General features: G+C 44.4%; 2 protein-coding genes and 1 long non-coding RNA gene across 3 annotated transcripts in view; 1 reads left to right on the top strand and 2 right to left on the bottom strand.

Annotated features, from left to right (window-relative positions):
• gpr20 (G protein-coupled receptor 20) overlaps window positions 1-1,662 on the bottom strand; it is a 5,353-nt gene extending 3,691 nt beyond the window's left edge. The window contains exon 1 of the mRNA XM_071396140.1: window positions 1-1,662. This exon is cut by the window's left edge and continues 585 nt beyond it. Within this exon, the coding sequence (XP_071252241.1) occupies window positions 562-1,662 (1,101 nt within the window). The 3' untranslated portion in view covers window positions 1-561.
• Window positions 1-2,009, top strand: part of LOC139573087 (uncharacterized) — a 3,578-nt gene extending 1,569 nt beyond the window's left edge. The window contains exon 2 of the long non-coding RNA XR_011674539.1: window positions 566-2,009. This is a non-coding gene — a long non-coding RNA (uncharacterized lncRNA). The remainder of the gene's footprint in view (window positions 1-565) is intronic.
• A 31,029-nt stretch (window positions 2,010-33,038) lies between these two features.
• Window positions 33,039-59,088, bottom strand: dgat1b (diacylglycerol O-acyltransferase 1b). The gene is made up of 17 exons (XM_071396136.1): window positions 58,754-59,088; window positions 58,277-58,364; window positions 54,736-54,776; window positions 54,214-54,299; window positions 51,599-51,651; window positions 51,248-51,353; window positions 43,535-43,663; window positions 39,900-39,974; window positions 39,074-39,177; window positions 38,430-38,468; window positions 38,265-38,306; window positions 38,113-38,157; window positions 37,828-37,940; window positions 37,592-37,657; window positions 37,299-37,386; window positions 34,128-34,190; window positions 33,039-33,997 (listed from the first exon to the last, which is right to left on the bottom strand). Exons 1-17 carry the CDS (start codon window positions 58,942-58,944, stop codon window positions 33,833-33,835), a joined length of 1,494 nt encoding a protein of 497 aa, XP_071252237.1. The 5' UTR covers window positions 58,945-59,088; the 3' UTR covers window positions 33,039-33,832.
• Window positions 59,089-72,089: the final 13,001 nt, after the last annotated feature.

The following is a 72,089-nucleotide window of genomic DNA, read 5'->3' as shown; positions in this document are numbered from 1 at the left end:
TGGTAATATTTGCCAGTAATATAAGCTTTGCATAAAACCAGTTTCTGAGAAGGCTGACGATAAATATGTATTGTGACAACAATGTCACACATTAATCTACAAAAGCTGTCTATCATATATTTCTATTTGTTTCCATAGCAATGCAGTAGAATATTACTTGTCTATTTTGTCAGAGGTCCATACGATCTAGGATCAAAGTAAACAAATACTCCTCAGATGATAATTGTACAGTAGAAATAAATCATGCAGGAGCAGCTGGTATAACAGCTGCAATAAACACGTTATAGGTCGTATTCAGTGTCAATGCCCTCCATCGTGACTGGTGTAGGCCAACACAGGAGAAATAACGTTTCTTGTCCGAAAATGTCTTCAAGTACTTAATTCTCCAAGCCAACAATAGGCTACAATAATATAAGCAGGAAAGCATTTTCTCAAATGGGAGAATAGCCTACTGTATTATGTCAATTGCACTCCAGAGTCTCACAGTTAGGCAATAGAAGTCCATCTCTCTCTGAACACTGAACACTGAACATCCCATTCCTCAATCTTCCCATCCCTTTCTCAGTCTAACGCTATGTGGTTCCCATGCTGGGGAGAGGAGGAGGACAGGACGTTCATCATCACACTGTGAGCGATAGCTGTGACAGTCCCCGAGCCCTTGGAGCTATTCTGCATGCTGATGATGTTCCCACTGGTCTGCTCCAGCTCTGCCTCCGCCTTGCGGAAGAAGCCCCTCATGCTGGACTGGAAGTTGTTGGTGACGAAGCAGTAGACGATGGGGTCCATGCAGCTGTTCAGGCTGCTGAGGGTGACGGTGACGTGGTAGACAATGACGTGGTGGGGCATGTCGGGGTAGAAGTACACCAGCACCTGCCTGACGTGGAACGGGGTGAAGCAGATGGTGAAGATGACCAGGACAGTGGTGAGGAGCTGCACAGCCCGCACGCGCCTCTCTCTGCTCTGCTGCATCAGACTGGAGTTGGACAGGGCACACATGATGCGCACGGTGAACACCACGATGACGACCAAGGGGAGGAAGAACTCGAAGACGGTCAGGACGAAGAGCTTGGAGACGCAGCAGCCCGCGTGTCGGAACGCCGTGGTGAGGAAGGAGTAGGTGACCACGATAGCGAAGAGCCAGATGAAAATGCACACCCCCTTGGCCACGTTAGGGTTCCTCCACTTCCTAGAAGCCTCAACCTGTACTATGGCCAGGTATCTGTCCACGCATATACTGGTGAGGAAGAGGATGCTGCAGTACATGTTAACAAAGTAGCTGAATATATGCACGTAGGAGCAGTTGAGGCACTTTCCCCCACTGTAGTAGAGAATGATACGTGTGGGCAGGGAGAGGTTAACCAGTAGGTCTGTGACAGCCAGATTGATGGTGTAGATGACTGAGGTGGTCTTGGGCTTGGTGCGGAAGCAGAACACGTACAGGGCCAGGGTGTTGAGAACCATTCCCACCATGAAGATGAGTGTGTTGACCACCACCAGACAGATCCACAGGCTGTAGAAGTCATTGTAGAGACCCTCGTCTAGATGGGCCAGGCGGTGCATGTACGGCTCTCTGCTCACATTGGTGTTGCCGGCGGAGGTCGCCATGGGCATTACTGTTGAGGTAGAGTTATCCAGTGACATCCCAGTATAGGCAGGCTCCATGGTTCTGTGGTTGGCCCCGCGGCCTGAAAAAAACAATATGGAGTTTAGTGGGTTCATTTTGCAGATCAACACAACTAGCCCACACCTATTTACCATGGCATTTTTAGTTGAGGAATTTTGAACCATACACTGAATATTCTGGAAAACATTCTTGGAAATCTTAACATAAACCAATATCGTAATCATGTTGTAATGATGTTTAGATGGTGTGATATTCTCTAAAGACTGAAGACTGCATCTACAAAACATTCATGAACAAAACATCAGCCCCCTGCCGACACAATTATATTCCCATCATTGTTGTTGTATTACTTGATGAGGTGATCTAAATAAATACTCTAACTTGATACTGGATGGGAAAAGTCTGTCGGACATTATAAAGCCAATTCCATTGGATCATGCGGACGTCAGTGTGTATGCAGTCCAGGGTTGCGTCCCAAATTGCACCCTATTCCTTATATAGTGCTGTAGTTTTGACCAAAATCCTGGCCAGAAGTAGTGCACTATATAGGGAATAGGGTGCAATTTGAGACACAAATCAGATAAAGTAACCATGTATGTTTGTGTGTACATATCAGGGAGGGAGATCTTTCCTGAGGATCTAGAGTCTCATGAGATCAGGCATCCTCTGTTACCTAAACACTTATTCAACTTTGACCTGGGCCCTGGACTCTAGCCACCAATGTCACTACTTCTCCACCATCCACTCCCATTGTGGTACAGTCACAGTGTTTGTTTCTGTTGGCATCAACCCCATTAATGAGCCAATTACAAGGGCATCTGAGCTATTCCATTCATTTCAAGTGTTTATTTACCAACTAGAAATCCATTCGTTTTCTCAGACATGGGAATCAGAGACGGGTGTAATTTATTTGTATATTTAACAGTGAAGGTGGGCTTTTAGACAGAAAAATAAGCAAACGTATGCTACATAATATACACTAGCAACAGGAACAGGACTGACAGAGGAAATACAGCTGCATAGAGAATTGCAAATGATTCATATTATTCAGTTTTCTGGCAAAGTGAACTTCTTCAAAGAGAATCAGCACAGAGAGCAACAGAGAGTAGAACAGATGCTGTGATTTCAAGAGGTCAGACATCATTCTTGTGGGGCTTTTGGTATTTGCAGTGTCATCATAGTATTTTTTTATGCATTTCAGCCCTCCTTTTTTTGCGATTGGGACCTTATGAAAGAAACCAACAGTTATCTGATAACTTCCTTTAAAGGGATATCTGTCACGCCTGCTCCCGCTCTCCCTCCCTGGCGCTCGAGGGCGCCAGGCTGCCCAGCATTACGCACTCCTGCCACCATCATTACGCACAGCTGCTTCCCTCGTCACGCGCATCAGCGATTCATTGGACTCAATCACCTGTGTTGTTACCTCCCTTATACTGTATGTTTCTCAGCTCCGTTCCCTGCTTCTGCATTCATTGTCGTTTGTTTTCGTATTACCCGGTTCTGACGCTGTTCCTGTCATGTTCCATGTATGTGCAAGATTAAATGTTCACTCCCCGTACCTGCTTCTCTACTCCAGCGTCGGTTCTTACAGATATCATGCAATAAATATTACTTTTAAACAAACCCACCTATTTCGACATCTGACCTCTCTACAAGGTCAAAAGTAAGTCTAAATTAGTGTCATTGTATACAAGACAATACGCTGTAGACAATCCCCTGTATTAAGTACCTGTTGTGAAGAGCTGCTTAGTCTCACTTTGTATAACACCAAGTAGATCGTAGTGTGTTTGGAATAGTCGGACACAACACACACAACACACACACAGATAGATGGCCTCTGTATCCTCAATCCCCTTCCCGCAGCCTGCGATTAACCATATTAGGGCAGAGAGGATAGACTAGGGACTGGCAAAGCAGGGAGATCGTGGGGAAGTCAACTGAGTGGAAAGGAACAGAAACAGCCAGGCTGCTCAGGCGTGTTAACTTAGAGCAGAAACTGACTGATCACACTGACATCTGGAATTCTTTAAAGAAATTCTCACCAGCTATGTGATGTGCACTGAGTATACACCCCCCCCCCCCCCCCCCCCCTTTTGCCCTCAGGAACGCCTCAATTCGTCGGGGCATGGACTCTACAAGGTGTCAAAACCATTCCACAGGGATGCTGGCCCATGTTGACTCCAATGCTTCCCACAGTTGTGTTAAGTTGGCTGGATGTCCTTTGGGTGGTGGACCATTCTTGATACACACAGGAAACTGTTGAGCATGAAAAACCCAGCAGCGTTACAATTCTTGAAACAAACTGGTGTGCCTGGCACCTACTACCATACCCTGTCCATAGGCACTTAAATATTTTGTCTTGTGTATACAGTTGCCCATTCACCTTCTGAATGGCACACATACGCAATCCATGTCTCAATTGTCTTAAGTCTTAAAAATCCTTCTTTAACCTGTCTCCTCCCCTTCATTTAACAGGTGACATCAATAAGGGATCATAGCTTTCATTTAGATTCACCTGGTCAGTCTATGTCATGGAAAGACCAGGTGTTCTTAATGTTTTATATACTCAATGTATACGGTGCATTCGGAAAGTATTCAGACCCTTTGACCTTTTCTAAATGTTATGTTACAGCCTAATTCTAAAATGGATTAAATTGTTTTTTTCCCTCATCAATCTACACACAATACCCCATAATGACAAAGCAAAAACAGGTTTTTGAAAATTTATTAAAAATAGCAAAACCGAAATATCACATTTACAGAAGTATTCAGATCCTTTACTCAGTACTTTGTTGAAGCACCTTTGGCAGCGATTACAGCCTCAAGTCTTTTTGGGTATGATGCTACAAGCTTGGCACATCTGTATTTGATCTCTGCAGATCCTCTCAAGCTCTGTCAGGTTGGATGGGGAGCGTCGCTGCACATATATTTTCAGGTCTCCAGAGATGTTAGATCGGGTTCAAGTCTGGGCTCTGGCTGGGCCACTTAAGGACATTCAGAGGCTTGTCCCAAAGCCACTCCTGTGTTGTCTTGGCTGTGTGCTTAGGGTCGTCCTGTTGGAAGGTGAACCTTCGCCCCAGTGTCACGTTCCTGACCTATTTTATGTTATTTTTGTATATGTTTAGTTGGTCAGGGCGTGAGTTGGGGTGGGCATTGTATGTTTTGTGTTTAGATCACTGTTAATCAGCCTTATATGGTTCTCAATCAGAGACAGGTGGTTTACGTTTTCCTCTGATTGGGAACCATATATAGGCTGGCTGTTCACACTGTTTGTTTGTGGGTGATTGTCTCCTGTGTTTGTGTCTGCGCACCACACGGGATTGTTTCGGTGTTATTTCGTTTGATGTAGTCTGTTTCCTGCTCGTGAGTTCTTCGTGTCTATTATTGTAAGTTCCATGTTCAGGTTTCGTCTACGTTGTCCGTTTGTTATTTTGTATTTCTGAAGTCTAGTTCGTGTCAGTGTTCGTCTGTTTTTTCAATAAATCATTATGTCAGCACACCTCGCTGCGCATTGGTCTACCGATCCTTCTCTCCTCTCCTCGTCCGAGGAGGAGGAAGACGACACCCGTTACAGAATCACCCACCAACCGAGGACCAAGCGGCGGGGGAGAGCTCAACAGAGCAATCAGGACTCGTGGACTTGGGAACAAATCATGGAAGGAAAAGGACACTGGGCGCACATTGGGGAATATCGCCGCGCTCGTGAGGAGATGGTACTTCCGGCGCCGGAAAGAGATGGCTGCCTCGCTTCGCGTTCCTTGGAAAATATGCAGTATTTTGTTTTTTTACGTGTTATTTCTTACATCGGTACCCCGGGTAATCTTAGGTTTCATTACATACAGTCGGGAGGAACTACTGAATATACGATTAACGTCAACTCATCATCGTTCCTACCAGGAATATGACTTTCCCGAAACGGATCCAGTGTCTTGCCTTCCACACAATACAATGGATCTGATCCCAGCCGGCGACCCTGTGCGACGCCGAAAAAGGGGAAAACGTGGCGGTCTCGTGGTCAGGCTTCGGAGACGGGCACATCGCGCTCCACTCCCTAGCATACTACTCGCCAATGTCCAGTCTCTTGACAATAAGGTTGATGAAATCCGAGCACGGGTAGCATTCCAGAGAGACATCAGGGATTGCAACGTGCTCTGCTTCACGGAAACATGGCTAACTCAAGGGACGCTAACGGAGTCGGTGCAGCCAGCTGGTTTCTCCATGCATCGCGCCGACAGAAACAAACATCTTTCCGGTAAGAAGAGGGGCGGGGGGGTATGCCTTATGATTAACGAGAAGTGGTGTGATCATCATAACAACACACAAGAACTCAAGTCGTTCTGTTCACCTGATCTAGAACTCCTCACAATCAAATGTCGACCGCATTATCTACCAAGGGAATTCTCGTCAATCATAATCACAGCCGTATACATTCCCCCCCAAGCAGACACATCGATGGCCCTGAACGAACTTTATCTGACTCTTTGTAAACTGGAAACCACACACCCTGAGGCTGCATTCATCGTAGCTGGGGATTTTAACAAGGCTAATCTAAAAACAAAACTCCCTAAATTCTATCAGCATATCGATTGTGCTACCAGGGCTGGAAAAACACTAGACCATTGTTACACTAATTTCCGCGACGCTTATAAGGCCCTCCCCCGCCCCCCTTTCGGAAAAGCTGACCACGACTCCATTTTGTTGATTCCAGCCTACAAACAAAAACTCAAACAACAAGCTCCCGCGCTCAGGTCTGTTCAACGCTGGTCCGACCAATCTGAATCCACGCTTCAAGACTGCTTCGATCACGCAGATTGGAATATGTTCCGCATCGCGTCCAACAACAATATTGACGAATATGCTGATTCGGTGAGCGAGTTCATTAGGAAGTGCATTGACGATGTCGTACCCACAGCAACGATAAAAACATTCCCAAACCAGAAACCGTGGATTGACGGCAGCATTCGCGTGAAACTGAAAGCGCGAACCACTGCTTTTAACCAGGGCAAGGTGACCGGAAGCATGACCGAATACAAACAGTGTAGCTATTCTCTCCGCAAGGCAATCAAACAGGCCAAGTCTCAGTACAGAGACAAAATCGAGTCGAAATTCAACAGCTCAGACACAAGAGGTATGTGGCAGGGTCTACAGTCAATCACGGATTACAAAAAGAAAACCAGCCCCGTCGAGGACCAGGATGTCTTGCTCCCAGACAGGCTAAACAACTTTTTTGCCCGCTTTGAGGACAATACAGTGCCACTGACACGGCCCCCTACCAAAACCTGCGGGCTCTCCTTCACTGCAGCCGAGGTGAGTAAAACATTTAAACGTGTTAACCCTCGCAAGGCTGCAGGCCCAGACGGCATTCCCAGCCGCGTCCTCAGAGCATGCGCAGACCAGCTGGCTGGTGTGTTTACGGACATATTCAATCAATCCTTATCCCAGTCTGCTGTTCCCACATGCTTCAAGAGGGCCACCATTGTTCCTGTTCCCAAGAAAGCTAAGGTAACTGAGCTAAACGACTACCGCCCCGTAGCACTCACTTCCGTCATCATGAAGTGCTTTGAGAGACTAGTCAAGGACCATATCACCTCCACCCTACCGGACACCCTAGACCCACTCCAATTTGCTTACCGACCCAATAGGTCCACAGACGACGCAATCGCAACCACACTGCACACTGCCCTAACCCATCTGGACAAGAGGAATACCCATGTGAGAATGCTGTTCATCGATTACAGCTCAGCATTTAACACCATAGTACCCTCCAAACTCGTCATCAAGCTCGAGACCCTGGGTCTCGACCCCGCCCTGTGCAACTGGGTCCTGGACTTCCTGACGGGCCGCCCCCAGGTGGTGAGGGTAGGTAACAACATCTCCACCCCGCTGATCCTCAACACTGGGGCCCCACAAGGGTGCGTTCTGAGCCCTCTCCTGTACTCCCTGTTCACCCACGACTGCGTGGCCATGCACGCCTCCAACTCAATCATCAAGTTTGCGGATGACACTACAGTGGTAGGCTTGATCACCAACAACGACGAGACGGCCTACAGGGAGGAGGTGAGGGCCCTCGGAGTGTGGTGTCAGGAAAATAACCTCATACTCAACGTCAACAAAACAAAGGAGATGATTGTGGACTTCAGGAAACAGCAGAGGGAGCACCCCCCTATCCACATCGACGGGTCAGTAGTGGAGAAGGTGGAAAGTTTTAAGTTCCTCGGTGTACACATCACGGACAAACTGAACTGGTCCACCCACACAGACAGCGTTGTGAAGAAGGCGCAGCAGCGCCTCTTCAACCTCAGGAGGCTGAAGAAATTCGGCTTGTCACCAAAAGCACTCACAAACTTCTACAGATGCACAATCGAGAGCATCCTGTCGGGCTGTATCACCGCCTGGTACGGCAACTGCTCCGCCCACAACCGTAAGGCTCTCCAGAGGGTAGTGAGGTCTGCAGAACGCATCACCAGGGGCAAACTACCTGCCCTCCAGGACACCTACACCACCCGATGTCACAGGAAGGCCATAAAGATCATCAAGGACAACAACCACCCAAGCCACTGCCTGTTCACCCCGCTATCATCCAGAAGGCGAGGTCAGTACAGGTGCATCAAAGCAGGGACCGAGAGACTGAAAAACAGCTTCTATCTCAAGGCCATCAGACTGTTAAACAGCCACCACTAACATTTAGCGGCCGCTGCCAACATACTGACTCAACTCCAGCCACTTTAAAAATGGGAATTGATGGAAATTATGTAAAAATGTACCACTAGCCACTTTAAGCAATGCCACTTAATACAATGTTTACATACCCTACATTACCCATCTCATATGTATATATACTGTACTCTATATCATCTACTGCATCTTGCCATCTTTATGCAATACATGTACCACTAGCCACTTTAAACTATGCCACTTTATGTTTACATACCCTACAGTACTCATCTCATATGTATATACCGTACTCTATACCATCTACTGCATCTGCCATGCCGTTCTGTACCACCACTCATCCATATATCTTTATGTACATATTCTTTATCCCTTACACTTGTGTGTGTGTGTAAGGTAGTAGTGTGGAATTGTTAGGTTAGATTACTGTTGGTTATTACTGCATTGTCGGAACTAGAAGCACAAGCATTTCGCTACACTCGCATTAACATCTGCTAACCATGTGTATGTGACTAATAAAATTTGATTTGATTTGATTTGAGATGGAGGCAGCGAGAGCCCAACAGCGGTGGTATGAGGAGGCAGCAAGGAGACGTGGCTGGAAGCCTGAAAAGCCCGTGAGTACTACCCAAACATTTCTTGGGGGGGGCTAAGAGGTAGTGGGCCAAGGGCAGGTAGGAGACCTGCGCCCACTTCCCAGGCTAACCGTGGAGAGCGGAAGTACGGGCAGACACCGTGTTACGCAGTAGAGCGCACGGTGTCTCCTGTACGTGTGCATAGCCCGGTGCGGGTTATTCCACCTCCCCGCACTGGTAGGGCTAGACTGGGCATTGAGCCAGGTGTCATGAGGCCGGCTCAACGCGTCTGGTCTCCAGTGCGTCTCCTCGGGCCGGCATACATGGCACCTGCCTTACGCATGGTTTCCCCGGTTCGCCTACATAGCCCGGTGCGGGTTATTCCACCTCCCCGCACTGGTCGGGCGACCGGGAGCATTCAACCAGGTAAGGTTTGGCAGGCTCAATGCTCAAGAGAGCCAGTACGCCTGCACGGTCCGGTATTTCCGGCGCTACCTCCCCGCCCTAGCCCAGTACCACCAGTGCCTACACCACGCACCAGGCTTCCAGTGCGTTTCCAGAGCCCTGTTCCTCCTCCACGCACTCTCCCTGTGGTGCGTGTCTCCAGCCCAGTGCCTCCAGTTCCGGCACCACGCACGAAGCCACCTGTGCGTCTCCTGAGTCCTGGACACACTGTTACTTCTCCCCGTACTAGTCCTGATGGGCGTGCACTCAGCCCGGTGCCACTAGTGCCGGTACCATGCACCAGGCACAGAGTACGCTTTGAGAGTCCAGTGTGCCCTGTTCCTGCTCCCCGCACTAGCCTGAAAGTGCGTGTCCTTAGCCCGGTGCCTCCAGTTCCGGCACCACGCATCAGGTCTACAGTGCGCCTTAGCCGGCCAGAGTCTGCCGTCTGCCCAGCGGCGCCTGAACTGCCCGTCTGCCCAGCGGCGCCTGAACTGCCCGTCTGCCCAGCGGCGCCTGAACTGCCCGTCTGCCCAGCGGCGCCTGAACTGCCCGTCTGCCATACGCCGTCTGAACTGTCCGTCTGCCATGAGCCTGCAAAGCCGCCCGTCTGCCATGAGCCTGCAAAGCCGCCCGTCTGCCATGAGCCTACAGAGCCGTCCGCCAGACAGGAGCCGCTAGAGCCGTCCGCCAGACAGGAGCCGCTAGAGCCTTCCGCCAGACCGGATCAGCCAGAGCCTTCCGCCAGACCGGATCAGCCAGAGCCTTCCGCCAGACCGGGTCAGCCAGAGCCTTCCGCCAGACCGGATCAGCCAGAGCCTTCCGCCAGACCGGGTCAGCCAGAGCCTTCCGCCAGACCGGATCAGCCAGAGCCTTCCGCCAGACCGGATCAGCCAGAGCCTTCCGCCAGACCAGATCAGCCAGAGCCTTCCGCCAGACCGGATCAGTCAGAGCCTTCCGCCAGCCATGACCGTCCAGAGCCGTCAGCGAGCCATGACCGTCCAGAGCCGTCAGCGAGCCATGACCGTCCAGAGCCGTCAGCGAGCCATGACCGTCCAGAGCCGGTAGCGAGTCATGACCGTCCAGTGCCGTCAGCGAGCCATGACCGTCCAGAGCCGTCAGCGAGCCATGACCGTCCAGAGCCGTCAGCCAGCCATGACCGTCCAGAGCCGTCAGCCAGCCATGACCGTCCAGAGCCGTCAGCGAGCCATGACCGTCCAGAGCCGTCAGCGAGCCATGACCGTCCAGAGCCGTCAGCGAGCCATGACCGTCCAGAGCCGTCAGCGAGCCATGACCGTCCAGAGCCGTCAGCCAGCCATGACCGTCCAGAGCCGTCAACCAGCCAAGAGCGTCCAGAGCCAGCCAGCCAGGATCCGCCAGTCATTCTGGTGTTGCCCCTCATTCTGGTGTTGCCCCTCATTCTGGTGTTGCCCCTCATTCCGGTGTTGCCCCTCATTCCAGTGCTGCTCCTTATCCTGATGATGCCCCTTAATTTAGGTGGGGTTATTTGGAGGGTGGGCATTGTGAGGGGGATACAGAAGCGGGGATTGATTATGGTGGGGTGGGAACCACGCCCGGAGCCTAAGCCACCACCGTGGTCAGATGCCCACCCAGACCCTCCCCTAGACTTTTGGTGGTGCGTTCGGAGTACGCACCTTGAGGGGGGGGTTATGTCACGTTCCTGACCTATTTTATGTTATTTTTGTATATGTTTAGTTGGTCAGGGCGTGAGTTGGGGTGGGCATTGTATGTTTTGTGTTTAGATCACTGTTAATCAGCCTTATATGGTTCTCAATCAGAGACAGGTGGTTTACGTTTTCCTCTGATTGGGAACCATATATAGGCTGGCTGTTCACACTGTTTGTTTGTGGGTGATTGTCTCCTGTGTTTGTGTCTGCGCACCACACGGGATTGTTTCGGTGTTATTTCGTTTGATGTAGTCTGTTTCCTGCTCGTGAGTTCTTCGTGTCTATTATTGTAAGTTCCATGTTCAGGTTTCGTCTACGTTGTCCGTTTGTTATTTTGTATTTCTGAAGTCTAGTTCGTGTCAGTGTTCGTCTGTTTTTTCAATAAATCATTATGTCAGCACACCTCGCTGCGCATTGGTCTACCGATCCTTCTCTCCTCTCCTCGTCCGAGGAGGAGGAAGACGACACCCGTTACAGAATCACCCACCAACCGAGGACCAAGCGGCGGGGGAGAGCTCAACAGAGCAATCAGGACTCGTGGACTTGGGAACAAATCATGGAAGGAAAAGGACACTGGGCGCACATTGGGGAATATCGCCGCGCTCGTGAGGAGATGGAGGCAGCGAGAGCCCAACAGCGGTGGTATGAGGAGGCAGCAAGGAGACGTGGCTGGAAGCCTGAAAAGCCCGTGAGTACTACCCAAACATTTCTTGGGGGGGGCTAAGAGGTAGTGGGCCAAGGGCAGGTAGGAGACCTGCGCCCACTTCCCAGGCTAACCGTGGAGAGCGGAAGTACGGGCAGACACCGTGTTACGCAGTAGAGCGCACGGTGTCTCCTGTACGTGTGCATTGCCCGGTGCGGGTTATTCCACCTCCCCGCACTGGTAGGGCTAGATTGGGCATTGAGCCAGGTGTCATGAGGCCGGCTCAACGCGTCTGGTCTCCAGTGCGTCTCCTCGGGCCGGCATACATGGCACCTGCCTTACGCATGGTTTCCCCGGTTCGCCTACATAGCCCGGTGCGGGTTATTCCACCTCCCCGCACTGGTCGGGCGACCGGGAGCATTCAACCAGGTAAGGTTTGGCAGGCTCAATGCTCAAGAGAGCCAGTACGCCTGCACGGTCCGGTATTTCCGGCGCTACCTCCCCGCCCTAGCCCAGTACCACCAGTGCCTACACCACGCACCAGGCTTCCAGTGCGTTTCCAGAGCCCTGTTCCTCCTCCACGCACTCTCCCTGTGGTGCGTGTCTCCAGCCCAGTGCCTCCAGTTCCGGCACCACGCACGAAGCCACCTGTGCGTCTCCTGAGTCCTGGACACACTGTTACTTCTCCCCGTACTAGTCCTGATGGGCGTGCACTCAGCCCGGTGCCACTAGTGCCGGTACCATGCACCAGGCACAGAGTACGCTTTGAGAGTCCAGTGTGCCCTGTTCCTGCTCCCCGCACTAGCCTGAAAGTGCGTGTCCTTAGCCCGGTGCCTCCAGTTCCGGCACCACGCATCAGGTCTACAGTGCGCCTTAGCCGGCCAGAGTCTGCCGTCTGCCCAGCGGCGCCTGAACTGCCCATCTGCCCAGCGGCGCCTGAACTGCCCGTCTGCCCAGCGGCGCCTGAACTGCCCGTCTGCCCAGCGGCGCCTGAACTGCCCGTCTGCCATACGCCGTCTGAACTGTCCGTCTGCCATGAGCCTGCAAAGCCGCCCGTCTGCCATGAGCCTGCAAAGCCGCCCGTCTGCCATGAGCCTACAGAGCCGTCCGCCAGACAGGAGCCGCTAGAGCCGTCCGCCAGACAGGAGCCGCTAGAGCCTTCCGCCAGACCGGATCAGCCAGAGCCTTCCGCCAGACCGGATCAGCCAGAGCCTTCCACCAGACCGGGTCAGCCAGAGCCTTCCGCCAGACCGGATCAGCCAGAGCCTTCCGCCAGACCGGGTCAGCCAGAGCCTTCCGCCAGACCGGATCAGCCAGAGCCTTCCGCCAGACCGGATCAGCCAGAGCCTTCCGCCAGACCAGATCAGCCAGAGCCTTCCGCCAGACCGGATCAGTCAGAGCCTTCCGCCAGCCATGACCGTCCAGAGCCGTCAGCGAGCCATGACCGTCCAGAGCCGTCAGCGAGCCATGACCGTCCAGAGCCGTCAGCGAGCCATGACCGTCCAGAGCTGTCAGCGAGTCATGACCGTCCAGAGCCGTCAGCGAGCCATGACCGTCCAGAGCCGTCAGCGAGCCATGACCGTCCAGAGCCGTCAGCCAGCCATGACCGTCCAGAGCCGTCAGCCAGCCATGACCGTCCAGAGCTGTCAGCGAGCCATGACCGTCCAGAGCCGTCAGCGAGCCATGACCGTCCAGAGCCGTCAGCGAGCCATGACCGTCCAGAGCCGTCAGCGAGCCATGACCGTCCAGAGCCGTCAGCCAGCCATGACCGTCCAGAGCCGTCAACCAGCCAAGAGCGTCCAGAGCCAGCCAGCCAGGATCCGCCAGTCATTCTGGTGTTGCCCCTCATTCTGGTGTTGCCCCTCATTCTGGTGTTGCCCCTCATTCCGGTGTTGCCCCTCATTCCGGTGCTGCTCCTTATCCTGATGATGCCCCTTAATTTAGGTGGGGTTATTTGGAGGGTGGGCATTGTGAGGGGGATACAGAAGCGGGGATTGATTATGGTGGGGTGGGAACCACGCCCGGAGCCTAAGCCACCACCGTGGTCAGATGCCCACCCAGACCCTCCCCTAGACTTTTGGTGGTGCGTTCGGAGTACGCACCTTGAGGGGGGGGTTATGTCACGTTCCTGACCTATTTTATGTTATTTTTGTATATGTTTAGTTGGTCAGGGCGTGAGTTGGGGTGGGCATTGTATGTTTTGTGTTTAGATCACTGTTAATCAGCCTTATATGGTTCTCAATCAGAGACAGGTGGTTTACGTTTTCCTCTGATTGGGAACCATATATAGGCTGGCTGTTCACACTGTTTGTTTGTGGGTGATTGTCTCCTGTGTTTGTGTCTGCGCACCACACGGGATTGTTTCGGTGTTATTTCGTTTGATGTAGTCTGTTTCCTGCTCGTGAGTTCTTCGTGTCTATTATTGTAAGTTCCATGTTCAGGTTTCGTCTACGTTGTCCGTTTGTTATTTTGTATTTCTGAAGTCTAGTTCGTGTCAGTGTTCGTCTGTTTTTTCAATAAATCATTATGTCAGCACACCTCGCTGCGCATTGGTCTACCGATCCTTCTCTCCTCTCCTCGTCCGAGGAGGAGGAAGACGACACCCGTTACAGAATCACCCACCAACCGAGGACCAAGCGGCGGGGGAGAGCTCAACAGAGCAATCAGGACTCGTGGACTTGGGAACAAATCATGGAAGGAAAAGGACACTGGGCGCACATTGGGGAATATCGCCGCGCTCGTGAGGAGATGGAGGCAGCGAGAGCCCAACAGCGGTGGTATGAGGAGGCAGCAAGGAGACGTGGCTGGAAGCCTGAAAAGCCAGTGAGTACTACCCAAACATTTCTTGGGGGGGGGGGCTAAGAGGTAGTGGGCCAAGGGCAGGTAGGAGACCTGCGCCCACTTCCCAGGCTAACCGTGGAGAGCGGAAGTACGGCCAGACACCGTGTTACGCAGTAGAGCGCACGGTGTCTCCTGTACGTGTGCATAGCCCGGTGCGGGTTATTCCACCTCCCCGCACTGGTAGGGCTAGATTGGGCATTGAGCCAGGTGTCATGAGGCCGGCTCAATGCGTCTGGTCTCCAGTGCGTCTCCTCGGGCCGGCATACATGGCACCTGCCTTACGCATGGTTTCCCCGGTTCGCCTACATAGCCCGGTGCGGGTTATTCCACCTCCCCGCACTGGTCGGGCGACCGGGAGCATTCAACCAGGTAAGGTTGGGCAGGCTCAATGCTCAAGAGAGCCAGTACGCCTGCACGGTCCGGTATTTCCGGCGCTACCTCCCCGCCCTAGCCCAGTACCACCAGTGCCTACACCACGCACCAGGCTTCCAGTGCGTTTCCAGAGCCCTGTTCCTCCTCCACGCACTCTCCCTGTGGTGCGTGTCTCCAGCCCAGTGCCTCCAGTTCCGGCACCACGTACGAAGCCACCTGTGCGTCTCCTGAGTCCTGGACACACTGTTACTTCTCCCCGTACTAGTCCTGATGGGCGTGCACTCAGCCCGGTGCCACTAGTGCCGGTACCATGCACCAGGCACAGAGTACGCTTTGAGAGTCCAGTGTGCCCTGTTCCTGCTCCCCGCACTAGCCTGAAAGTGCGTGTCCTTAGCCCGGTGCCTCCAGTTCCGGCACCACGCATCAGGTCTACAGTGCGCCTTAGCCGGCCAGAGTCTGCCGTCTGCCCAGCGGCGCCTGAACTGCCCGTCTGCCCAGCGGCGCCTGAACTGCCCGTCTGCCCAGCGGCGCCTGAACTGCCCGTCTGCCCAGCGGCGCCTGAACTGCCCGTCTGCCATACGCCGTCTGAACTGTCCGTCTGCCATGAGCCTGCAAAGCCGCCCGTCTGCCATGAGCCTGCAAAGCCGCCCGTCTGCCATGAGCCTACAGAGCCGTCCGCCAGACAGGAGCCGCTAGAGCCGTCCGCCAGACAGGAGCCGCTAGAGCCTTCCGCCAGACCGGATCAGCCAGAGCCTTCCGCCAGACCGGATCAGCCAGAGCCTTCCGCCAGACCGGGTCAGCCAGAGCCTTCCGCCAGACCGGATCAGCCAGAGCCTTCCGCCAGACCGGATCAGCCAGAGCCTTCCGCCAGACCGGATCAGCCAGAGCCTTCCGCCAGACCGGATCAGCCAGAGCCTTCCGCCAGACCGGATCAGCCAGAGCCTTCCGCCAGACCGGATCAGTCAGAGCCTTCCGCCAGCCATGACCGTCCAGAGCCGTCAGCGAGCCATGACCGTCCAGAGCCGTCAGCGAGCCATGACCGTCCAGAGCCGTCAGCGAGCCATGACCGTCCAGAGCTGTCAGCGAGTCATGACCGTCCAGAGCTGTCAGCGAGCCATGACCGTCCAGAGCCGTCAGCCAGCCATGACCGTCCAGAGCCGTCAGCCAGCCATGACCGTCCAGAGCCGTCAGCCAGCCATGACCGTCCAGAGCCGTCAGCGAGCCATGACCGTCCAGAGCCGTCAGCGAGCCATGACCGTCCAGAGCCGTCAGCGAGCCATGACCGTCCAGAGCCGTCAGCGAGCCATGACCGTCCAGAGCCGTCAGCCAGCCATGACCGTCCAGAGCCGTCAGCCAGCCATGACCGTCCAGAGCCGTCAGCGAGCCATGACCGTCCAGAGCCGTCAGCGAGCCATGACCGTCCAGAGCCGTCAGCGAGCCATGACCGTCCAGAGCCGTCAGCGAGCCATGACCGTCCAGAGCCGTCAGCGAGCCATGACCGTCCAGAGCCGTCAGCCAGCCATGACCGTCCAGAGCCGTCAACCAGCCAAGAGCGTCCAGAGCCAGCCAGCCAGGATCCGCCAGTCATTCTGGTGTTGCCCCTCATTCTGGTGTTGCCCCTCATTCTGGTGTTGCCCCTCATTCCGGTGTTGCCCCTCATTCCGGTGCTGCTCCTTATCCTGATGATGCCCCTTAATTTAGGTGGGGTTATTTGGAGGGTGGGCATTGTGAGGGGAATACAGAAGCGGGGATTGATTATGGTGGGGTGGGAACCACGCCCGGAGCCTAAGCCACCACCGTGGTCAGATGCCCACCCAGACCCTCCCCTAGACTTTTGGTGGTGCGTTCGGAGTATGCACCTTGAGGGGGGGGTTATGTCACGTTCCTGACCTATTTTATGTTATTTTTGTATATGTTTAGTTGGTCAGGGCGTGAGTTGGGGTGGGCATTGTATGTTTTGTGTTTAGATCACTGTTAATCAGCCTTATATGGTTCTCAATCAGAGACAGGTGGTTTACGTTTTCCTCTGATTGGGAACCATATATAGGCTGGCTGTTCACACTGTTTGTTTGTGGGTGATTGTCTCCTGTGTTTGTGTCTGCGCCCCACACGGGATTGTTTCGGTGTTATTTCGTTTGATGTAGTCTGTTTCCTGCTCGTGAGTTCTTCGTGTCTATTGTAAGTTCCATGTTCAGGTTTCGTCTACGTTGTCCGTTTGTTATTTTGTATTTCTGAAGTCTAGTTCGTGTCAGTGTTCGTCTGTTTTTTCAATAAATCATTATGTCAGCACACCTCGCTGCGCATTGGTCTACCGATCCTTCTCTCCTCTCCTCGTCCGAGGAGGAGGAAGACGACACCCGTTACACCCAGTCTGAGTTCCTGAGCGCTCTGGAGCAGGTTTTCATCAAGGATCCTTCTATACTTTGCTCCATTCATCTTTCCCTGGATCCTGACTAGTCTCCCAGTCCCTGCCGCTGAAAAACATCCCCACAGCATGCTGCTGCCACCACCATGCTTCACCGTAAGGATGGTGCCAGGTTTCCTCCAGATGTGATGTTTGGCATTCAGGCCAAAGAGTTCCATCTTGGTTTCATCAGACCAGAGAATCTTGTTTTTCATGGTCTGAGAGTCTTTAGGTGCCTTTTGGCAAACTCCAAGCGGGCTGTCATGTGCCTTTTACTGAAGAGTGGCTTCCATCTGGCCATCTGGAGTGCTGCAGAGATGGTTTTCCTTCTGGAAGGTTCTCCCATCTCTACAGAGGAACTCTGGAGCTCTGTCAGAGTGACCATCGGGTTCTTGGTCATCTCCCTGACCAAGGCCCTTCTCCACCGATTGCTTAGTTTGGCTGGGCGGCCAGCTCTAGAAAGAGTCTTGGAGGTTCTAAACTTCTTCCATTTAAGAATGATGGAGGCCACTGTGTTCTTGGGGACCTTCAATGCTGCAGAATATTTTTGATACCCTTCCCCAGATCTGTGCCTCGACACAATCCTCTCTCGGAGCTCTTCGGACAATTCCTTCGACCTCATGGCTTAGTTTTTGCTCTGACATGCACTGTCAACTGTGGGACCTTATATAACAGATGTATGCCTTTCCAAATTATGTCCAATCAATTGAATTTACCACAGGTGGACTCCAGTCAAGTTGTAGAAACATCTCAAGGATGATCAATGGAAACAGGATGCATCTGAGCTCAATTTCAAGTCTCATAGCAAAGGGTCTGAATACTTATGTAAATAAGGTATTTCTGTTTTTCATTATTAATACATTTTTGTACATTTAAAAAAATCTGTTTTTGCTTTGTCATTATGGGGTATTGTGTGTAGATTGATGAGGCAAAACATTTATTTAATCCATTTTAGAATAAGGCTAAAACGTAACAAAATGTGGAAAAAGTCAAGAGGTCTGAATTGTTACCGAATGCACTGTATATATATATATGCATCATAGCGAGTTAATATTTGACTACTACATTTTCATTGAAGAACAATTTAGAACATCCCAGATAATGAGTATAACATGCTCAGTTGAGGGCATAATTAAATGAATAATGTAATTTATCAAAAGCAACGAGAGCAATGTGGCCACAGGCTGCCTACAGCACATTGTAAAGAGACATGCAAAAAATACATGGGATTGAATGACTATTTTAATTTCAATATCCCTGCATATTATCCAGTTCACAAGGCCAAGTTAATCATCATTAGTAGGAACATGTGTTACAGAGGGTGTAATTGACAGGAAATGTGATATTAAACGGCTCTCTGCGGAGATTACAGAGATAAATGGTTTCTTGCTCTGCCAGTTACAACACATTCATTCACAAACTTCTGCTGACAATTCTCTCACACTGTGCTTCCAGCCTCAGCAACAACTCCCAAGTTGATAAACCACAAACGTAATATTGAAGTATTGTTGCTATTTGAAAAACAAACAATAGTAAAATCAAAAACAACATATATATTGCAGTCTGATATTTCACCTCAAAGTGACACAAACAGACATGTTTTAAATTGAACCTTTATTTAACTCGGCAAGTCAGTTAACAAACTCTTATTTACAATGACGGCCTACCAGGGAACAGTGGGTTAACTGCCTTGTTCAGGGGCAGAACGGCAGATTTTTACCTTGTCAGCTCAGGGATTCCATTCAGCAACCTTTGAGTTACTGGCCCCACACTCTAACCACTAGGCTACCTGCCGCCCAAGGCCTATAGTGGATATGTCTACAAACAACAATTTTATTAAAATGACTTGTAAACAACATTGATTCAACCAGTGTGTGCCCAGTGGCAAGGATATAAGTAATGATTAAGTTATGATAGTGACTTTATAAGATGATCAGAGGACTGCCTTTTAACTTAAAGGGACAGTGCAGTTAAACCGGATTTTTCTGTTTTTTTAAATAATATTTCAACACAGTAACCAGTTTTCCGTCTAACCTTTTTATGCGAGTATGCACAATATATTATATACAGTATATATCATTTGTTTCCAACACCCACACGATCAGACAGATCATTTCTATCGCCAAAAGAGGCTCAGGGAACTAAATGACAAGAAATATATTTTGGAATTATTTTATTAAATAAACACACGCACAGGGACTTATTAGACATACAGTAATGAATACTTTAAAAGTTCAAAGGATGTCATGTCCTGATATAGAGACAGCAAACTAAGTTCAGTCAGGGATCCCAACAGATCAGAAAAACCTTGTACAAATAAATATCCCTGTGTGAGTTCTGAACATGTCTTGTTTCAGGCAGGATGTAGCATCACATGGGTGAGATCCCACGATGTAGCCTAATCTACATAAACACCATATAAGGCAATAGCCCCTAACCATTTTCAAGTGTCAGTAACAAGCAGAGTTTGTTACATAAAGTGAATCTTACTAAGTGTTGCAAAAAACATCCATCATCATCTGTCAACAATATTGCACTGATACGTCTCAGTCAGAAAGAACTCACATCTTTTCCAAGAAAAAGAAAAATAAACAACGAAAAAAAAACGTCCCTACTTACCTCAACGCCTAGAGAAGAGTGAGGAGATCAATAAATCTGTTGGCCAGTTTGAGGTTACGTCTTGGTCCCCTTGAGGTTAGTAGAGAGACCAGGGCCTCCTCAGTCCAGAACCTCACTGCCCCTACAGCTTCCTAGTTTATGCCTCTACTGTGTCAACGCCCCATTTCACTGTTTACCTCTGGTCCTCTGCTCCCCAGCATATGGCTCTGCACTCTTCCCATATCTAAACATTTAAAAGGAAACCCCACAGTTCTGTCTCTCTGTGCCTTCGCCTCCCTGTCTGCTCTTCCGCTCAGCATCACACTAACTAATCCTGTCCCCGGTCTTTTAGCTGAGGATACTTAGAGAGGAAGTCTTCCTAAGTTTACATGAACTGTGACATCACTAAACAAGGACTCTCTGTACCACAGACTGTTTCCTCAATGGCACCCTGTTCCATTTATAGTGCACTACTTTTGACCAGGGGGCACTATAGTGTGCTATAAAGGGAATAGGGTGCCATTTGGGAAGCGAATACAGTCTTGTGGAATATCCCAGATTTTTTTCCTGTGAGACTGAAAAGGGCAACAGTAACTGGAAATTGGTAAGTCTTTTTCACAACAGCTGATTTCAGAGGTTTCAAACAAATGAGAAAAATCAAGTGACATCCTCCTATAACAGTCATGAGGCACATATGACTGCATTTCAACTCAAGATTTGGGATCTCTTTAAAACACACATTCCATTATTTACATCAATACAAACATTAAGTTAGCAAGGACAACGAAAGTGAATCATAACAAAGAGAATTTGAAGTGAGAAGTTAGTTTGATGATTCCACTTGACACTTCTAGACTGGAAAACATCATTTCAGAACAGTACCACTCAGGGACAGACTGGGGCACACCGGTCCTTTTTTCCCTCGAGGCCTCAATTATTAGCCAGAATAATAATAATAATAATAATAATTTGGCGGAAAAAGCCCAATTCAGACAGGCCCACCAGGCTAAAGATGGACGACCCATCTGGCATTTGCCAGAACTGTCCTATGGCCAGTCTGTCTCTGGTACTAGCTAAGTAATGACCCATGAGTGAACCTCTTCTAGACACATTCATCTTCCAGAATGAGTCTCAACTTTTTCCACATTTCCTGTTAGGGACCTCATTTCTCTTGCACTGTCAGTACTCTGTTATCACACAAAAAGTATTGATGTTCAGCCGAATGAGCTGAAAAGTCTATTGCTGTGAGCTGTGCTTACTCATTGTGAGGTATCAAATCAGTTGCATTATTGAAACTGTCAAAATAATGTATTTACTAAAGTATTATGTAACAACATGCTAATACAACATTGTTACTAGTTTAATTACAGTGTTATTACACAGGTATAATAGCAACACAAGTGTTACCTATCTTCCAAGGGTGTTTTACTATGAACTGTCTGTGGGCATTGGAGGCCACCAGCCTAATGCAGTCCTAGTCAACTCTCCTCGGCCCAGCCTCCTAAACATTGTGTCACCATGACAAAGCCCAGGGAGCCGTGTTTCATTGAACGGTCCCTCCTGAAAACGAGCAGAAATGCGCCAAACACAGCACATCGCCCCCCACTAACAAAACGGGACCCCTACTCTGCTGGACCTGAGTTAAGGTGTACATACTGGACTGTATCTACAGACCTGAGTTAAGGTATACATACTGGACTGTATCTACAGACCTGAGTTAAGGTGTACATACTGGACTGTATCTACAGACCTGAGTTAAGGTGTACATACTGGACTGTATCTACAGACCTGAGTTAAGGTATACATACTGGACTGTATCTACAGACCTGAGTTAAGGTATACATACTGGACTGTATCTACAGACCTGAGTTAAGGTATACATACTGGACTGTATCTACAGACCTGAGTTAAGGTATACATACTGGACTGTATCTACAGACCTGAGTTAAGGTATACATACTGGACTGTATCTACAGACCTGAGTTAAGGTATACATACTGGACTGTATCTACAGACCTGAGTTAAGGTGTACATACTGGACTGTATCTACAGACCTGAGTTAAGGTATACATACTGGACTGTATCTACAGACCTGAGTTAAGGTATACATACTGGACTGTATCTACAGACCTGAGTTAAGGTGTACATACTGGACTGTATCTACAGACCTGAGTTAAGGTGTACATACTGGACTGTATCTACAGACCTGAGTTAAGGTATACATACTGGACTGTATCTACAGACCTGAGTTAAGGTATACATACTGGACTGTATCTACAGACCTGAGTTAAGGTATACATACTGGACTGTATCTACAGACCTGAGTTAAGGTATACATACTGGACTGTATCTACAGACCTGAGTTAAGGTGTACATACTGGACTGTATCTACAGACCTGAGTTAAGGTGTACATACTGGACTGTATCTACAGACCTGAGTTAAGGTATACATACTGGACTGTATCTACAGACCTGAGTTAAGGTATACATACTGGACTGTATCTACAGACCTGAGTTAAGGTATACATACTGGACTGTATCTACAGACCTGAGTTAAGGTATACATACTGGACTGTATCTACAGACCTGAGTTAAGGTGTACATACTGGACTGGATCTACAGACCTGAGTTAAGGTGTACATACTGGACTGTATCTACAGACCTGAGTTAAGGTGTACATACTGGACTGTATCTACAGACCTGAGTTAAGGTGTACATACTGGACTGTATCTACAGACCTGAGTTAAGGTATACATACTGGACTGTATCTACAGACCTGAGTTAAGGTATACATACTGGACTGTATCTACAGACCTGAGTTAAGGTGTACATACTGGACTGTATCTACAGACCTGAGTTAAGGTGTACATACTGGACTGTATCTACAGACCTGAGTTAAGGTATACATACTGGACTGTATCTACAGACCTGAGTTAAGGTGTACATACTGGACTCTATCTAAAGCAGGCCACTCTACTTCTGACATGGAATTAGAACTCTGTTGCCTGTAACGTCCAAGAGACGCTGGTTGAATGTTTGTTTCATTCCAGTCCAAGTGGTTCTGACTGAACGTCATGAATTTAACGTTTGAGGACATTCTAAGTGTTGTTTAGACAGACCCTTCGCTGCAGGATGACTTCATATTCATGTAGGCTCCTGTGATCTTTCAATAAACTAAGTAAGTGATGGGAGAACGGTAAAACAAACTCATACATTAAACATCTCATACCACACCAGTGAGACACACTTTTGGGCTGTAGGGCGAGTATGGAGGCAGTTCTATTTTCTGGTGCTGGATCAAGGGCCCTAGAAGCAATACCTTAATACCTTAACATTAGGCAACAAGTGTCATGGTTAACTGAACAGTTGCAAGACTGGTTTCGAGGTCAGAAAATAAATATGTCATTTTGGCATTTATATGAACTAAGGGGGTAGAGACAATTTCCACATGTCATTAATCATCACAGTCATTAACCCACTTGAAACCAGGAGGGACTTTCACTCAATGGAAACATCCTGTTATAGAAAACCATGTGAAAAGATGAAGGACAACTGGGTATCATCCCATTGAACCTATTACACCAAAAAATGACAATGGAAAAATAATCCATCTTCTTCTTCTGCCTATGTCAGTTCAGACCCAGTCTGAGCTTTCTGCTTTCTGTCAGAGCTAGAGTTGCAAAATTCCGGGAACTTTCAATAAATTCCCTGGTTTTCCCGAAAAGGTTGGAGGATTTCCGAAATCAGGAGGGAATAAGCAAGAAATTCAGAATCCTCCAACTAGGTATTCTGGACAATCTGGGAATTTATTCAAAGTTACCGGAATTTTGCAACCCTAAGAGCGATGCTGTAAAAGCTACAGGCTGCAATGACAACTTTGAAATGCGTGTGGATATTCTCCTCCCGGCAGCTGTGTGCGCCGTGCGGACGGAGTGCGTGAATTAAAACACAGAAGATGACAGTAATGTAAGTAAACACACCTCCCCTGCATTACTCACACACATTAGAGCTGCTCCCAATGGCACCCAACCCCTATATACTGTAGTACTCTGACACCATACTCCCTACTGTATATAGTGCACTACTTTTGACCACTACCCATAGGGCTCTGGTCAAATTTAGTGCACTACATAGGGAATAGGGTGCCATTTGGGACAATGCCCTCCAGCTGAACCAATGGGAACCACATGATATACAGGACAGATGATTTCTGGTGCTGCTGAATGGGAGAGGAGGATGAAAGTCTGAGGAGCTTCAGGATGTTATCAGGACCTTTCTAACAGCTTGTCTAAAGGTGGTCTGTTTCATTTGCCAGGGATTAAGTAAGGGGGATGTTGGTGTTGTAGGCTACAGTTGGCAGATATTCAAGGTTGAACACACAGCCATCATCTCTGAATAGACTGAGTAACAGAACAAGGTTGAACACAGCCATCATCTCTGAATAGACTGAGTTTCAGAACAAGGTTGAACACAGCCATCATCTCTGAATAGATTGAGTAACAGAACAAGGTTGAACACACAGCAATCATCCCTGAATAGACTGAGTTACAGAACAAGGTTGAACACAGCCATCATCTCTGAATAGACTGAGTTTCAGAACAAGGTTGAACACAGCCATCATCTCTGAATAGACTGAGTAACAGAACAAGGTTGAACACAGCAATCATCTCTGAATAGACTGAGTAACAGAACAAGGTTGAACACAGCCATCATCTCTGAATAGACTGAGTAACAGAACGAGGTTGAACACAGCCATCATCTCTGAATAGACTGAGTTTCAGAACAAGGTTGAACACAGCCATCATCTCTGAATAGATTGAGTAACAGAACAAGGTTGAACACACAGCAATCATCCCTGAATAGACTGAGTTACAGAACAAGGTTGAACACAGCCATCATCTCTGAATAGACTGAGTAACAGAACAAGGTTGAACACACAGCCATCATCTCTGAATAGACTGAGTTACAGAACAAGGTTGAACACAGCCATCATCTCTGAATAGACTGAGTTTCAGAACAAGGTTGAACACACAGCCATCATCCCTGAATAGACTGAGTAACAGAACAAGGTTGAACACACTGCCATCATCCCTGAATAGACTGAGTTACAGAACAAGGTTGAACACACAGCCATCATCTCTGAATAGACTGAGTAACAGAACAAGGTTGAACACACAGCCATCATCCCTGAATAGACTGAGTTACAGAACAAGGTTGAACACACAGCCATCATCCCTGAATAGACTGAGTTACAGAACAAGGTTGAACACAGCCATCATCTCTGAATAGCACTGAGTTATAGAACAAGGTCTTAATATAGGCCTACTGTATATAATGTTAATTTGGTGTATATTCCACACACCGCACACAGACACGGATACTGTAGACGTAAACGCACGCTCTCTTTCTTTCTTTCGCTATCTCCATCTCCCCACCCTTCTTCTTGAGAGAAAATACACACAAACTGACTCCAAACTTCAGTTCAATGCAATCAGGGATTACAATCTCCTGTCTCGCTCCACTTCCCAAAACAACTGATAACGACGGTGACAAATATGATTTATCAGCCAGCCGCTGAGTCTTGGCGTCAGACAGCTGCAGGGTACTCACTAATGTGAATAATTAGAGACGTTGTGTGCGTCCCAAAAATTGAACCCTATTCCCTATATAGTGCTGGTCAAAAAGTGAGCTTTATAGGGAATAGGATGCCACGTGGGAGGCAGCTGTTGTCGTCACCCCTTCCCGCGTCCCCACGTCTCCTCTCCTCTGCATTCACAGAGACATGTCTCTAGGGCCCTCAGTCACTAAATTAATAAACATACACTACCGGTCAAAAGTTTTAGAACACCTACTCATTCAAGAGTTTTTCTTTATTTTTACTATTTTCTACATTGTAGAATAATAGTGAAGACATCAAAACTATGAAGTAACACATATGGAATCATGTAGTAACCAAAAAAGTGTTAAACAAATCAAAATATATTTGATATTTTAGATTCTTCAAATAGCCACCCTTTGCCTTGACGACAGCTTTGCACACTCTTGGCATTCTCTCAACCAGCTTCATGAGGTAGTCACCTGGAATGCATTTCAATTAACAGGCGTGCCTTCTTAAAAGTTCATTTGTGGAATTTCTTTCCTTTCTTTCATTCTTGAGCCAATCAGTTGTGTTGTGACAAGGTAGGGGGGTATACAGAAGATAGCCCTATTTGGTAAAAGACCAAGTCCATATTATGGCAAGAACAGCTCAAATAAGCAAAGAGAAATGACAGTCCATCATTACTTTAAGACATGAAGGTCAGTCAATACGGAAAATTTCAATAACTTTTCTAAACATCAACTGTTCAGAGGAGACTATGTGAATCAGGCCTTCATAGTCGAATTGCTGCAAAGAAACCACTACCAAAGAACACCAATAAGAAGAAGAGACTTGCTTGGGCCAAGAAACACAAGCAACGGACATTAGACCGGTGTAAATGTGTCCTTTGATCTGGAGTCCAAATTGGAGATTTTTGGTTCCAACCGCTGTCTTAAAAAAATTAATAATAATAATACTATTCATTCTATTCCCCACCCCCAAGAACCCCCCAATGCACCAACAACCAAGAGAATGAACTAAAGAGAAAAAAGGAAAAGACAGAAGAAAACAGCAAACAACAATGCAAATGTTTTTTTATTTGAATAATACATTTAAAACATAGGACATCAAGGACAACTGAAATCATAACAGCAATGCCTACTTTATATGTTAGTGTGCATGTCTGGCACTATTACATGTGTGTGTTCTTGTATGTGTTTATTTGAATGAGAGTGTGTGTATATGCATGTGTACAAACACCTGCACAGCATCAGCCTCAGGCAAACCGGCATTAGTTGTAAAAACACTGCCACTTAGTGTCATTCAAATGTACTTTTATTATGTTTTATATTGACTTTTTTTTCTCCTTTATCTTTTGACCATCATTCTCTCTCTCACACAGCAACTCCACTCCCACTTGTCTCCAATTCCACATACCAACCCGCAGCTGTCACGTTCCTGACCTATTTATGTTAGTTTTTGTGTGTTAGTTGGTCAGGACGTGAGGTTGGGTGGGCATTCTATGTTATCTGTTTCTATGTTGGTTTCGGTTTGCCTGGTATGGCTCTTGATTAGAGGCAGGTGGTTTGCGTTTGCCTCTAATTAAGAGTCATATTTAGGTAGGGCATTCTCACTGTTTGTTTGTGGGTGATTGTCTTCCGTGTCTGTGTCTGTACACCACGCGGGACTGTTTACGGTTTGTTCGTTTTGTGTAGCCTATGTTTCCTATTCGTGCGTTCTTCTTGTTTTATGTAGTTCGTCGTCTAGGTTTGTCTACACCGTTTATTGTTTTGTTAGTTTATTCAAGTATAGTTTGTTTCGTTTCGTGTGCCATCGTAATTTATAATAAAGATGGCTTATTTCCCAAAGCCTGCGTTTTGGTCTGAGGATCCTTCTCTCCTCACCTCATCCGAGGATGAGGAGAGCGTCACCCGTTACAGAATCACCCACCACGCTAAGACCAAGCGGCAAGGGAAAAATAAACGGAGTAAGGGACAGGAGAAAAACAAGGATTTCTGGACATGGGAGCAGATAATGAATGGAGAAGGTCCCTGGGCTAAGGCAGGAGAAAATCGCCGTTCCCAGGAAGAGAGGGAGGCAGCTAAAGCCCAGGAGCGGTGGTTTGAGGAGGCAGCAAGGAGACGTGGCTGGAAGCCCGAAAAGCCATGGGAACAGGTGGAGGCACTGAGGAGAGCAGAGGCTACCGGAGAGAGGAACCGGAGCTATGAGGGAACGCGTCTGGCACGGAAGCCAAAAAAGCCCGTAAGTAATTCCCAAAAATTTCTTGGGGGGGGGCTAGGAGATAGTGGGCCAAGGGCAGGTAGGAGACCTGCGCCCACTTCCCAGGCTTACCGTGGAGAGCGGGAGTACGGGCAGGCGCCGTGTTACGCAGTAGAGCGCACGGTGTCTCCTGTACGAGTGCATAGCCCAGTGCGGGTTATTCCACCTCCCCGCACTGGTAGGGCTAGATTGAGTATTGAGCCAGGTGTCATGAGGCCGGCTCAACGCGTCTGGTCTCCAGTGCGTCTCCTCGGGCCGGCATACATGGCACCTGCCTTACGCATGGTTTCCCCGGTTCGCCTACATAGCCCGGTGCGGGTTATTCCACCTCCCCGCACTGGTCGGGCAACCGGGAGTATTCAACCAGGTAAGGTTGGGCAAGCTCAATGCTCAAGAGTGCCAGTACGCCTCCACGGTCCGGTATTTCCGGCACCACCTCCCCGCCCCAGCCTAGTACCTACAGTGTCTACACTACGCACTAGGCTACCAGTGCGTATCCTGAGCCCTGTTCCTCCTCCACGCACTCTCCCTGTAGTGCGTGTATCTAGCCCGGTGCCTCCAGTTCCGGCCCCACGCACTAAGCTACCAGTGCGTCTCCAGAGCCCTGAACCCACTGTATCTTCTCCCCCTACTAATCCTGATGTGCTTGTCCTCAGCCCGGTGTCACCAGTGCCGGTACCACGCATCAGGGATAGAGTAGGCTTTGAGAATACAGTGTGCCCTGTCCCTGCTCCCCGCACTAGTAGGAAGGTGCTTATCATTAGCACGGTGCCTCCAGTTCCGGCACCACGCACCAGGTCTACAGTGCGCCATATCCGGCCAGAGCCATCCGTCTCCCCAGCGCCATCTGAGCCATCCGTCTCCCCAGCGCCATCTGAGCCATCCGTCTCCCCAGCGCCATCTGAGCCATCCGTCTCCCCAGCGCCATCTGAGCCATCCGTCTCCCCAGCGCCGTCTGAGCCATCCGTCTGCCAGGAGCCTGCAAAGCCGCCCGTCTGCCATGAGCCTGCAAAGCCGCCCGTCTGCCATGAGCCTACAGAGCCGTCAGCCAGACAGGAGCCGCTAGAGCCATCAGCCAGACAGGAGCCGCTAGAGCCGTCAGCCAGACAGGATCTGCCAGAGCCGCCAACCAGACAGGATCTGCCAGAGCCGCCAACCAGACAGGATCTGCCAGAGCCGCCAACCAGACAGGATCTGCCAGAGCCGCCAACCAGACAGGATCTGCCAGAGCCGCCAGCGAGCCATGAGCAGTCAGAGCCGTCAGAGCGCCATGAGCAGCCAGAGCCGTCAGAGCGCCATGAGCAGCCAGAGCCGTCAGAGCGCCATGAGCAGCCAGAGCCGTCAGCCTGCCATGAGCGTCGAGAGCCGTCAGCCTGCCATGAGCGTCGAGAGCCGTCAGCCTGCCATGAGCGTCGAGAGCCGTCAGCCAGCCATGAGCGTCGAGAGCCGTCAGCCTGCCATGAGCGTCGAGAGCCGTCAGCCTGCCATGAGCGTCGAGAGCCGTCAGCCAGCCATGAGCGTCGAGATTCGTCAGTCAGCCATGAGCTGCCCTTCAGCCTGAAAAGGCTAGATACCCAGAACTGCCCATCAGTCCAGAGCTGTCTCTCTGTCCGGAGCTGCCTTTCAGTCCGGAGTTGCCCCTCTATCCTAATCTCCCTCTCTATCTTCATCTATTTCTATAGTCTTATCTATCCCTCTTTCTTGATTTATCTCTCTGTCCCGGTGTTGTCATTATTAGATGTGTTATTAAGAGGATTTTGTGGGGGAAGAAAGAGGGTGGACATGCTTGGAGGGAGGAGGCTAGGATGGATTATGGTGGGGTGGGAACCGCGCCCCGAGCCTGAACCACCACCGTGGTTAGATGCCCACCCAGACCCTCCCCTAGACTTTGTGCTGGTGCGTCCGGAGTTCGCACCTTGTGGGGGGGGTACTGTCACGTTCCTGACCTATTTATGTTAGTTTTTGTGTGTTAGTTGGTCAGGACGTGAGGTTGGGTGGGCATTCTATGTTATCTGTTTCTATGTTGGTTTCGGTTTGCCTGGTATGGCTCTTGATTAGAGGCAGGTGGTTTGCGTTTGCCTCTAATTAAGAGTCATATTTAGGTAGGGCATTCTCACTGTTTGTTTGTGGGTGATTGTCTTCCGTGTCTGTACACCACGCGGGACTGTTTACGGTTTGTTCGTTTTGTGTAGCCTATGTTTCCTATTCGTGCGTTCTTCTTGTTTTATGTAGTTCGTCGTCTAGGTTTGTCTACACCGTTTATTGTTTTGTTAGTTTATTCAAGTATAGTTTGTTTCGTTTCGTGTGCCATCGTAATTTATAATAAAGATGGCTTATTTCCCAAAGCCTGCGTTTTGGTCTGAGGATCCTTCTCTCCTCACCTCATCCGAGGATGAGGAGAGCGTCACCCGTTACAGCAGCTTCCCTCAGGCCATCCCATCTATCTCTGCTGGCCACCCACTTCGTGTTTCTATTGTATTTCGTATGTATTCCGTACAATATGTTATTATTCCCCAATGCCCCAATTTTGATATCTTCCCCTTGCTTGTTGTAAACATATATAAACTTGTAGACAAATACATAAAAAAGATAGACAAACAATAAACACATTAAATTATAAAACAGTTCTCGACAACAGAGAGAGGGAGAGAAGAGAAGAGAGAGTGAGAGAAGAGAGCGAGATCAGGTGTGTGTGTGTATAAGTCCGTATGTGTAAGCAAGCATGTAGTTGAGTTCGTGTGTGTTCATATCCACTTCATAATGTTCAGTTATTTTAAACAGTTCCCATACCTCTTTTTTTCCTAACCTGAAGTCCCTGTAGAATTTAATACAGCCACGGTGTTATGGAGCTGTCTCGGAATAGCTGTCCATCTATAAAGAGTTTGTCCACAATGATAAAGGCACGCCTACCATCCATCCTTTGTTGTCTTTGTACCGGATACAGTTTCTTACGACGTTCGTTTATCTCCTTTGGAAATTGGTCATTGAGACCGAATTTGGTCCCTTTAAGCTCCCTTCCTCTGCTTTTGATCAGCTCCTTTTGTTGGTAGTGTTCAAATTTTGCGATGATCGGTCGTGAACCCTTGGTCTTGTCGCTCTGAGCTCCAAGTCTGTGTACTCGGTGGAAAGCCACCTTGTTTACAGTCTCTATAGGAAGTTTCAAGGCGGATTTCATGAATTCTCTGATCGCGCCCTCTGGATTATTGGATGCGTCCTCAGGAATACCAGAAAAACATTGATTTTCACGCATGCTATGACTTTGCATGTCTAGTAGCGTCTCCTTCATCACCCTGTTTTCCCTGAGTAGACATTCCATGTTGGAATCGTGTATTTTTATCTTTGGTGTGAGTGTCTCGTTTTCTCTTTGGAGCGTGAGAATTTCACTCTGGCTGAACTTCAAACTCCCCCTCAGCCCTGCTACCTCCTCACACAACTTGTCCATTGTTGCATGGATTCCAGCAGAAGGAGTGTTGTTCCTCCATAATGTAAAGCTGTTGGTACTCGTTGATTTCCCTCAGGATCTGCTTGGTATCCAGATTGGCTCTATACTGCAACCAGTTGTTTTCCAAAAAGATAACAATGAGTCTTTCCCACGACGACGACAGGTGTCTGTAGTACAGCCAGCTAGCACTCGCAGAATCCACGCACAAAAAAAAAAGGAACACAAACTTGCAGTCCCAGCCGTAAAGGCTAACCGCGTTGTGGAATCCTTAGTAACAAAACTTTAGTTCGGATTAAAATCAATTTAATGAAAAAGTTTTAATGTAAACAACAAACCGAGTGTAGACAGTACAGTGTCCTGTTGCGCGCTCTGATGACGTCTCTCTCTCTCGTAACGTAACCGCTGTGTCATTGTGAGACGCGGTGTGGGTGAACAGATGATCTCCGCATGTGTATTTCCCACCGTAAAGCATGGAGGCGGAGGTGTTATGGTGTGGGGGTGCTTCACTGGTGACACTGTTTGTGATTTATTTCGAATTCAAGGCACACTTAACCAGCATGGCTACCACAGCATTCTGCAGTGATACGCGATCACATCTGGTTTGGGCTTAGCGGAACTATCATTTGATTTTCAACAGGACAATGACCCAAAACACACCTCCAGGCTATGTAAGGGCTATTTTACCAAGAAGGAGAGTGATGGAGGGCTGCATCAGATGACCTGGCCTCCACAATCCCCCGACCTCAACCAAATTGAGATGGTTTGGGATGAGTCGGACCTGGAAAAGGAGCCAACAAGTGCTCAGCATATGTGGGAACTCCTTCAAGACTGTTGGAAAAGCATTCCAGGTGAAGCTGGTTAAGAGAATGCTAAGAGAATGCCAAGAGCGTGCAAAGATGTCATCAAGGGAAAGGGTGGCTATTTGAAGAATCTCAAATAAAAAATATATTTTAATTTGTTTAACACTTTTTTGGTTACTACATGATTCCATATGTGTTATTTCATAGTTTTGATGTCTTCACTATTATTCTACAATGTAGAAAATAGTAAAAATAAAGAAAAACCCTGGAATGAGTAGGTGTTCTAAAACCTTTGACCGGTAGTGTAGCTATATAGTGTCTGCTGGGGAAACGAGCCAAGTGCAGTCACTGCAAGGTACTGTATCCTTCTCAATTCATTTGGAAAGGAGATATACAGTTTTGGTCTTCACGTTTAAGACGGAATGCAGATGTACTTTTTGTGAGAGCAAATACACTATACTCTTTCAAAGGCAGCTTGCCAATTACTCAAATCCTACACATTTTACTGTATGTGTAACTGCATGCGACTTTATGCGGTCCGCAATAGAACAAATCGGCACTCCTGTTCTAATCTAAAACACTATCAGCCGCGGAACATCTTGCAGACTCGGGATCTGAGCAGCGTCACATTGTAGGTCGGGGACAGGAAGTAGAATTACCTGTAGCCATTTCAGGAAGTCTTCCTTCTACAGAAGCCATTCATCATACACTCTCTCTGATTAGATGATTCTGGCCCCATCATCATCTCAGGACATATTGCTAGGAACAGCGGCGTGTTGTCCAGAAACAATAGACCAGAGATTATAATACATCACCACATGCTGCGGAATAGAATTCTACTTGACAAATGTTGCCACGTTAAGAAGTAATAGACTAGCACACCAAAATGGAAGCTTTTTTGTGTGCAAATGTTGTTATTTCATATGAACTTCCTAGTAACCGCCAAGAGGTGGCCCTCTATCCTGTGTTTCAACTGTGGAGCAAAAACCGTGAGTCTCAGTGGCAGATAAAGCAGAGGGAAGTGAGAAACACATGATTGGTGGTAACAACGTGAAGTCAAATAGGACATCATTCACATAAATAGAGAAATATATTTACTTGTCCATGTAGTTCTGTCGGCAACATAATAATGACCCAATTAACGGACTAAAGTCAAGAATCACCAGCTGCCATTTTCCTATCTCTACATTTCCCTCTATACGTACCCAAGTAAAACACGATGACTAAATATTGAGGCTTGAGTGGCATAAAAACACATAAATCTTACAAACACACATGTACTGGTTGTGCACATTTTCTGAGAAACTGGCACTTTTTGAAAATTGCACTTGTCAGACATGATTCAATAAGGCATATTCTAATATTCACTAACTATATTGATTGTTTCTAAAAGAAGTGTGTTATCTTTTAAAGTGGCAATCAGCAGTTGAAACAATAACAAAGCTGCCTACCCACCCCTGGTTCAGTAAAAAGCTGAGGGATGGGACTGGAGAAATGTTATCACTTTCAAATTCATGGACAGAGCTATGGATGCAACGATTGACCATCCAATATAAAAAAGTATAGTTTTAACCATGTTTTGAGGCTATATAGTGTTTGTTTACATTCTTTGTTTCCACATATTGGAGTAAATACAATCTTATATTTAGGTTTGTGATGGAGAGCGACAGTTGAACTAAGCTGGTGAGACATTTAGAAGTTGTTCTTCAAGAATCGAATGGTACATATCATTAATGTATGAGTCCAAAAATGGATGTAGCAAATGCTGATTGCCCCTTTAAGGTGCTTTCATAAAGTACCATAAAGTACATTTCTAGCTCTATTTGTCTTTCCTATAAAAGGCTGGTCTGGTATATATTCCCCTGAGGAGGTCATTCAGGTCCACCCCCCGCCGACCCCTCTCTGTAGTGAAGTACATAGTAGTCGTGGACGTACATGAGCACGGCGATTGGCTGGCCAATGATGAGAGAGATCCATACGGCTGCGTTGCCATAGTTACCTCGGAGAAAACGCGCCACAAACCAGGCCAGCGGAAGCTGTAAGCCAAGGACTCCATTTAGTGAGTAAACAAACACAACATTCATTTTAATGAGTCAAAAACACCACCAGTAAATCATTTCAGACAATACATTTGTGGATTATAATTTCTCAGTTCTAAGATCTCACCTGAGCCATCATGCCCATAAAAGCCCATGGCCTCAGCATCTTCAGTGGAACACTGACCAGGTACTGTGAAGACAACATCAGCAACGTTAACTTTTAGTTTTCAAGAACAGTTTTCCACACAGCCATCTCCTTTATCCACAGCGAACAGGAAAATAATGTTTCCACTCCAGGCAGCTAACCTATGGAATGACACCTAGTTCGTACACTAGGAAAGGACATACAGGGAACTGAGGTAACAGACAGATAGCTAACCTATGGAATGACTGCTGGATGACTATCAAGCCTCACCTCATTGCTCTGATGGAGCTGACAGGACCTGCTGTGTGACCCTCTGATCTACAGATCCTAGTCTCCTGATCCCTCCTGGCATTACTCAGGGGATTGTGTGTGTATATGTGTGTGAGTGTGTGTGTGTGTGACACTAGGATCCCTCCTGTCATTACTCAGGGGATTGTGTGTGTATATGTGTGTGAGTGTGTGTGTGTGTGACACTAGGATCCCTCCTGTCATTACTCAGGGGAGAGGGGGAGACTGGTGTCCCGCAGGGCACTGTGGCGCTCCGCTCCTCTCTGCTCCGCTCGCTGTCCTCTGAAGGTCAGCGTTTAAAACAGCAGCAGCAGCCCCGTTTGTCTGTCTGTCCGGGATGGGGATGAGGAGCGGGAGGGAGCCGTATCTCTGTGAACCTGCTGACTGAACAGGCTCCTCACCGTACACTGCTCTTATCTCCTCCTCCAGAAGCACAGCAGCCTGATATGGCCTTGTGTTACACTCCTTTCCTCCTCCTCTCATCCCAGCTACACTAACGTCCCTCCAACACTGACCTTCGTCAATGATGAAGAGTGCTGGATATAAGCCAAGCGCACCCATTTGTGTGTGTGTGTGTGTGTGTGTGTGTGTGTGTGTGTGTGTCTGGACAACAGAGAAATATCCCCAGAAAGGGCCCTACTTTATAGCCACTGTGTAGTCTAGCCACTGTGTAGTATAGTCACTGTGTAGTACAGCCACTGTGTAGTATAGCCACTGTGTATTATAGCCACTGTGTAGTATAGCCACTGTGTATTATAGCCACTGTGCAGTATAGCCACTGTGTAGTATAGCCACTGTGTAGTATAGCCACTGTGTAATATAGCCACTGTGTATTATAGCCACTGTGTAGTATAGCCACTGTTTAGTATAGCCACTGTGCAGTATAGCCACAGTGTAGTATAGCCACTGTGTAGTATAGACACTGTGCAGTATAGCCACTGTGTAGTATAGCCACTGTGTAGTATAGCCACTGTGTAGTATAGCCACTGTGTAGTATAGCCGCTGTGTAGTATAGCCACTGTGCAGTATAGCCACTGTGTAGTATAGCCACTGTGTAGTATAGCCACTGTGTAGTATAGCCACTGTGTATTATATCCACTGTGTATTATAGCCACTGTGTAGTATAGCCACTGTGTAGTATAGCCACTGTGTATTATATCCACTGTGTATTATATCCACTGTGTATTATAGCCACTGTGTATTATAGCCACTGTGTATTATAGCCACCGTGCAGTATAGCCACTGTGTAGTATAGCCAATGTGTAGTATAGCCACTGTGTAGTATAGCCACTGTGTAGTATAGCCACTGTGTAGTATAGCCACTGTGTATTATATCCACTGTGTATTATAGCCACTGTGTATTATAGCCACTGTGTATTATAGCCACCGTGCAGTATAGCCACCGTGTAGTATAGCCACTGTGTAGTATAGCCACTGTGTAGTATAGCCACCGTGCAGTATAGCCACTGTGTATTATAGCCGCTGTGCAGTATAGCCACTGTGTAGTATAGCCACTGTGTAGTATAGTCACTGTGTAGTATAGCCACCGTGCAGTATAGCCACTGTGCAGTATAGCCACTGTGTAGTATAGCCACTGTGTAGTATAGCCACCGTGCAGTATAGCCACTGTGTAGTATAGCCACTGTGCAGTATAGCCACTGTGTAGTATAGCCACTGTGTAGTATAGTCACTGTGTAGTATAGCCACCGTGCAGTATAGCCACTGTGTAGTATAGCCACTGTGTAGTATAGCCACTGTGTAGTATAGCCACTGTGCAGTATAGCCACTGTGCAGTATAGCCACTGTGCAGTATAGACACTGTGTAGTATAGCCACTGTGTAGTATAGACACTGTGTAGTATAGTCACTGTGCAGTATAGCCACTGTGCAGTATAGCCACTGTGTAGTATAGACACTGTGTAGTATAGTCACTGTGCAGTATAGTCACTGTGTATTATAGCCACTGTGTAGTATAGCCACTGTGTAGTATAGCCACTGTGTAGTATAGTCACTGTGCAGTATAGCCACTGTGTAGTATAGTCACTGTGTAGTATAGCCACTGTGTAGTATAGCCACTGTGTATTATAGTCACTGTGTATTATAGCCACTGTGTAGTATAGCCACTGTGCAGTATAGCCACTGTGTAGTATAGCCACTGTGTAGTATAGCCACTGTGTAGTATAGCCACTGTGCAGTATAGCCACTGTGCAGTATAGCCACTGTGCAGTATAGCCACTGTGTAGTATAGCCACTGTGTAGTATAGCCACTGTGTATTATAGTCACTGTGTATTATAGTCACTGTGTATTATAGTCACTGTGTATTATAGTCACTGTGTAGTATAGCCACTGTACTGTCATGCAATAACTATATCTGTGGCCTTTAAAGTCTAATCTGACTAGCAATCTCAGCAATTATGAAACTGTAGTCTGATAAAATGCAGGATTTCTTCACAAATGGTATACATACTGTATATAGTCATTGTCTGATGAAAACCTTGGAAATACATTTTTGCCAATTTAAATTGTTTTACATTTATTGAAAGTGGTATCTAACCTCAATGTACTCTGAACATTTCATGTCTTTAGAACCAAGAACATGTATTCAAAATAGCTTGTAAATTGTCATAATTCTATATTTGTTGATGGAAAACATGTTTTTTTCTTTTTTTTTCTCTTTGAAAAGTTGATGTTTTGGCGAATGTATGTTTTGGTCAGACAGTGACGATATGAGCTGTAGTAGCAGCAGAGTATCATGGTTAAACACCAGCCTGATGAAGCTAACATTCTGTTTCACTTCACAAGGAATAGTAAAGATGAGCACAGCGGTCAGTCTGGTTTCACCCAGCTAGGAGCAGAGCACCTCACCTCATGAAAGAAGGCTGAAGCCAGGAACACTGCTGATTGGCCGAGCCACTTACTGACTCCACTCTTCAGCAGGGGCTTGTAGAAGTGGCTTTGGGAGAGAGAGGGAGCAACACGGGAGGACGCGTATCATCAAACACCTCACGGCAGCTTCAAACCAGCTCACAAATCCCCAATACATCCTCAATACATTTCTGCTCAGTATCCATTCCACTGATTCCGTACCATTGAATCATTTATAGGATCTCAATGTTACATACAGTATACTATGTATAGAATACATTGCATCTACTCACCGAAGGCACCACTTGTGTACTGGAATATTCCAGTTTTGCCAAAAGTATGTGATGGTCTCAGAGTTCCTGCAAGAAAGGGAAAAGTCTCCTAGTCATGTGAAGTGATGTATTTTACAGTGGGACATGCTATTGATATTTTACTTGTGCACATCTCAAATGATTACTTCTCCCTCTTAATAACATACTGGCAACAAACAATGGAACGTAACAAAATAGACCGTATTCATTTCCCCTACCACCAGTCTCTGTAAAACTCTCGGTCTCCAAATTGCAGGAGCTCAGCAATAAAGTTCAAGGACGAGTGGAAGAACCAGTAGAAGAATATCAACCAGAGAAGATGATTGGGCACCTGATGGGACAGAGAAGACAGGGGAATAATACTGTATCCAGGACAACATAAAACAACAATAGAACAACGGAACGGCCCAATACAATGTATATGTCATATCTCTCAAGGCCCAAGGGTACTATGAACCATGTTACCATGACCGCATTACCCCTGTGTTCTCTTGTGTACTTACGGCTAGTCTGAGTAGACGCTCCATCATCATAGGGAGGTCCATATCCTACAGGATCAGGATCAATGAAGAAAGAGAGATTGTATTGATAGAGAAAAATAGTTTTAAAAATGCTTTAAATGTAAATCATAAATGTACCAGTAATCCTACTTTACCTCCAATGGCTTCATAGAACTCTGAATAATGGGTATCATCCACTGGAGGAGGATAAGAGACCGATGAGGTGAATAAACAGCACAAATCATAAATAAAATGAGGTGCTTATTCTCAATAAATACATGTAGTCACTATACATAAGTCAATGTCAGTAGAAAACCTACCTGCTGTGTTAATGCCACCAATAACTGGGTGAAGAACAGCTGGGAAGAGATGATTTGTTACTTAGCATTTCTCCTCTAAATCCAACAAAAGAGCAATACTTGTGTGTGTGTGTGTGTGTGTGTGTGTGTGTGTGTGTGTGTGTGTGTGTGTGTGTGTGTGTGTGTGTGTGTGTGTGTGTGTGTGTGTGTGTGTGTGTGTGTGTGTGTGTGTGTGTGTGTGTGTGTGTGCGCGTGTGTGTGTGTGCAGGAAAAACGCTGTCTGCCTTTTAGCTTTGGATAAGTCTTGGGACCAGAGTGCACATCTCCACAGTACACCAATAAACCAAGCTAATCTTCTAATGGAGGTTCAGAGAAATTCACAATGGAAGTCGACATTGTTAAATAAGATACTTCTATCTGTTTGCTGTAGATGACTGTTTCAGATCATATTGAAGAGATCTGATGTTTCTGTATTTCTATAATGTGCTCCTTCACATGGGGCTAAACAGGAAGTTGTACATCTTCTTTTATACCCATAGCATAACATTGGGAAATAACCAGTAGGACAAAGCTGTGATAACATCAACTGTTCAGTCTAGTTTACAGAGTATAAAGCAGCGTATTAACAAACCAATGCAGAAAGGGTGATTGGGAACAGAACTCACCATTTCAAAAAGCCTCCTTAGCAGGAAGCTCATTCGAATCCGTGGAGACCGGGGGAAGTTTAATTCATAGCAGAGGGTTGGTGCAAAAACAAAATAATACAAATCTAAAAAGACAAAAGAGATTAGAAAGAAAGAGGGAAGTGAGAGAGATTAGAAAGAGAGAGACAGGAGAGAGAGAGAGAGAGTATTATTATAGTCTGATATAGTTCCAGTAGCAGGCTACAGCAGGATAGGTTGAGGCAGCAGTGATAAAAGTGGGGTCTGCTACAGCAGGATAGGTTGAGGCAGCAGTGATAAGAGTGGGGTCTGCTACAGCAGGATAGGTTGAGGCAGCAGTGATAAGAGTGGGGTCTGCTACAGCAGGATAGGTTGAGGCAGCAGTGATAAGAGTGGGGTCTGCTACAGCAGGATAGGTTGAGGCAGCGGTGATAAGAGTGGGGTCTGCTACAGCAGGATAGGTTGAGGCAGCAGTGATAAGAGTGGGTTCAAATACATGCATTTGACTATTTGTTATTTAAATGGGTTATGTGTATTTGAGTATTTCAAAAACAAATATTTTAATGGTTATTTGTAAAAACCAAATAGTCGACCAAATTGTATTTTAAAGTATTTTCTAATACTTATTTCAAATACTATTTTCAAATACATGGGTTAAATGCATGGGAGTGTATTTGAGTATCTCCAAATATATTCAAATATTCAACTACTTGTTTTTTCAAATAAAAGTTATCTGAATAGTTGTTTTGAAACGTTATTGAAACACCTGACATTGTATTTGAACCCAGGTCTTGGTCTACCTGGGATGGAATGTCCAACCTCTACTGACCTCTGAGGGTGAGATTTCCAGGATAGGAGACCTGATAGTCCCCTCCACTTCCGTTAGACCGTGGTATAGAGGAACCTGTAGAGGAGAGTACTAGCCATATTAAGTCAGCAATTAAACATGTATGATTCTCACAGTCACAATCACTCTACACGGAGAACAGCTTCTTGTGTACAGTCAACCAGCAGGTGGCAGTGCAGCAGTTAAGGATAGATGTGGATTGTAGTATTATGTGTGTGTGAGTGTGTGTGTGTTAATGTTTATGTGTAGAGGGTAACAGGAAAACGGTTTCCATTAAGGGTACATGTACAAACACGCAGCATCACCGCCTATGAAAAATTAGGTCACAGTTGCCATTTCCGTGGAGGCGAGTCAGAAATCTCATTAAGCCCTTTATTACTAGTCAAAGGTCAACGTAGAACCCAGGTGAGACAAACTCTCTAGACAAAGCAACTCTGGGAGTCAAAGGTCAATGTAGAACCCAGGTGAGACAAACTCTCTAGACAAAGCAACTCTGGGAGTCAAAGGTCAATGTAGAACCCAGGTGAGACAAACTCTCTAGACAAAGCAACTCTGGGAGTCAAAGGTCAACGTAGAACCCAGGTGACACAAACTCTCTAGACAAAGCAACTCTGGGAGTCAAAGGTCAACGTAGAACCCAGGTGACACCAACTCTCTAGACAAAGCAACTCTGGGAGTCAAAGGTCAACGTAGAACCCAGGTGACACAAACTCTCTAGACAAAGCAACTCTGGGAGTTGTCACAGAAGAGCTTAGAGGACGAGGGTTGAAATCAAACCTGTTATAACAATATTAGTTATTTTTCAAATACTTGATTGCCTGGCGCAATGGATAAAAAGGAATTGTCCCAAAAGTACATACTCCGCCCATCTGGCACTCCAGGCAGACTCAATCAAAATATAAAGTATTTGAAAAATCTCCCTCACACCGCACAAACTTCAAGAACAGACGTATCAGTAAAATCAGAAGCAGTGAATCCCAGAAAGCGTGAGCAGTATCGATAGTAAAAGCAGTACATCTGAAGTAATTAAAGTAGTAGCAGTGTTGTTGTTGGCCAGTTGCTGGTAGGGGGCATAGAGGACTGTGGAGACTGAGGACTTACATGAGAGGGAGCGTGCCAGGCTACGGGCTTTAGCATGGGGCATAGAGGACTGTGGAGACTGAGGACTTACATGAGAGGGAGCGGGCCAGGCTACGGGCTTTAGCATGGGGCATAGAGGACTGTGGAGACTGAGGACTTACATGAGAGGGAGCGGGCCAGGCTACAGGCTTTAGCATGGGGCATAGAGGACTGTGGAGACTGAGGACTTACATGAGAGGGAGCGGGCCAGGCTACGGGCTTTAGCATGGGGCATAGAGGACTGTGGAGACTGAGGACTTACATGAGAGGGAGCGGGCCAGGCTACGGGCTTTAGCATGGGGCATAGAGGACTGTGGAGACTGAGGACTTACATGAGAGGGAGCAGGCCAGGATACGGGCTTTAGCATGGGGCATAGAGGACTGTGAAGACTGAGGACTTACATGAGAGGGAGCGGGCCAGGCTACGGGCTTTAGCATGGGGCATAGAGGACTGTGGAGACTGAGGACTTACATGAGAGGGAGCGGGCCAGGCTACAGGCTTTAGCATGGGGCATAGAGGACTGTGGAGACTGAGGACTTACATGAGAGGGAGCGGGCCAGGCTACGGGCTTTAGCATGGGGCATAGAGGACTGTGGAGACTGAGGACTTACATGAGAGGGAGCGGGCCAGGCTACGGGCTTTAGCATGAGGCATAGAGGACTGTGGAGACTGAGGACTTACATGAGAGGGAGCGGGCCAGGCTACGGGCTTTAGCATGGGGCATAGAGGACTGTGGAGACTGAGGACTTACATGAGAGGGAGCGGGCCAGGCTACGGGCTTTAGCATGGGGCATAGAGGACTGTGGAGACTGAGGACTTACATGAGAGGGAGCGGGCCAGGCTACGGGCTTTAGCATGGGGCATAGAGGACTGTGGAGACTGAGGACTTACATGAGAGGGAGCAGGCCAGGCTACGGGCTTTAGCATGGGGCATAGAGGACTGTGGAGACAGGACTTACATGAGAGGGAGCGGGCCAGGCTACGGGCTTTAGCATGGGGCATAGAGGACTGTGGAGACTGAGGACTTACATGAGAGGGAGCGTGCCAGGCTACGGGCTTTAGCATGGGGCATAGAGGACTGTGGAGACTGAGGACTTACATGAGAGGGAGCGGGCCAGGCTACGGGCTTTAGCATGGGGCATAGAGGACTGTGGAGACTGAGGACTTACATGAGAGGGAGCGGGCCAGGCTACAGGCTTTAGCATGGGGCATAGAGGACTGTGGAGACTGAGGACTTACATGAGAGGGAGCGGGCCAGGCTACGGGCTTTAGCATGGGGCATAGAGGACTGTGGAGACTGAGGACTTACATGAGAGGGAGCGGGCCAGGCTACGGGCTTTAGCATGGGGCATAGAGGACTGTGGAGACTGAGGACTTACATGAGAGGGAGCGGGCCAGGCTACGGGCTTTAGCATGGGGCATAGAGGACTGTGAAGACTGAGGACTTACATGAGAGGGAGCGGGCCAGGCTACGGGCTTTAGCATGGGGCATAGAGGACTGTGGAGACTGAGGACTTACATGAGAGGGAGCGTGCCAGGCTACGGGCTTTAGCATGAGGCATAGAGGACTGTGGAGACTGAGGACTTACATGAGAGGGAGCGGGCCAGGCTACGGGCTTTAGCATGGGGCATAGAGGACTGTGGAGACTGAGGACTTACATGAGAGGGAGCGGGCCAGGCTACAGGCTTTAGCATGGGGCATAGAGGACTGTGGAGACTGAGGACTTACATGAGAGGGAGCGGGCCAGGCTACGGGCTTTAGCATGGGGCATAGAGGACTGTGGAGACTGAGGACTTACATGAGAGGGAGCGGGCCAGGCTACGGGCTTTAGCATGGGGCATAGAGGACTGTGGAGACTGAGGACTTACATGAGAGGGAGCGGGCCAGGCTACGGGCTTTAGCATGGGGCATAGAGGACTGTGAAGACTGAGGACTTACATGAGAGGGAGCGGGCCAGGCTACGGGCTTTAGCATGGGGCATAGAGGACTGTGGAGACTGAGGACTTACATGAGAGGGAGCGGGCCAGGCTACGGGCTTTAGCATGAGGCATAGAGGACTGTGGAGACTGAGGACTTACATGAGAGGGAGCGGGCCAGGCTACGGGCTTTAGCATGGGGCATAGAGGACTGTGGAGACTGAGGACTTACATGAGAGGGAGCGGGCCAGGCTACGGGCTTTAGCATGGGGCATAGAGGACTGTGGAGACTGAGGACTTACATGAGAGGGAGCGGGCCAGGCTACGGGCTTTAGCATGGGGCATAGAGGACTGTGGAGACTGAGGACTTACATGAGAGGGAGCGGGCCAGGCTACGGGCTTTAGCATGGGGCATAGAGGACTGTGGAGACAGGACTTACATGAGAGGGAGCGGGCCAGGCTACGGGCTTTAGCATGGGGCATAGAGGACTGTGGAGACTGAGGACTTACATGAGAGGGAGCGGGCCAGGCTACGGGCTTTAGCATGGGGCATAGAGGACTGTGGAGACTGAGGACTTACATGAGAGGGAGCGGGCCAAGCTACGGGCTTTAGCGTGGCTCATCTCTCTACACCACTTGTTCACATCTTTGTAGGAGTAGAGCTTCAGGAAGAGGACGGTGTACACTCCCAGAGCAGACGCTCCACCCACTGAGAACAAGAACAATGTGCAATGTTAAATATGAGCAATAGTTATGCAATATTTGCCATTAGAATTCACAGTCAAACATATTAAGTGTTGTATGCACAACAGTACAATACACAGTATCCATCAAATGGAGTGAATGACGTGGGTGTGGGTGGTTGTAAAGGATCTTGATGTGTAGTAGCACAGTGCGTTAAGTAGTATATTTAAGCAATAAGGCCCGAGGTGGTGTGGTATATGAACCGATATACCACAGCTAAGGCACAACACAAGGAGTGCCTGGATACAGCCTTTAGCCGTGGTATATTGGCCATATATCACAATCTCCCGAGGTGCCTTGCTATTATAAACTGTTTACTGACGTAATTAGAGCAGTAAAAATAAATGTTGTGTCATACCTGTGGTATACGGTCTGATATACCACGGCTGTCAGCCAATCAGAATTCAGGGCTCGAACCACACAGTTTATAATATGGTACAGTCAACTTGAGGTATTCAACATGCATATCACACTGTAGAACAGAAAAGAATGAAACCAACCCTCTGATTCCCAGTTAGCGAAGACGTTGGCTTTGATGTGTAGCTAACAAACAGGCCCTAACAAGAAGCTGAGGAATGCTGCCCACCTGGCTCTTACTGTCCTTATCTAGGGCTATCCATATATGTCAAGAGTTACAACACTCACCATCCTCTCCTTGTCTATCACACAAGATGAACGACTGGGAACACAGAGTCCACTCACGTTCAACCAACTACCAGCGCTACCGCCCGAGGTCCAGGGAAACCTGGCGAGGCCCCCCGGTCAATCTAACAGACTAGTACTGCTTTATCAACAGCGGACATATGCTGCATGGAAATGGGCCGTGCTGGTTACCTAGTAGATGGCATGGGCACAGAGAGAAAGACAGAGACTGTCTCCCTCGCCAAGAGGAGCATCCGTGGCCCTCTCCCCTGACCTTGATGTATAAACAGTAGCTCTGCATGAGGTACAAGAGACAGATGGTACATCTTTGTCCGTTCCCGTGGCGACGGCAGATGAGGAGAAAGAAAGACTTTTGGGTAAGGAAGGAAACTGTAGCTACGCAGTCAACGCCCAGGGAAATATCATCTGATTTGTGAGAGGTAAAATGAAGATCTTAAAGACACTAAGACACAAGACCTTCCTATTCTCCTCTAAGAGGAATGATTACTAAAAACTCATGACTGTAGCTTCACCTTTGTCTTTATGCGTGTACAGATGTAGGATCTTAATTTGAGCCAGTTTGCTACAGTAGGAAAATAATCCTGCAGCAAAAGGAAATTATTATTATTATTATGTGGACATTTGTGTAGGGGTTGATCCATTTTTCATAAGGGAAAATCAAGTCTGAAATGCTAAAGTGGAAATGACAAACTTCAGAAATACACAAGTTATACATTTCCTTTATTGCAGGAAAATTCTCCAGCAAAAGGGTGAACAAACTAAGATCCTACATTTGTAAATATAAAACTGCGGGTAAAGAACAACATCACAGACAGTTAATATCATCTTGTGTTTGTGGTCAGTTTCCTAAGTTCTGAGACATGTGTAGCCATGAGAGACTCAGTTAGCTGTTGTATGTCACCAGATGCCATGCTGGCTAGCAACCAGCTTGATGAAGACAGGCAGAGCTGACCTGACATTGACCTGTCTCTCAGCCACTCCTCTTTTGGCCTCATATCCACCTCACTCCTTACTTCCTCTCCCTGTGAGCCAACTGGGACTGATCAAACACTGCCCAACTGATTCCATTCAGATAAAATCACACACTTGGATAATATAATACTACATGAACTACACATTAATGACCAACTGATTCTATTAATATAAAATCACATACTTGGATAATATAATACAACACTAACTACACATTAATGACCAACTAGATAATATAATACTACATTAACTACACATTAATGACCAACTGATTCTATTAATATAAAATCACATACTTGGATAATATAATACTACACTAACTACACATTAATGACCAACTGGATAATATAATACTACATTAACTACACATTAATGACCAACTAGATAATATAATACTACATTAACTACACATTAATGACCAACTGATTCCATAATATAAAATAACATACTTGGATAATATAATACTACACTAACTACACATTAATGACCAACTGGATAATATAATACTACACTAACTACACATTAATGACCAACTGATTCCATAATATAAAATCACATACTTGGATAATATAATACTACATGAACTACACATTAATGACCAACTGATTCTATTAATATAAAATCACATACTTGGATAATATAATACAACACTAACTACACATTAATGACCAACTAGATAATATAATACTACATTAACTACACATTAATGACCAACTGATTCCATAATATAAAATCACATACTTGGATAATATAATACTACACTAACTACACATTAATGACCAACTGGATAATATAATACTACACTAACTACACATTAATGACCAACTAGATAATATAATACTACATGAACTACACATTAATGACCAACTGATTCCATAATATAAAATCACATACTTGGATAATATAATACTACACTAACTACACATTAATGACCAACTGATTCCATTAATATAAAATCACATACTTGAATAATATACTACTACACTAACTACACATTAATGACCAACTGGATAATATATTACTACATTAACTACACATTAATGACCAACTGATTCCATTAATATAAAAACACATACTTGGATAATATAATACTACACTAACTACACATTAATGACTAAATAGATCATTTAATACGGCATTAACTACACATTAATGACCAACTGGATAATATAATACTACATTAACTACACATTAATGACCAACTGGATAATATAATACTACATCAACTACACATTAATGACCAACTGGATAATATAATACTACATAAACTACACATTAATGACCAACTGGATAATATAATACTACATTAACTACACATTGATGACCAACTAGATAATATAATACTACATTAACTACACATTAATGACCAACTGGATAATATAATACTACATTAACTACACATTGATGACCAACTAGATAATATAATACTACATTAACTACACATTAATGACCAACTGGATAATATAATACTACATTAACTACACATTAATGACCAACTGGATAATATAATACTACATTAACTACACATTAATGACCAACTGGATAATATAATACTACATCAACTACACATTAATGACCAACTGGATAATATAATACTACATAAACTACACATTAATGACCAACTGGATAATATAATACTACATGAACTACACATTAATGACCAACTAGATAATATAATACTACATTAACTACACATTAATGACCAACTGGATAATATAATACTACATTAACTACACATTAATGACCAACTGGATAATATAATACTACATTAACTACACATTGATGACCAACTAGATAATATAATACTACATTAACTACACATTAATGACCAACTGGATAATATAATACTACATTAACTACACATTAATGACCAACTGGATAATATAATACTACATTAACTACACATTAATGACCAACTGGATAATATAATACTACATTAACTACACATTAATGACTAAATAGATCATTTAATACGGCATTAACTACACATTAATGACCAACTGGATAATATAATACTACATCAACTACACATTAATGACCAACTGGATAATATAATACTACATAAACTACACATTAATGACCAACTGGATAATATAATACTACATTAACTACACATTGATGACCAACTAGATAATATAATACTACATTAACTACACATTAATGACCAACTGGATAATATAATACTACATTAACTACACATTGATGACCAACTGGATAATATAATACTACATTAACTACACATTAATGACCAACTAGATAATATAATACTACATTAACTACACATTAATGACCAACTGGATAATATAATACTACATGAACTACACATTAATGACCAACTGGATAATATAATACTACATTAACTACACATTGATGACCAACTGGATAATATAATACTACATTAACTACACATTAATGACCAACTAGATAATATAATACTACATTAACTACACATTAATGACCAACTGGATAATATAATACTACATTAACTACACATTAATGACCAACTGGATAATATAATACTACATTAACTACACATTAACGACCAACTGGATAATATAATACTACATTAACTACACATTGATGACCAACTGGAAAATATAATACTACATTAACTACACATTAATGACCAACTGGAAAATATAATACTACATTAACTACACATTAACGGCCAACTAGATAATATAATACTACATTAACTACACATTAATGACCAACTGGATAATATAATACTACATTAACTACACATTAATGACCAACTGGATAATATAATACTACATTAACTACACATTAATGACCAACTGGATAATATAATACTACATCAACTACACATTAATGACCAACTGGATAATATAATACTACATGAACTACACATTAATGACCAACTGGATAATATAATACTACATTAACTACACATTAATGACCAACTGGATAATATAATACTACATGAACTACACATTAATGACCAACTAGATAATATAATACTACATTAACTACACATTAATGACCAACTAGATAATATAATACTACATAAACTACACATTAATGACCAACTAGATAATATAATACTACATAAACTACACATTAACGACCAACTGGATAATATAATACTACATTAACTACACATTGATGACCAACTAGATAATATAATACTACATTAACTACACATTGATGACCAACTAGATAATATAATACTACATTAACTACACATTAATGACCAACTGGATAATATAATACTACATTAACTACACATTAATGACCAACTGGATAATATAATACTACATTAACTACACATTAATGACCAACTGGATAATATAATACTACATAAACTACACATTAATGACCAACTGGAAAATATAATACTACATTAACTACACATTAATGACCAACTGGAAAATATAATACTACATTAACTACACATTAATGACCAACTGGATAATATAATACTACATTAACTACACATTAATGACCAACTGGATAATATAATACTACATTAACTACACATTAATGACCAACTGGATAATATAATACTACATAAACTACACATTGATGACCAACTGGATAAAATAATACTACATTAACTACACATTAATGACCAACTGGATAATATAATACTACATTAACTACACATTGATGACCAACTGGATAATATAATACTACATTAACTACACATTAATGACCAACTGGATAATATAATACTACATAAACTACACATTGATGACCAACTGGAAAATATAATACTACATTAACTACACATTAACGGCCAACTAGATAATATAATACTACATTAACTACACATTAATGACCAACTGGATAATATAATACTACATTAACTACACATTAATGACCAACTGGATAATATAATACTACATTAACTACACATTGATGACCAACTAGATAATATAATACTACATTAACTACACATTAATGACCAACTGGATAATATAATACTACATTAACTACACATTAATGACCAACTGGATAATATAATACTACATAAACTACACATTGATGACCAACTAGATAATATAATACTACATTAACTACACATTGATGACCAACTGGATAATATAATACTACATTAACTACACATTAATGACCAACTGGATAATATAATACTACATAAACTACACATTGATGACCAACTAGATAATATAATACTACATAAACTACACATTGATGACCAACTGGATAATATAATACTACATTAACTACACATTAATGACCAACTGGAAAATATAATACTACATTAACTACACATTGATGACCAACTGGATAATATAATACTACATTAACTACACATTAATGACCAACTGGATAATATAATACTACATTAACTACACATTAATGACCAACTGGATAATATAATACTACATTAACTACACATTGATGACCAACTAGATAATATAATACTACATTAACTACACATTAATGACCAACTGGATAATATAATACTACATTAACTACACATTAATGACCAACTGGATAATATAATACTACATAAACTACACATTGATGACCAACTAGATAATATAATACTACATTAACTACACATTGATGACCAACTGGATAATATAATACTACATTAACTACACATTAATGACCAACTGGATAATATAATACTACATAAACTACACATTGATGACCAACTAGATAATATAATACTACATTAACTACACATTGATGACCAACTGGATAATATAATACTACATTAACTACACATTAACGGCCAACTAGATAATATAATACTACATTAACTACACATTAATGACCAACTGGATAATATAATACTACATTAACTACACATTGATGACCAACTGGATAATATAATACTACATTAACTACACATTAATGACCAACTGGATAATATAATACTACATAAACTACACATTAATGACCAACTGGATAATATAATACTACATTAACTACACATTAATGACCAACTGGATAATATAATACTACATTAACTACACATTAATGGCCAACTAGATAATATAATACTACATAAACTACACATTAATGACCAACTGGATAATATAATACTACATTAACTACACATTAATGACCAACTGGATAATATAATACTACATTAACTACACATTAACGGCCAACTGGATAATATAATACTACATTAACTACACATTAACGGCCAACTAGATAATATAATACTACACTACTGTAACTTCTGTAATGCAACTGATTCCATTAATATAAACTCTTACAGGGGTAGATCATAGAATACCACACTAAAGTCATTTCATTCAGACAGAATTACACACTTAAATGTCGACACACTAACTATGCTAATGTGGTGAAGACACAGAGACACACTAACTAAACTAATAGTGAAGACACACAAAGACACACTGACTAAACTAATAGTGAAGACACACAGACACACTAACTAAACTAATAGTGAAGACACACAGAGACACACTAAATAAACTAACAGTGAAGACACAGAGAAACACTAACTTAAACTAATAGTGAAGACACAGAGACACACTAACTAAACTAATAGAGAAACACATAGACACACTAGATTCAGATACAGTTTAGTTTTTTCTGAAAAGCAGGATTTGCTATACAGATGTAGGATCTTAATTTGAGCCAGTTTGCTACTGCAGGGAAAAACATACTTCAGCAACAGGAAATGTAATTGATTATGTGGATTATAATTAAAGAAAAACTCCACTCAGAAACTCTCCTTTGTTATTTTTTTCATTCATCCACAGTTGATACAGTCCCAAAATGTTTTACATGTCAGCAGTCAAGTTTTCAAGATATTGGACTTTCAAGAAGCAAAGTGTCACTGGCCACATCATGATGATGATGCAAAACGGAAGGTTCTCCTGCAACAGGGCGATCAAATTAAGATCCTACATCTGTAGGCTGATGAGAACACATACAGCAGTACCTGGAGTCATGGACTTCACCATTAGTACGATAGCCACCGGGAAGCACAGTGTGACTGACAGGTTAATGGAATGAACCAGCAGCCCAACACGTTCACTGAAGCAGCCCTGGAGGGACAGAAGAACTGCACGTTAAGGCTGCAGGAAGCAGGGGTGTGAGGGGGCTGCAGCACCCCCTGAGAAATCACAACATATTTATATATTTTAAATCATTAAATAAAAATCACAAAAGTAGTGCACTGGGCCTTTAATAGATCTGTATTAGCGGACTGATATAGCCGTCTGCAGCGCAGGCAAAACTTTTTTTATAACAATAACAGCAACAATGGTAAGCACATCAGAATGAAACTCACCACTGAGAGCCTTCGCTCTGTGTACAAAGCTGCCACTATAAACACGTTGGACACTGGAAGGAAAGACGAGACAAATGATGTCGGTTATCAAATAAATGTTACCAAACAAACACACGACAAGCATGGCGAGTTAACATATACAAGGGAGATGATACGATGATAAAATAAGACCTTATGTTGTTCCTCCCTACAGTGCTGAGGGGAGGGGGGGTCCACCACTGCCCTGTTAAGATAAACCTGCTGTCACAGCATCAGCTTCTGGGACAAATGAGGCAGCACAAACACAGCATATGTGTTGCATAGACCACCTGCTACTACTGCACTGTTACTGTCCTACTGCAGGACTGGCAGGGGAGCTCTGCAGTGGAGAGGAAACACACACTTAAGAAAACACAAACACGCATGAGAACGGACACAAACACACATGCGTATGCATGAGCATGCACACACGAACATGGTTGTATGCACACACAGAAAGAAATGAAAGGCTCAACTATTTTGAATCGTGGGATTATCTAACTAGCTGCAGGGCTGCCTCTCGCTCCATACCATATCATGTGACCTGGTCTTTGGAATAATGTTTTTCTGCTGTGTTTTGAAGGATACATCATAGAATCAATTCTAAAGGCCTACACTATTCACAATGTCAAAGGCCTGATGGAATAGGTTGAGGTGGACTTTTATGGAAACCAACCCTCAATAAAACAAAGAATAAAATACAGTAGGTGTCTGTCTCTAACGCCTTGGCAACTTCTGTGGAAACCAACCTTCAATAAAACAGAGAATAAAATACAGTAGGTGTCTGTCTCTAACGCCTTGGCAACTTCTGTGGAAACCAACCTTGAATAAAACAGAGAATAAAATACAGTAGGTGTATGTCTCTAATGCCTTGGCAACTTCTGTGGAAACCAACCTTCAATAAAACAGAGAATAAAATACAGTAGGTGTCTGTCTCTAACGCCTTGGCAACTTCTGTGGAAACCAACCTTGAATAAAACAGAGAATAAAATACAGTAGGTGTCTGTCTCTAACGCCTTGGCAACTTCTGTGGAAACCAACCTTGAATAAAACAGAGAATAAAATACAGTAGGTGTCTGTCTCTAACGCCTTGGCAACTTCTGTGGAAACTAACCTTCAATAAAACAGAGAATAAAATACAGTAGGTGTCTGTCTCTAATGCCTTGGCAACTTCTGTGGAAACCAACCTTCAATAAAACAGAGAATAAAATACAGTAGGTGTCTGTCTCTAACGCCTTGGCAACTTCTGTGGAAACCAACCTTCAATAAAACAGAGAATAAAATACAGTAGGTGTCTGTCTCTAACGCCTTGGCAACTTCTGTGGAAACCAACCTTCAATAAAACAGAGAATAAAATACAGTAGGTGTCTGTCTCTAATGCCTTGGCAACTTCTGTGGAAACCAACCTTCAATAAAACAGAGAATAAAATACAGTAGGTGTCTGTCTCTAATGCCTTGGCAACTTCTGTGGAAACCAACCTTCAATAAAACAGAGAATAAAATACAGTAGGTGTCTGTCTCTAACGCCTTGGCAACTTCTGTGGAAACCAACCTTGAATAAAACAGAGAATAAAATACAGTAGGTGTCTGTCTCTAACGCCTTGGCAACTTCTGTGGAAACCAACCTTGAATAAAACAGAGAATAAAATACAGTAGGTGTCTGTCTCTAACGCCTTGGCAACTTCTGTGGAAACCAACCTTGAATAAAACAGAGAATAAAATACAGTAGGTGTCTGTCTCTAACGCCTTGGCAACTTCTGTGCCTGGCTCACAATCAGAACAAGTGCTTGAGCTTAACTGATACTACAGCCAATAAAACAGACACTGGATCACGCGTCAATGACTACAAGTGTTAATAAAATAAATATGCTGCAATGCATATAAAACCAGTGCCTTCTGAGGGCGTCATTGTCTGCTATGCCCCTGTACTGTACTGTATAGGGAGTCCCTTGTCCCATAGTCCTTCTCTCAGTACTGTACTGTATAGGGAGTCCCTTGTCCCATAGTCCTTCTCTCAGTACTGTACTGTATAGGCAGTCCCTTGTCCCATAGTCCTTCTCTCAGTACTGTACTGTATAGGGAGTCCCTTGTCCCATAGTCCTTCTCTCAGTACTGTACTGTATAGGGAGTCCCTTGTCCCATAGTCCTTCTCTCAGTACTGTACTGTATAGGGAGTCCCTTGTCCCATAGTCCTTCTATCTATATTGTACTGTATAGGGAGTCCCTTGTCCCATAGTCCTTCTCTCTGTACTGTACTGTATAGGGAGTCCCTTGTCCCATAGTCCTTCTCTCAGTACTGTACTGTATAGGGAGTCCCTTGTCCCATAGTCCTTCTCTCTGTACTGCAGGCCCATAAAATAGGCCAGGGGGATGGACCTCAGGAGATGGCTGCAGCAGGACAGCCTGTAATGACCTGCCTACAGATCTAGTGTGTAGGGGGAGTGATAGTGTGTAAGGGGGAGTGATCAAGTGTGTAGGGTCTGGGGGAATGATAGTGATAGTTTGTTGGGAGAGTGATCTAGTGCGTAGGGGGAGTGAGGGGGGAATATCCAGAAGGACCCTAAATGACATGCTAGAGCAGAGTAAAGTCCACGTACCGATAACAAGGCACGCTGCAGGCATGTTGTAGGGGTCCTTTATGAATAGAGAAACCACTTGTATTGGGTCCACTAGAATACCATACCTAGAAAAACAGAACACTGTGGTTAGACACTCAGAGCTCAGCTGAATCAAACCACATTCTTATTTTATATCTCGTGTGTTTTTGTTCTACCCTGTTATTTTTAGTATTACATTGTTATTGATTACTGCATTGTTGGGATTAGAGTTTTCAAGAAAGGCATTTCACTGTACTTGTTCATGTGACATTAAAAGTTAACTTGAAACATTTCAGCCTTTCAGTTTTCAGAATGCTGCGAGTGTAAGTGATGCAGCATGTTTGAGTGAATCAGGCACAGAACCTCCTATCTTACTTTACAGTAATACATCACAATGTACCCTCCTTGCACGTCTCTGAAAACGGGGCCTTTACTTCCAACCGTCAAATGACAGCCATAAGACTACACTCTCCTTTCCCCCTCTTCTCTTATGGCAAGCTTCTCATAACATACTGTACTTACTTTAAAAGGTTTTCCAAGAACAGACGGGCATTGCTTAAGACCTACAACAAAAGAGGGCTTGTAAATTCATTGCATCCTTGAAAATACAGTTTGTTTCACTTGGTACAAGCATACATTCTGTCACGGCTGTTGAAAGGAGAGGACCAAGGTGCAGCGTGGTGAGCGTACATTTTCTTTATTAAATAAAAATGACGCCGAACAAAACAATAAGCAATACAAAACAAACCGTGAAGCTCAAAGGCTATGTGCCCTAAACAAAGTCAACCTCCCACCAACACAGGTGGAAAAGGGCTACCTAAGTATGGTTCTCAATCAGAGACAACAATAGACAGCTGCCTCTGATTGAGAACCATACCAGGCCAAACACATAGAAAAGGACAACATAGAAATAAAGAAACTAGAATGCCCACCCTATATACCTCAGTAAACCCTTTAAGGGCAGTAGACTGTAACACGTTACACTATACCTCAGTAAACCCTTTAAGGGCAGTAGACTGTAACACGTTACACTATACCTCAGTAAACCCTTTAAGGGCAGTAGACTGTAACACGTTACACTATACCTCAGTAAACCCTTTACGGGCAGTTTGGTTTAGTTCATTTCTATGCACTAGACAGGACTAGACATCTGATGATGATAATGATAACTCTGTTCAATGTATTGCACATTGTGCAGTGATGAGCATCTAAAAAGTCCACATCGGTAGCTAAAACGAAGGATTAAATTGAAACTTCAGCTGGAGAAAAATCCAAGTCGGTTGCTGAGGTGAAGGATTACATTGAAGCCTTAGTGGGGAGGAAACTCCATCTGTAGCTCATTGCTATGAGCTGAATGGCACAGTTGCTAGGGTGACAACTGTGGTTGAAGCTGGAGGAATTGTTGCATTTTCATTGTGGTTTTCGTTGCACTTGCCTATGAATCACATTATTATGAGCAGTACTGACGTCAAACGGAAGAACCAAGGACACGGGTGGTTCCTAATGCTGTGAGATTCTCGCTAGTGTTTACAGAACAACTGGTTCTGAGAGATTAGGATCAGGACCTGCAATTGTAACAGTAAGCAACTGTAACAAATGGATGACTGCAGTGTAGACGTTATTATGAGTACATGTTGCAATGATTGCTAAGGCATACTAATATTAAAGTGTGTATACTTATTTAAAATGTAGCTAGTTTTGTACCTGTCTATTATTTATTTTTTAACTAAAAAAAACTGTCTATTAATGTTATGTATTGTCATTTTATGTAGTTCTGGCCTTCAGCTGTAATGGTCTATTAATGTCATGTTTTATGTGAACCACAGGAAGGGTAGCTGCAGCTTTGGCTCTAGATAATGGAGATCCTAATAAAATACCAAATACAGTACTATTTGTGGAACTCATCTTGACAGCTAAAAGATGAAGTGTTTGCAAGTTAAGATAATCACCCTCTTGATTTTTAGGTCTGTCTTGTGATTCTCTCCCTCCCTCGTTGAACATTTTTCATTTTGGATTGTAATTTCTTATTATCGAATACAAAGACTTCTCCACGTTCAACGGGAATTTGACAAGAAGTTCAAAGAATGAACAAAGTACTGTGATGACCAAATGATCTTGTTTCAGAGAGTGGATTATCAACAGTTTTAGAAATGTGAATTTCTTCTCCACGGCTTTGATGAAGGGGACTAAGCTGGCGGTGCTCTAGATTTGACGTGAATTCAGATCAACGAACTAGCTGTTGCAGAATGATTACTTTAGATAGAATCTCAATACCATATTTCCCCACAATAGTTACACATCTAAATGTCAGTGTGCTATTCTAAGGGAATGGTACCACCATGTTTCCCTTAGCATCATCAAACAATCCTTGAACTCCAACATCTCTCTCTAAAGAGTAAAATAATGGTTTATGTGGTTGTATTGAGACTCACTGAGAGCTAGAGGAATGGGAATGTCCTGCTGTTTCCTATCCTCTCACAAACTGACTTCAAAGCCAAACTGAATTAGCAAAACACAAGGTTATTAACAAAGTGATTAGCTAACTATATAGCTAAGCGTTACGTGTCCTACTTTAGGATTGGACAGAATAGTCTAGTCCAGCAACAGTAAGTGCCGCGGCACAAGTGCCAATGTACCTCTACTATCCTGCGTCTAGTAAGTTTAGCCTAAAGGAATCTTACAAAATATCAGAGTATTACATGAAAGCAGGATGACCTTGGCCTCACCTCAATCCACATCACCTCCTTTTGCAGCAAAATCATTAAAAGACAAAAGAATATGATGAGAAATATGATTTTGTCTCACTTTCACTGTAATCTTGCTAAACTAAAAGAACAGGAACACAGAGCAGCCTCGGGCTAGATATATAATCCTCTTGAGGTGTTCTGAATAAGTGTCTGGTGTCATTAAACACTGTGTTTTCAGGCTCAGCGTGGGATGAATATGCCTTCTGGTGAGACCTGGGGGCACACACCCACCACCGCACAGTGATGCTCTCTGATCGACTCCTCTTGTAGGAGGTAAGCCAGTTAAAACAAATTCTTATTTACAATCACGGCCTACACTGGCCAAACCCGGACGACGCTGGGCACCTAGCCTACGGGACTCCCAATCACGGCTGGTTGTGATACACCGGTTGTGATACACCGGCCAAACACAAACGACGCGGTGCCAATTGGCGCCTGCCCTATGGGACTCCCAATCACAGCCGTTTGTGATGCAGCCTGGATTCGAACCAGGGTGTCTGTAGTGACGCCTCTAGCCTTAGACCCATGCGCCACTCGGGAGCCCCTATGTGTTAAAGTCTACAGTCACTACAGACACCCTGGTCTAAGCCCTGTTTAAGATGGGCGGTAGTGGTAGTGTTTTACTAAGCTATATGGAATTGTTTTAAGAAGGTCATACCAAGGATCATTTTTCTATTTGATTTAGAATTTTATGACCCATTGAGGTATAAAAATTTAAAATGTTAAAATATTAGATGTTTTTTTGTTTTGTTGCCTTACTGCAATTTGCCCATACAAACGCATTTAATAACAGATTCACTACATGGAACAACAGATAGTCCCCCCAAAGAATCTAAAGGAAGTTTGTTCTGAAGTTTCTGTCCTATATCTGAGAGATATACTGTAAACTATATATATATGTTTGTTTTTTACATGTATAACCCCTTATTTTGGCACTAAACAGTCTAAGCCCTGTCTAAACCGGGGTTCTACTAAGCTATATGGAATTGTTTTAAGAAGGTCATACCATGGATCATTATTCTATTTGATTTAGAATTTTAAGACCCCTTGAAGTATCAAAAATGTAATTTTTTTACAAAATTATTTGATGAATAATTTTAATTTTGCCTTACTGCTATTAGCCCATACAAACGCACTGTGTAACATATTCACTACATGGAACAACATAGTCCCCCCCCAAAATGATTAGGTATTAAGATGTAGCCTAAGAGGGAAACCTAGCCAGTGATTGTAGTGTTTACACTGACCTGAGTGTTGTTGAGCAGACTGGAGAATTAACTGAGACTCTCATTGTGACTTTGCAGAAGAAAACTTACCAGCATGACAACACACCAGTTGAGGACTCCTCTGTAGTTTCTGTAACCACTGGCAGAGCTCAGCAGGGACTCCTGCAACCTGTGGCAACTGAGGCGTGAAGAGACATGGGATAGCTTGAATACGTGCACACTCATTTACTGTACTGTACTACAGCTATAGTTAACTGATCTGAAATACCCTTCCCAAATGACGTCCGCAACACACCACCGACTTCCCTTCGAGATTTGAATGTTTTAAATGTACCCCTTTTTATCACCAATTTGACATATGGCCTATTGGACCAGCATTGGTGACATATAGACAATGCGAAGTGGTTTTAAAAGTACATCATTAATTCTACGCCATTATAAATAACTGTTCATAAGGGACAATTGCACAAGTGGGTGAAGTAATAAATACAGCCGCGATCTGTTTTCCCTGGCATAAATTCACCCCACTATAACGACACGTCTGGGTTTTGTTAGTTTATGCCTCACCTCTGTCTATCACTAGGAACATTTATTCGTTTCTTCCTTTCTTTTGACGTGGTTACCATGTTGCCGCTGCCACCGTGGCCGTTAATACTCTCATCAACCGCTGACCGCCCATTCACTTGTTTCAAAGTAACACATTTTCCAGTGGATATAGTGGCTCTTCTTTTGCGGATAAGGGCCCCTGTTTCTTCCATGATATCGCCAATCTTCAGAGCTCTAGATGAATTTGACGTCTAGCCTACTTTGCAGGCAGCTATAACACATGCCCACTATTGCCAAACATCACACTGTCAGACAGAGCAAGAGGAAGTTGGGATTACAAAACGCGATACTGTCAATAACTGTATGGATACTGTAGTTGTAGTAGGCAGCAGGCAACAGTTCCGTATTGACTGTATACGTAAGAATGTGGCGTGGTGGAACAGAACCGTGGAGGAGTGGCAAGTCTGACGACACTGGTTGGACTGCTGCCAGTTATGAAGGTGAGGGCTATATTAAGTTAGGAACAGATCGCAATTTAATGGAGGGAGGGGTGGTCCAAAATAGGAGAGGGTTGTTCAACTTTTTTGTGTTGCTTTGGGGATAGTTTTTATTGGGCACATGGGAGGCTAGTATGTTTTCTTTCCTGGTTAACGTTCACACTTTTGTATGTTTTACTATATAATGTCTTCCATATAGCCAAATGTCCTCATCTGCTTGCATCTGCTTCCACCCTATATCAAGGTGTTTTGGTACTTCCCTTATGTGCTATAGGCTTTTCAGTTTTCCATGTGCTTCCTTTTGCTATACAGGTCAGTATAGTCTACACTCTAAACATTAGGGGTTCAACAAGGGTTCTTCTAAGATCCAAATGTTTCAGTTGGGGAGTTAGGTTCCTGCAAGAACCCGCACCAACTAAGGAGGTTCCTCGATGAACCCCTCCTCATATGGGGTTCTTTGAAGAACCTTAAGGTTCTTGACACTGAAAATGGCCCCCAAAAGGTTCTTCCAAGAACCCCATATGAGGTGGGGTTCATTGAGGAACCTCCTTAGTTGGTGGGGGGTTCTTGCAGGAACCTAACTGCCCAACTGAAACATTTGAATTTGAAAGGACAGCAGGTGTAGACACTTAACTGAAAAATGTAAAGATTTAAGGTAAGTTTGTTCGTTGTATGATCTAAGTTGATATTGTTTTATGATGATACCATCAATCTTTTCATATTTGTGCAAATCTTAAAAAATGGACACAATTCAATGGATATCAATCATCAACACAGAGGTAAGAATATGTATGCTATAACAATATGTTGAAGGCTAGCTGTTTAGGGTGCAGATGACTGAACTGCTCATGTTTGTTTCTGTGTCTGCAGGTATACAGACAAGGAGGCATACAAAGGTATGTCAATTACGTCTTCAATTAATATCCCATATAAAGGTCTCTACATTATGGACAAGGTATGTGTATGAAAAGCATTATCAAAACAGTTTTTTTCATTCACATTTACCACAAAAAGGTATGGATACTGTCATGTGCATGTTTTGTTAATCATCTGTATAAGGTATTCCCAAACTGGGGGTATGCACAATGCTGTCGGTGGTACGCCAAATAAAAATGTGATTCACATTTAAAAATAATAATAATAATAATTTAAAAAAAAATTCTTCTCATTTTAAAACAGTACATTTATATTTTCCAACGGGGCTATACATTTGGGTGAGGCTTTTCTTCTCGTCTGAGTAGCCTCGTTTCAGTGCCAAAAATAAAATTAAACCTTCTAGTGTTCAGCGAAATAACAACACAATGTCAAATACAGGTAGCCTAGTCAAATAATTACATTAACCATTATTCTCTCGCGGGAATTCCACTAACAGTCCGTATGTAGCCAAACCTAGCTGCTGCTCATGTTGGTATCTGTAATGAATGCGCAAAAGCCATGACAGGGAGACATAGTGGAGTGGTAACGCACATGCAAGCAGTGGCTCCCAACGCCACTTGGGTAAACTGCAGCATCCACCGAGAGAGGCTCTTGTTGCCAAGGGAATGCCTGACAGCTTGAAAGACGTTTTGGACACTACAGTGAAAATGGTTAACTTTGTTAAAGCAAGGCCCCTGAACTTTCGTGTATTTTCTGCACTATGCAATGATATGGGCAGCGACCATGTAACGCTTTACAACATACAGAAGTGAGCTTGTTATCAAGGAGCAAAGTATTGACAAGTTTTTTTAAATTGAGAGATGAGCTTAAAGTTTTCTTTACTGACATAATTTTCACTTGTCTGACCGCTTGCATGATGACAAGTTTCTCACACGACTGGCCTATCTGGGTGATGTTTTTCTTGTCTGAATGATCTGGATCTAGGATTACAGGGACTCTCCGCAACTATATTCAATGTGTGAGACAACATTGAGGCTATGATTAAGAAGTTGGAGCTCTTCTGTGTCTGCAGAGGATAACACACGTCTTTCCATCATTGTATGATTTTTTTGTGTGAAAATGAACTCAAGCTTACGGACAATGTCAAATGTGATATAGCGAAGCACCTGAGTGAGCTGGGTGCACAATTACGCAGGTACTTTCCCGAAGCGGATGACACAAACAACTGGATTCATTATCCCTTTCATGCGCTGCCTCCAGTCCACTTACCGATAACTGAAAAAGAGAGCCTCATCGAAATTGCAACAAGCGGTTCTGTGAAAATTGAATTTAATCAGAAGCCACTGCCAGATTTCTGGATTGGGCTGCGCTCAGAGTATCCTGCCTTGTCAAATTGCGCTGTTAAGACACTGATGCCCACGTTGCAACCACGTACCTATGTGAGAGTGGATTCTCGGCCCTCATGAAAACTAAATACAGGCACAGACTGTGTGTGGAAAATGATTTAAGACTGAGACTCTCTCCAATACAACCCAACATTGCAGAGTTATGAGCATCCCTTCAAGCACACCCTTCTCATTAACCTGTGGTGAGTTATTCACAATTTTCAATGAACAAATTAAGTTTTATAAGTAAGATGGTTAAATAAAGAGCAAAAATATTCATTATTATTATATTTTTATTTGTGCCCTGGTCCTATAAGAGCTCTTTGTCACTTCCCACGAGCCGGGTTGTGGCAAAAACTCACACTCATTCTTATGTCTAATAAATGCATCGTATAGTGTGTGTGTGGCAGGTTTACAATGATGGCAAAAAACAACACTTGAGAGTGTGCTGACCCTGGTGCTAGAGGGGGTACGCAGCTGGAGGTTGAATGTTTGAAGGGGTACGGGACTATAAAAAGTTTGGGAACCACTGATCTGTATAATTACTATTTTTTGGATTCATAGACTTCACCCTCCCTACACCTCTGATGAATATAACAGGTAACCTGTTCGATCACCATCCACTGCAAACCATTCTGACTATGGATTCGGAGAACATCAACATCAACACGCCAGAGGATAAACCCATTGGACTTGGGGCTCTGCTGGGAGTTTACCTCATATTTAGATTTTTTTATTCTGCTTTTCCACAAAAATCATAATAAACACTGACAACTAAAATATTGTTGTTATTGTTATGAGTATTATTATTAATAATAATATTAAGGGAGGGGGATAGTTAAAACATTAACCCCCAAAGTGTATTCGAAAGGTTCTTTGAGTATCCATTAAAAGTATTTTTTTGAAGAACCCTTTTAAAGGGTTCTTTGAAGAACTTATCGGGGTTCCCCCACAGTTTCAATTTCAAGAACCCCTAAAGTATACTCCAGGATCCTTTTATTTTTAGATTTTACCAGTCTAATGTGTTTCCTGCTGTCTGTACACCATTCATAGTGACAATAGTGGTAGGTGGATGTTTGTCCAGATCTGCAATAGGCTAAATAGCAATAATACCACATATAGAAGCATTCAAAGCTGCAACAATGTTTAATATGACTCCACAAGAGCAAATAGGAATAGCTGATAGGCAGCGGACAGGCCATGTGCATCATTGCACATGAAAGAACAGTGAAGACATGAAACATGCAGCTCAAAAACCTCCCCTGTTAATCTTGTTTAGGGACAATACAGTTATCCTACCTAGATTATAGTGAAAATGTCATTTGAATAATGCGCAAAAGCCCTGTGCTATGAATGTTTCATTCCATTTGGATCAGTTGTGGGTCTCCTCTGGACAGTTTCTAAGTTGTAGAAAGGCACAGTAGCAGGCCAGTCTGGCTGTATTTTGACTTCTGATACTGAATGTATCAGAAGTATACAGGAAAGCTTAACATGTTCTCTGCCTCCTCCAGAGGGGTCATATTCCTCAGGCACCTAGAACCTAATGCTTCAATATCGCCTAAATATTCAGAGTTATATTCAGAGACTTTTTAAATATATGATCTTTTATACAGTATGTGGCATAAACACAACCAGTCACAATGTTTTAATCTGATGAGGCTACTTCGAAAGTCTCCTGTAGGTCTCCACACCTTCATCCAAAATATCATTCCAGCATCCTCAAAATGACTTGACATTAACCAGGTTTCCATCCAACATTTGTAATGCGAGTAAAGAAATCTACATGTTGGATAAAAAATGTTGTGACATTATAGGTAGCATGCAGTTTATTAGGCTACAGATGAGTTATGAGGAACTTCACAGGGTGGTGAAAGTGCACAGTGATGGAGGGTCTTATTCTGGTGACATGATGATCGATGCTTGACATTTGACAAATACAAATAATATTGCGCTTTTGTCCATAATAAACTCATCATGTAGTAGGCTATACCCGCACTGTATCTGCAAGCTGTTGGCTAGAGTGCACGTGACAATACCAGAGTGGGCACATTCACTATACTTATGCAACATTTTTACACATTCCTTAGTGACAAAACCATCAGTAGGCCTAGAGTTGAAAATGCATGGAAATCCATTGAACTTGTATTTTTTATAAGGTACATCAGAATTTAACCTCAAAAGTTATTTTTATGTGCAGTAGGTATTTACGCACAGACTTTCACTTACAACAAGTACATTTAGTGGAAACCCAACTCTGATGGGAAAATGCGCAAGGGTTTCCATTAGCCGGAAATTGCTGCTTTTGTCTGATAAAAAAATGAAAAGCCAATACATTTAATTGTAGAGGGACACATTGTCCAGGAGAAGCTGTGTATCATAGCCTTCACCCAAAATTCATGCTTCAGCACCATTTTCTCAGAGAGAGAGAGAGAGAGAGAGAAAGAGAGAGAGAGAGGGGAGCCCTGTCCTAGGCCTGTGAAGATGGAAACCTTTTTCATTGAAGTCAAACTAAAGTTAGAGGAAAAAGAGTATGCCTATAGTGAAAAGCGTCCAAGGGGAATTTAATATACAGTGTATTCTACAATGTAGAAAATAGTCAAAGTTAAGAAAAACCCTTGAATGAGTAGGTGTGTCCAAACCTTTGATTGGTACTGTAAGTTTTAATATTGTAGTGGAAGATGAGAAGAACGTTGGCACGCCAAATGAAGGCTACTGTGCAGCTCCCTATTCAGGTAGGATGCAATTTAGGAACATTTGTTTTTAACCACTATTTGTTTTATCATTATTATTATTGTGTATCATTGTTATTATTGTTAGCCTATTTATTAATCGAAACCCGTTTTTAAAAAACCAACAGTTTTGTTCAATTCTGTTGAGACATTTTCATTGGCTAAATTAAATTCCATCTCTCTTTTTAACTGTGTGCTCCATTTTTAGATGAAGATGGGTTATACAGTCGTATGAAAAAGTTTGGGCACCCCTGACAATTTCCATGATTTCCATTTATAAATAATTGGGTGTTTGGATCAGCAATTTCATTTTGATCTATCAAATAACTTATGGACACAGTAATATTTCAGTAGTGAAATTAGGTTTATTGGATTAACAGAAAATGTGCAATATGCATCAAAACAAAAATAGACAGGTGCATAAATTTGGGCACCCCAATAGAAAAATCACATCAATATTTAGTAGAGCCTCCTTTTGCTAAAATAACAGCCTCTAGACGCTTCCCATAGCCTCTAATGAGTGTCTGGATTCTGGATGAAGGTATTTCGGACCATTCCTCCTTACAAAACACCTCCAGTTCAGTTAGGTTTGATGGTTGCCGAGCATGGACAGCCCGCTTCAAATCATCCCACAGATTCTCAATGATATTCAGGTCTGGGGACTGGGATGGCCATTCCAGAACATTGTACTTGTTCCTCTGCATAAATGCCCGGGTAGATTTTGAGCAGTGTTTTGGGTCGTTGTCTTGTTGAAATATCCAGCGCCGGCGTAACTTCAACTTTGTGACTGATTCTTCAACATTATTCCCAAGAATCTGCTGATATTGAGTGGAATCCATGCGACCCTCAACTTCCCAGTACCGGCACTGGCCACACAGACCCACAGCATGATGGAACCCCCACCACATTTGACTGTGGGTAGCAGGTGTTTTTCTTGGAACGCTGTGTTCTTTTGCCGCCATGCATAACGTCCCTTGTTATGACCAAATAAGTCAATCTTTGTTTCATCCACAGCACCTTATTCCAAAATGAAGCTGGCTTGTCCAAATGTGCGTTTGCTTACCTCAAGCGACTCTGTTTGTGGCGTGTGTGCAGAAAAGGCTTCTTCTGCATCACTCTCCCATACAGCTTCTCCTTGTGCAAAGTGCGCTGAATTGTTGAACGATGCACAGTGACACCATCTGCAGAAAGATGATGTTGTAGGTCTTTGGAGGTGGTCTGTGGGCTGTTTTTGACCGTTCTCACCATCCTTCGCCTTTGCCTCTCCGATATTTTACTTGGCCTGCCACTTCTGGCCTTAACAAGAACTGTGCCTGTGGTCTTCCATTTCCTGACTATGTTCCTCACAGTGGACACTGACAGCTTAAATCTCTGTGATAGCTTTTTGTAGCCTTCCTCTAAACCATAATGTTGAACAATCTTTGTTTTCAGGTCATTTGATAGTTGTTTTGAGGCCCCCATGTTGCCACTCTTCAGAGGAGAGTCAAAGAGAACAACAACTTGCAATTGGCCACCTTAAATACCTTTTCTCATGATTGGATGCACTATGAAGTTCAAGGCTTAATGAGCTCACCAAACCAATTGTGTGTTCCAATTAATCAGTGCTAAGTAGTTACAGGTATTCAAATCAACAGAATGACAAGGGTGCCCACATTTTTGCATAGCCTATTTTTCACATCTGATTTAATTTCATACAACTTAATATTGCTACACTAAAAATCTTTGTCTGGACAATACCCCAGTACTCAGCTTTTATTAGAAAATGAATGGCATGCCACTGTGATCATTTTCTGTGACGACAGAGTAAATGATTATGCAGCCTCAGAGGGGTGCCCAAACCTGTTCATACGACTGTAAGTAGGTCTGTTGTAAAGTACCTAACATGAGCCTATTGCTGTCATTTGTTGGCTACTGTAGACACTCACCTTTGTTGGTAATTGCTGCAATAGAGCCTGTTCAAAACTTTTTTTTGCTTTATTTCATTCTGTTGAGCCTATTTTCTTTGGCCAAATTAAGCCAATGTTCTTGTTATAACAATTCATTTCTCAAAATCACTCAGCCTTAAAGAAAAATCGAATAAATAAAAATATTCAGGTGGTTTATGCCTACTAGTTGAAGATCCTTGACATTATCTTACATTATCTTACTTATGGGAAAAATATGATGTGTTTATGAGTTGTGAGTCCCCCTACCATCTCTGTCTAGCATGTGCACGATACTAAAATGTCAAAAATGATATTTGATTCCTGGAGCATTTAATATCCAATGCTTATCTGTACGACCTATCAAGACTGTCCATGAATGGTTGCAAAACTACATAGCCTCATATGATTCATTTTCAAATATAAAAGTAGGCATAAAGCCTTCAGGTGAAGCCTTCAGGTGCATTCCTCTGCCCAAGAGTTGCTGACTCATGCCATATCTTACAAATAGGTATTTTATGTAGGCTATCAGCTAACCACCTCATATGTTATAGCAATCTGTCAGTCGATGACACATTCGATGACACATTCGATGACGTGGTACGCACCCATTGGTTGATGCATGCATTGTCTGAGCAGGGGAGCGCCACCAGAATGAAGGGAGGGTTTGGTTACCGATTGTAAAATGAAGGAGGCTAAATGAACTCCGGGTTCAAAGACCAATCACAGAGGGAATAAAAAACTAAACACGTAATTTGTTAATAAGTGGACTACATTTTTTCAACTCAATTTACAGATCACATTAAGTTGTGTTTAGTTTTCAAACTGTGTTTGGTCCCTGAAACCCAAGAGGACATTTTGAAGATACACAATCCTTCATGGTTTTCTTTCTGTAGAGATTATTAACCAAAGGCCCGAAACAAGTTGGCTTTACCTTTAGCAGTAAAGAAGAAGCACTTTTATTAACTTATACTGTTCTCCAAGAGTTGCTGAGTTTTCTCTTCAGGAGTTTATGTCAGGCAACAGTTCATTGCAGTGGGCTAAATCAACAGTTCCAGATGTAATTCTCAATCAACTGAATCGATTTTCTTTTATCAGCCCTTTCTACTGGCAAGAGTAATGAGTTAGGAATGAATTACCTTGAATATACTAGGCCTACTTTTAATATGTAGCCTACATGTAACAATTGTACCCTCTCACAGTAGGCCTGGCTAAACCATCTGATTAGTAGACTACTGCACCTATATTTGATACCATTCCACTGATTCCACTCCAGCCATTACAATGAGGCCGTCCTCCCCAAAGTTTCCTCACTTGACATGATCATGTATTCAATCCATTGATTTGATTGATATTGACACTGTAACCTTTTAGAAGAGGTGAGTCAGACAGGTTAGCACCATTGATTTGATTGATATTGACACTGTAACCTTTTAGAAGAGGTGAGTCAGACAGGTTAGCACCATTGATTTGATTGATATTGACACTGTAACCTTTTAGAAGAGGTGAGTCAGACAGGTTAGCACCATTGATTTGATTGATATTGACACTGTAACCTTTTAGAAGAGGTGAGTCAGACAGGTTAGCACCATTGATTTGATTGATATTGACACTGTAACCTTTTAGAAGAGGTGAGTCAGACAGGTTAGCACCATTGATTTGATTGATATTGACACTGTAACCTTTTAGAAGAGGTGAGTCAGACAGGTTAGCACCATTGATTTGATTGATATTGACACTGTAACCGTTTAGAAGAGGTGAGTCAGACAGGTTAGCACCATTGATTTGATTGATATTGACACTGTAACCTTTTAGAGGAGGTGAGTCAGACAGGTTAGCACCATTGATTTGATTGATATTGACACTGTAACCTTTTAGAAGAGGTGAGTCAGACAGGTTAGCACCATTGATTTGATTGTTATTGACACTGTAACCTTTTAGAAGAGGTGAGTCAGACAGGTTAGCACCATTGATTTGATTGATATTGACACTGTAACCTTTTAGAAGAGGTGAGTCAGACAGGTTAGCACCATTGATTTGATTGATATTGACACTATAACCTTTTAGAAGAGGTGAGTCAGACAGGTTAGCACCATTGATTTGATTGATATTGACACTGTAACCTTTTAGAAGAGGTGAGTCAAACAGGTTAGCACCATTGCATGCAGCCCTTTCAACCTCCCTGTATGAAGAAGTTATTTTTGATATAGCGAGGCGTTTAACATTTAGAGAATAAGAGGTTTTTCAATCAATTATTCATTTTCTTTCAGTATTCAACAGCAGAGATGGATTTACACGCTTCTGTCTGGTTCGAGTGTCATGAACAACAGTTGATGTGACCACAACATTTTGTGTTTGTCCCTTCTGTCTGGTCCGGGTGTCATGGACAACAGTTGATGTGACCACAACATTTTGTGTTTGTCCCTTCTGTCTGGTCCGGGTGTCATGAACAACAGTTGCTCTCTTTCCCCATCTGTCAGTAGAATTCCACGTGTCGTCTTGGCTGACGTTTTCTTCAAGAACGGGCCAAAGAGATTCATTCAGTATTTTACAATTGAAAGGGGGTTGTTTCTTATGCTTTGCTGCTTAAGCTGCACCTCTCTTGCATCGAAGGCGGTGTGTCTGTCAAACAGTGTAGGCACCAGGCACTGTGCCTGGGGTTGTGTTTACAAGGTGGCAAGGACAGTGTTGAAGTATGGGGTGCGGTGAGAGTTTGTCCTTGGGGTTGTAATGAAGTTGTTGTGGGGAAATTACTCATTCTAACACAGGAGAAAGACACAGGGTCCTTAATCAAGAAGATGCCACATTTATTCAGAATCATTAGTGACCAAAAGCTAGTTTATCTCAGTAGAGATCCCGGCAGACTGATATAGGCATCACAAGTGGCATGGTGTCAGCACTTCCACAGTTCAGTCAAGGACTCCTCTGCTCTGCTACACTCTTTCTTCTCAGGCAGGCAGGGCAGACAGAGAGAGGTGCAACCTGGGAAACATGCTTTGTGTAGTAAGCTTATATAGAGCTGTCTCTTATCCAATGCAGCCCAGAAAGACCCTTCAGAAAAAAGGACGAGTGGTGCTCTCTCTCTCCCTCCCACCTGATTACATCATCTGTTTACGCAATAGATTTCTTACTTCATCAAAATATTGCTTCATCTTAGTGTTTTGTTGATCTAATTAGTAGTTGTTGACTGAGTTTGAAAATACATGCACTGATTTAGCTGTTCCACTATTATAGATGGCTGTCTGGTTGACTGTCTTAGTATTATAGATGGCTGTCTGGTTGACTGTCTGAGTTGACCTATAGCTGGCTGGTTGACTGTCTTAGTATTATAGATGGCTGTCTGGTTGATTGTCTGAGTTGACCTATAGCTGGCTGGTTGACTGTCTTAGTATTATAGATGGCTGTCTGGTTGACTGTCTGAGTTGACCTATAGCTGGCTGGTTGACTGTCTTAGTATTATAGATGTCTGTCTGGTTGACTGTCTGAGTTGACTTATAGCTGTCTGGTTGACTGTCTGAGGTGACCTATAGCTGTCTGGTTGACTGTCTGAGTTGACCTATCCCTAGCTGGTTGACTGTCTGAGTTGACCTATAGCTGACTAGTTGACTGTTTTAGTATTATAGATAGCTGGCTAGTGGACTGCCTTAGTTGCCATCGTCTTTCATTCTGTGTGGTGAATAACAGTTGTGTTTCATCATGGTTATGTGCTATGGTACAGTACACCTGTGACTGTCTGGGCAAATTCTTTTTCTCTTCAGGGCAGTTTATTCCGTCTGAGGAGGTTCCACTCAGCAAAGTGGTCAGACAAATGAGAATGCAACAGCCAATTTTCTGCCTCCTAAAATAGGGCAAGTTCCAAAACATTTCAAAGGGCACACTCACTGGCAATGGTCTTTGTATCTCAAGCAGACCGTATTTGATGTTCTGCCCTGAGGAAATGTCTTCTATTCCTTTATGTGCTGTCTCCTCTAATGATGTTGTTTGACCGGACTATCCACGCTATAGTAAAGCTGACTGTTTGGCCAGACAGAATGGGGTGGGGACTGGGGAACTATCCACACTATAGTAAAGCTGACTGTTGGGCCAGACAGAATGAGATGGGGACTGGGGAACCATCCACACTATAGTAAAGCTGACTGTTTGGCCAGACAGAATGAGATGGGGACTGGGGAACCATCCACACTATAGTAAAGCTGACTGTTTGGCCAGACAGAATGGGGTGGGGACTGGGGAACCATCCACACTATAGTAAAGCTGACTGTTTGGCCAGACAGAATGGGATGGGGACTGGGGAACTATCCACACTATAGTAAAGCTGACTGTTTGGCCAGACAGAATGAGATGGGGACTGGGGAACCATCCACACTATAGTAAAGCTGACTGTTTGGCCAGACAGAATGGGGTGGGGACTGGGGAACTATCCACGCTATAGTAAAGCTGACTGTTTGGCCAGACAGAATGAGATGGGGACTGGGGAACCATCCACACTATAGTAAAGCTGACTGTTTGGCCAGACAGAATGAGATGGGGACTGGGGAACTATCCACGCTATAGTAAAGCTGACTGTTGGGCCAGACAGAATGGGATGGGGACTGGGGAACCATCCACACTACAGTAAAGCTGACTGTTTGGCCAGACAGAATGGGATGGGGACTGGGGAACTATCCACGCTATAGTAAAGCTGACTGTTTGGCCAGACAGAATGGGGTGGGGACTGGGGAACTATCCATGCTATAGTAAAGCTGACTGTTTGGCCAGACAGAATGAGATGGGGACTGGGGAACTATACACACTATAGTAAAGCTGACTGTGTGGCCAGACAGAATGGGGTGGGGACTGGGGAACTATCCACGCTATAGTAAAGCTGACTGTTTGGCCAGACAGAATGAGATGGGGACTGGGGAACTAAACACACTATATTAAAGCTGACTGTTGGGCCAGACAGAATGAGATGGGGACTGGGGAACTATCCACGCTATAGTAAAGCTGACTGTTTGGCCAGACAGAATGAGATGGGGACTGGGGAACTATCCACGCTACAGTAAAAATGGTTTGTTGGGCCAGACAGAATGAGATGGGGACTGGGGAACCATCCACAGTATGATTCGATCTTAGTCCTGTATTGTCACTTTGCCTGTTTGATGGTTTGTCGGAGGGCATAGAGGGATTTCTTATAAGCTTCCGGGTTAGAGTTTCGCTCCATGAAAGCGGCAGCTCAGTGTGGATGTTGCCTGTAATCCATGGCTTCTGGTTGGGGTATGTACGTATAGTCACTGTGGGGATGACGTCATCGATGCACTTATTGATGAAGCCAGTCACTGATGTGGTGTACTCCTCAATGCCATTGGAAGAATCCCGGAACATATTCCAGTCTGTGCTACCAAAACAGTCCTGTAGCTTAGCATCTGCTTCATCTGACCACTTTTTATTGACTGAGTCACTGCTGCTTCCTGCTTTCATTTTGCTTGTAAGTAGGAATCAGGAGGTTATAATTATAGTCAGATTTGCCAAATGGAGGGCAAGTGAGAGCTTTGTACACGTCTCTGTGTGTGTAGTAAAGGTGGTCTAGAGTTTTTTTCATTTTTTTTTTCTTTCTGTTTTTTCCCACTATAGTAAAGCTGACTGTTTGGCCAGACAGAATGGGGTGGGGACTGGGGAAACATCCACACTATGGTAAAGCTGACTGTTTGGCCAGACAGAATGGGGTGGGTACTGGGGAAACATCCACACTATGGTAAAGCTGACTGTTTGGCCAGACAGAATGAGATGAGGACTGGGGAACCATCCACACTATAGTAAAGCTGACTGTTTGGCCAGACAGAATGGGATGGGGACTGGGGAAACATCCACACTATGGTAAAGCTGACTGTTTGGCCAGACAGAATGAGATGAGGACTGGGGAACCATCCACACTATAGTAAAGCTGACTGTTTGGCCAGACAGAATGG

The sequence above is a fragment of the Salvelinus alpinus genome, chromosome 4, assembly GCF_045679555.1.
Source record: "Salvelinus alpinus chromosome 4, SLU_Salpinus.1, whole genome shotgun sequence".
NCBI classification, from domain to species: Eukaryota; Metazoa; Chordata; class Actinopteri; order Salmoniformes; family Salmonidae; genus Salvelinus; species Salvelinus alpinus.
This window is presented reverse-complemented; position numbering and strand designations above follow the sequence as displayed.

Excerpts from the sequence above, each read along its gene's own strand:
- dgat1b (XM_071396136.1), bottom strand. The coding sequence starts at position 58,944 with ATGGAAGAAACAGGGGCCCTTATCCGCAAAAGAAGAGCCACTATATCC. Across the intron at positions 51,354-51,598 it reads CAGAGCGAAGGCTCTCAGTG|GGCTGCTTCAGTGAACGTGT; the intron begins GTGAGTTTCATT and ends CTGTCCCTCCAG. Across the intron at positions 38,158-38,264 it reads GTTCTATGAAGCCATTGGAG|GATATGGACCTCCCTATGAT; the intron begins GTAAAGTAGGAT and ends CTGATCCTGTAG.